Here is a 72,089-nt window from a genome sequence, read left to right as displayed (position 1 = left end):
TCCCCGGCCCCTCTCAACCTTACCCCAGTTCTCAGAAAGAAAAGAGGTGCAGCCAAGAGGTTAAGGAGCAAGTGTTAGTGGCAGCAAGATTAATGAGATGCAGCTTCATCAAAGCCCAGAAGCAGAGTGAGAGACAAAATGGAGAATGCTATCAAATATTTACTTCTTCCCAGAATTCTCAGCATGACTGTGAGAGAAGGAGACACAATTGTTTATCTTTGCACTGCTCATTATCTAGTTCTTTTACCAAAACATTCTAGCTTGCTTCAAACTAGCACAATCCACCCCTTGTCTACTTCGCTCAGAGTATCGCTGAGAATTATCCGATCTAATCTAAATCAATATTTACAATAAAACAATATATACAAGTTCAGTTCACACTTCAAATGCATGAAGGTGATTCAAAAGCTCAGAACAGGGACTCCCAGGTGATGCTGGCTTCATGTTCACATTCTTGTAGATTCTTCCAGTGTTGGGCACTGATGTTACCTAGAACAGAAAACTCCTAACAGCTTATATAATACACTCTGAATTTAAACTCTCTCAGCTAAGGTTAGATTTCTATGTGGAACACATCGAATTTCACCATTCTCCTGCATTACCCAGTATGTATGACCAGGACCTTCAGCAGATACCACCCCTCAGACAGGTTTCTCTTCACCCAAAGGAGAAAATACCCAAACAGTTATTCCTAACAGATTCTTTTCACATACAACAGGAACTTTATCACCGTCTACTGTTTGGACCAAATCTGATTGTGCAGGTCCTGCTCTGTTTACTGAACCTCTACTATTTACCAACCAGGTAGCTTGTGCTAAATGTTTGTCCCAGTTTTTCAGAGTTCCACCCCCCATGGCTTTTAGGGTGCTTTTCAGCAAACCACTGTAGTGCTCAATCTTCCCTGAAGCTGATGCATAGTAGGGTATATGATAGATCCATTCAATGGCGTGCTCTTTGGCCCAGTTTTTCACAAGATTGTTCTTGAAATAAGTGCCATTGTCTGACTCGATTCTCTCTGGAGTTCCATGTCTCCACAGGATCTTTCTCTCCAACCAAAGAATGGTGTTACGTGCAGTTGCATGTGGAACTGGATAGGTTTCCAACCATCCAGTGCTGGCCTCTACCATCGTTAGCACATACTGCTTGCCAGAATGAGATCGAGGTAAAGTGATGTAGTCAATCTGCCAGGCTTCACCATACTTGTACTTTGACCATCTTTCACCATACTATAAGGGCTTGATTCACTTAGCCTGCTTAATAGCAGCACAAATGTCACAGTTATAGATGACTTGGGTGATAGCATCCATGGACAAGTCAATTGACCTATCACGAGCCCATCGGTATGTTCCATCTCTGCCTTGATGTCCAGACGAATCATGGGCCCACCGAGCTAGGAACAGTTCACCTCGGTGTTTCCAATCAAGGTCAATGTCAAGTGTAGAGTTGGTATCAACTTGAGCAATCTTAGCAGCTTGGTCTGCCTTCTGGTTATGTTGATGTTCCTCAGTGGCTCTGCTCTTAGGCATGTGTGCATCTACGTGCTGCACCTTCACTGGAGTTCTCTCCAGCCGTGCATCAATGTCCTGCCATAGATCAGCACACCAAATTGGCTTTCCTTTCCTCTGCCAATCATTCTTCTTCCAGTCCTTTAGCCAACCCCATAGAGCATTGGATGCCATCCACGAGTCAGTGTAGAGGTAAAGGATAGGCCAATTTTCACGTTCAGCCACATCAAGAGCAAGTTGAACAGCTTTTACCTCAGCAAACTGACTGGATTCTCCTGTGTCATCTCTCACTTCGGTAACTCTCCTGGCAGGACTCCAAAACGCTGACTTCCATATTCGCTTGTTCCCAACAAGACAACAGGAACCATCTGTGAACAAAGCATAGTTCTTTTCCTGATCAGAGAGATCACCATAGGCAGGAGCTTCCTCAGCATGAGTTATTTTCTCCTCTGGAGGTTTGGAACAGTCTGTGCCTTCTGGCCAGTTGGTGATCACCTCCACCAGACCAGGTCGGTCAAGATTCCCCATTCATGCTTGTTGGGTTATCAAAGCCATCCATTTAGACCAGGTTGCATCTGTGGCATGATGCGGTGCTGAACCTTTGCCTTTGAACATCCAGTTTAGAACTGGCAATCTAGGAGCTAACAGCAATTGTGACTCAGTTCCAATCACTTCAGAAGCTGTTTTCACTCCTTCATAGGCTGCTAGTATCTCTTTCGCTGTTGCGGCATAATTTGTATCTGAATCTCTGTAGGCACGTCCCCAGAAACCAAGAGGATGACCACGTGTCTCATTTGGAGCTTTCTGCCAAAGACTCCAAGTTGGACCATTGTCACTGGCAGCCATATACAGAATGTTTTTAATGTCTGGACCAGATCGCAGAGGTCCCAAACCCACTGCATGGACTATTTCTCACTTAATTTGATCAAAGGCTGCTTGTTGTTCAAGTCCTCACTCGAAATTATTTCTCTTATGAGCCACATCATGCAGAAGTTTGACAGTCTGACTGAAGCCAGGAATGTGTAGTCTCCAAAATCCCACTATACCAAGAAAAGAAAGTGTGTCCTTCTTACTGGTGAGAACTGCCATAGTAGAGACCTTGTTAATCACATCCTCTGGAATGTAACGGCAACCATCCTGCCACCGCACGCCCAGAAACTGAATTTCTCTGGCAGGTCCTTTGACCTTGTCTCTCTTAGTGGCAAAACCTGCTTGCAACAGAATGTCAATGACTTTGTTAAACTTTCTAGAAGACTTCCTCAGCAGTTTGGCCCCACACAATGATGTCGTCAATGTCCTGGATGTGCTCTGGATCTTTACCTTTCTCCAGTGCATTGTGGATGACTGAATGACAGATGGTTGAGCTGTGTTTCCACCCTGAGGCAAATGATTGAACTGATACTGGATTCCTCTCCAAGTGAATGCAAACTGAGGCCTGCACTCTCTTTGCTATGGGAATAGAGAAGAAAGCATTACCAATGTCTATTGTTGCATACCATTTAGCCTCCTTTGATTCCAACTCGTACTGGAATTCCAGCATATCTGTCACAGCTGCACTCATGGGTGGCATCACCTCGTTGAGGGCATGAAAGTCTACTGTGAGTCTCCAGTCACCATTAGCTTTACGCACAGTCCAGATGGGACTGTTGAAATGTGAATGAGCTTTCTTGATGACAGCCTGACTCTCCAATTGACGAATTAGCTGATGAATGGGCAACAAAGAGTCACGGTTAGTTCTGTACTGCCTGTGATGAACAGTTTCAGTTGCAATTGGCACTTCCAGATCCTCTATGTCATGGCGTCCCACAACTGCAGATTCATCTAAAAGTTCAAGTCTAATAGACAATTTCAATATACCATCCTCAATCTCTACAGATGCTACACCAAAAGCCCTTAGGATCTTTGAAACAACCTTGTCTCAAAAAGTCTATTCCCAAAATGCAAGGCGCATGAGGACCAGTTACAATAGTATGTGTCTTCCACTCTTTACCAGTCAAACTGATCTCAGCCTGTATCTTAGTTAACTCTTGAGAACCACCAGTGATTCCAAAGATAGAAATGGACTCTGTCCCTTTGCAATTTGATGGCAATAAAGTACACTGAGCACCTGTGTCAACTAAAGCCCTATATTTCCAAACTCTTGAACTGCCAGGCCACCTAATGAATACATTCCAATAGATTCGGTTCTCTCCACTATCCCTTTCCTCCTCCTGGCTGGAGGCATGGCACCCCTAATGCTGGACATGGCATGTAGGGTGTACACAATGATTGGTATTGTTTTGAGAGAAATTGCAATTGTCGGAATAGTTGCAGTTGCTCTCGGGAGCTGAAGAAGTGACAGCTACTTTTCTGGCATTGCTGCCTCTGTTTCTGCCACTCTGCAGATCCCTGACTCTCTTTGAAAGAGCTGAAGTAGGTTTACCATCCCATTTGTTCATGTTCTCACCATATGTGTCACGCAGAAGTATCCACAGTGACGCACGTGATTGCTGATGTCTGGGTGGAATTTGTCTCCTCCTAGGCTGGAATTGCCTTGCTGGAGGTGGGCATCTGTTCCTGACTGCCGAAACATGCACCCATTCAGATGATGCAGGAATGGTATCCTTTACCAGATTGGAAATTGAGGTTTTAAGGTTCTCCTTCAGTTCTTTCATGGTATCTTTAATTTCTGTGGTCATAGTTTGTATGGCAGAGACTATACCAGAATGGGACAAGCTGTCCTGTATCTGTCTGAGCTGATCAGTGAATTCACCAACAGTGAAAGATCTTCCATTATCACTCCTTGCTAGAAACTTGCTGGCCAAGATGTTAGCATAGGATGAAGGAGCAAGCTTAATAAGCTTCTTCATGAGACCTGTTCCCAAAGGAATATCATCAGGCTCATGAGTGCCATGATCTCCATAAAGCATTTCCTTCACAGCAAACTCCTTCAGAAGCTTAATTCCCTTCTCAACGGTGTTCCACTTCTTGGCAGCCCATGGCAAATCTTCTCGGGAAGGATATCTCATACCCACAGCCAACAGAAGGCGTGTCCACAAGCTAACCCTACCAAGAGGACTTGCTAGGTATTTGTCCACTCCACTCTCCTTGGTGAGTGGTCCCAGCTGCTTGGCAGACTTGTCTCCTACCTGCAGAGCATTAGCACCAATGCCACAACATCTCACTAGCCAGCTTAGGATTGGCTCACCTAATTCCCTTGAGTATTCCTTTCTAACTTCCTTGACTTCTCTGAGTGGATCCTTGGAGCCCTGGATGTCATCCTCCTCCTCTTCCTCCTGTTGATCTGCTGGTACCGGGCCTAACAAAACCTTCCTCATAGCACTCTTAAACTCATTGGAACCATCCTCTCTCTTGGCACCCAACCTCACAACACTCCTCTCATTTGAGTATTGTTGTCTCAGCACATTTGCGAGGTCTCGCAGATTAAGTACCTCCTCTTCCTCCTCTTGCTGATCACCAGAGGTCCCCTCTCTTACATCCTCCTGTGAACCACACTTTGTCAAATGCTGTGTCTTGGCTTTTGCCTTAGCAGGTGCCAGAAGGGCCTGAATGGCAACAGACTTGGACGTGTCTGCTGGAGGGTTTGAATTATTAGGGGTCTGACCTGGAGCTTGTGAGTTCAAATCTGCCTTGGATTTAACAGGGCTCTGATTCTGGTCTGCTGGCTGGGGATTTGAACTGGCTGAGCTGGTGTTATTAGCATTAGTGGGATTATTTGCCTGTCCTCCTGGGATGCCTGACAACCCTGACATGTTATCATTTTTGCTAGGAACATTCTGATTTTGGGTACTTGCCTGTCCTCCTGGGGCTCCTGCCGAACTCTGCCCATTGTTATTGTTATCCTTCTTGTTTATATTACCTCCAAGAACACTGGCCATGTTCCCAGAAATTGGAGAGGAGGGTGGAGAGGCTGGCAGGGGGGAAGCAGATAACTGTGTTCCCTTGTTTTGCTGTGAAAGAGACTGCTTTTGAGACAGAATTTTTCCTAGTTCTTACAGAAGCTGGTTTTGAATTTTTCACAAATAATACCAAAATTAATATGAATATTAATCTCATGAGACATACATTAAAAATTGAGAGAATTAGAACAGTTTTGCACGAGCAATTTGCTAAAAAAACATTTGGAATCCCAGTCTTAGGCTGAATCATCCTCATCAAAGTTGTGGATAAAGCAGAATTCCGATCGATTGTAACATTATTGATAATTGCTCCTGTAATGTTACTGGTAAGGTTTTCAGTGACATTAAAACCAGCATAACCAAGGATAAAATCACTCCAAGCCCAGAACATGCTTGAAACTTTGTCTTTAGCCTTCTTATAAGCTAAATCAATAAAATAAGCAACAATTTGAGCTTTTACCCAACTAAATGCCAAGAAAACAAAACCAGACCAGAGTAACGCCCCACACAAGTACAATAGCTGCCTAATTAGCTTCATCTTAATTCCCAGAGTTAATTACCAGTCACTTAAATAAATTTAGCCCCACGTTGGGTGCCAATAAAAAATGTGATGGTTTGGGCTCTTACCCGCCCCCCACACTTTGTATTTGCCCCAGCTAACTCAGAAGGGACTCCAGGAATATAAATTAAGCTATTTATTTTACAGCAGCAAATACACAAGCAGCTATTTACAATATATACAGTTATAAACAGAAATATACAAAGGATAAACAATACAGAAGCACAACTCCCCTCCCAGAAACCTGAGTCCCCAGGAGGGGCTCTCAAACCACCCCAACACCTTCCCCGGCCCCTCTCAACCTTACCCCAGTTCTCAGAAAGAAAAGAGGTGCAGCCAAGAGGTTAAGGAGCAAGTGTTAGTGGCAGCAAGATTAATGAGATGCAGCTTCATCAAAGCCCAGAAGCAGAGTGAGAGACAAAATGGAGAATGCTATCAAATGTTTACTTCTTGTTCCCAAAATTCTCAGTGTGACTGTGAGAGAAGGAGACACAATTGTTTACCTTTTCACTGCCCATTATTCAGTTCTTTTACCAAAACATTCTAGCTTGCTTCAAACTAGCACACTAACTCTATATTAATTGGTAATAAATTAAAAACGTTTTTCCAAAGTTAAGTCTTTTTTGGCCATGACAATAATTGGTAAGTGATCTATCTCAATCCATGAGTGTGCTAGTTTGAGGCTAATTTGAATATTTTAATGAGAAATATTAGATTATGGGCTGTGAAATGAAACAATGACAATGTCTACTTCATAGGCATGCTGAAATGTATGGAAGCAAGAGCACATAGATAAGACAGAGTGCCTCTATCTGTCAGAATCAGTGTCTGTATCTTCTCCCTGGGCTTCTGCTGTTGTGTAATCTGACTAATCATTCTGCTTCTAACCTCCCTTGCCGATCCTCCAAACTCACCTTGCACATAAGGCAGACTCAGTGATAAGGTGGAGGGATGGAAAGAAGGTGGAAATGCTCCTGGGAGCCTCTCCTGGGGACTCTGATTTCTCAGAGGGGTACTGTGTTTCTGTATAACTTTTAACTTGTATATGTCTTTATATAGCTGTAAATATTTTTGTATACTATATATATATATGGTTATAAACTGTGCAAAGCTGTTAACTATAGTTTCATTTCTTCACTTACATTTTTCTGAATCCAGTCTGGGTGATTTCATAATGATTTCATCAGAGTGGGGAGGGCAGGTAACTCCCACACCATCACGAGTTTTTCCATCTTATTTTCTCCTTTTTCTCCAGCTTACTGGGGAGAAACTGTCAGGGAGTGGCTGCGTGATACCTTGCAACTGGCCAAGTTCAATCTTCTAGAAGACCCTATCAAGGTCTGCTGAAAAAACAACCTAGTTGCAATTTTTATCTCAAAGAAATTCCTAAATCATGAAGTTCCGGATTTATGCAATGCCAACTAGCAAATAACTCCACCAGAATTGCTAAATCTAAAGGAATTTTAGACAGATAATACAGATAGGTAGGGACAATATGTTTGGAACTGATTGTGAAGGATATTAGGTGATAAAAGACAAAAATCATGCAATAAATTGATAAAGGAGTATATTAGGACCTCAAATTTGCTTTCTTAAAGGAAGACACACTGACTCAGGATTAGGTTTTTTACTGAAGGTGTTTCTCTTTTTGTCTTTGTAACATGGACTACTAATGCAGTACAGAAAGAAGTGTTGAGCTACCACATTCAAGTTATTCACAGACATAAAACAGACCTGAAAATCCAGTACAGGCAGCCAAGGAGTTATCAAGAAAACAATCTAGATGAAATACAGAAAAATCACCTCCCCTCTCTTAGTATAAAGCATTAAAATTAAGTCTCTCTACCTTCCTACATAACTGTTCGATAGCTCATCCAAAAGTGCTTCTAAAGAAAGGGGAAAATAAATCAGTAAGGAAACAGATTTCAATGTCAATCATTAAAGAGATAATTATAAACAATAGCAAGGACTTTTTAATTATTAAAAATACCATGACAGTTTGCTTTTAAATTATATATAATGGAAAACAAGGTGAGTCACATAATCATATTCCTTTTGACACATAACAATCTTCATCAGCAATTTTTGTCCTGCCCCCACGTCAAGACTGTATAAAGGGGGCAGGGTCCCTGAAGTGTATGAACATGCATCTAATCTAGCACACTGAAAACCCTATTGTGCTCACTCACAAGGAACTGCATCTTTTGAAACCACTGGAGTTACTGCAGAACACCTACTGGTTAAGATAAAAGATATTCTGAATGTATCTTAATATATTTAAGAAAAATCAAGATTGAGGACCTCACATATTTCTGTGAGGATTTATGATAAAATATAAAATCCCTTTAGAATTTGTTAAGTACAACTTGAGAGAGCTCATGATCAGTATATGGTGTTCTGACTAGCTACATATCCAGTGAAGGCAGACAAAATATAATCACTAAGGTTGAAGCTGGAGTATTAGCTTTAAGTTTAGGGATTAGTTCGTCTGTTTGATTATATTATTGGAACATAACATAAATTCCAATAAACACTCCAAAGACATTTACTTGATTTTTTTTTTTTTTTTACCTCCAAACTAAATCTTTAATATTGACGTGAACATTTATAATCTGACTTGGATTTTTCATTTATTTTTTAGATTGCCTAGCTAAACATATAGTTTCTAGGAAAACCTCATATCTAAAAATGGAATTTGCTGAGCAAGTTGACTCCAAAGAAAATGGATGTAAGAAATTATCACAACTTCTTTACAAGTTGTACATGAAATCAGTAGAAAATATCAGAAGTGTAAGTGGAACTAGGTTGCTTTATATTCTTCATGAACTTTTGTTTATGATTTAATATTAACAGTACAATATCTTTTTTTCTCAAGACATGGTATCTCAGGATTAGATGAGTCCCATGAAAAGGCAAGCAGTAACATTTTCCTGCCACCATGCCACCTGATCAGCTAAGAAGAAGTAGAAATGATCTTTAAAGGATCTCATTGGTAATATCAGCTATTTTGGACAAGGCTTCGGGTTCTAGTCACACTATAAAGGTTGAGCCCATGAGCAATATAGGTGTAATGATAATAACCTTACCCCAATACATGCTTAGAATTTCTGATTATTGTGTGTTTTAATCAAGAGACAAATACTAAATTAACGAGGAACTGTAGATTCCTTTCTAAAAGGCAAAAACATTTCTCTTGTAACAGAGGCAACTGTGAGAAATAAGCAAGAATGATAATTAAAGTGCTTATAAAGATATAAAATGTCTCCTTGGGAGAAAACAAAAGGGAGAAATAAGGGGCAAAATTAATCTTTTAAAGGTTTTTAAAAGAAAAGCTTCTAAAATATTTTAAAATAATATTACTAAGGACAGATCTTGATTTATTCATAACCTTACCAATGTAATTATCCAAGAAATCATCTCAAAACTTAAAGAAGAAGTGACTGTCAATACAGGAAGAAACATTAAGCAAATTGATGTAATGAGGGGAAAGTCAAGTAACTCTTTAAAGTAATGGTCCCAAAAAAATCCACTATACCTTCTGACTGAATTATGGTTTAATCAGATCAGCAAAATTTGTTTAGAATGTTAACTATCCATAAGTAGAATATGTCTTTCTACTCAAAAAGGAATAATATTCAGAGATCTGGACAGACTCAGGAGTTTACATGCCCTTCACATCAGATTCATGTGATGAGTGGTAAAAACAGTGTTTCACAATGATAAAAGTGTTTCACAATTTTTCCTTTGTCAAAGGAAAAATATGGCCATTGTCCATGAACCATATCTTCTGCAATTTGAAAAATTAAAAAAAAAAAGTTACAAAACATTGAAGTTTTTTTTGGTCATCATCTTCCCTTCATCCTTTCTCCACTTACTCCAACTGTGGTGGAATTCCAAACAGAGCAAACAAACTCTCAGATGAGTCAGATTTGCTTATTGTATTATACTCACATGTAAAATAAATGATGTCATCTCCATTGTCACCAGTTAGTAATGTCAAGAGGTACCTGCATGAGAGACTGATGCAGCTGGGGGTGTTGCTGTGGTTACCATCAGAGATACAAAAGCGGGCAAGCCAGTACCAGACCACCCTTTGGGACAGGCAATACCAGAGCTATCTCATCAGATCCTATCAAGCATCTTGCACTGGGAGAATGATAAAAAAATGTTGAAGGGCAAACAGTGGTTGCCTATACCCTGAGGGGGTGCTGCAATAGTTTAGTTTGTTGGGTAGGACCTCTGCCAGTGCACTATAGAAGTTCACACATCTAGGGTGACCAGCCATCAGTGGAAGGGGAGGAACAGCTGTGTGTTGGAATGAGCGAGCAGGGTGAGCAGGGAGCAGCAAACAGTGGTTAGCTCTTTTCCAGGCAGAGAAGAGATCATGGTCACAACATGGTCAAGTGAATGTACACAAATGCACGCAGTATGGGCAACAAGCAGGATGAGCTGGAAGTCTTGGTGCAACAGAAAGGCTATGACATAGTCACCATCACTGAAACATGGTGGGATGAATCACACGACTGAAGTACTGTAGTGGACAGACAGGCTTTTCAGGAAAGACAGGAGAGGGAGAAGGGTTGGAAGGGTGTCCCTGTATATTAGGGAGGCTCTTGATGTGCTGGGGCTTGAAACTAATGACAACTAGATTGAGTGCCTATGAGTAAAAATCAGAGGGAAGACCAATAAGACTGACATACTGGTTGGAGTCTGTGTCAAGGTCCAGAGAACAGAGATTAACAATACCTCTGTCCAGAGGAGCAAGATCTGTTCTTATAGATTTCTGTGTTGTGAAATTAAGGTGAAAGATCATATATCACCACAAAACTATTTATTAAAGGATGAAGTTGAACAAAACAGGGAGAGAGAGAAGGGGACAGAGAGAGAACAACAGAGAAAGACAGAAGAAACAGGGAAGGGAAATAGCAGGGATTATACTACCATCAGCCACAGATGGTGGGGGGAGAAAGAGATGGGTGCTTGGTCTAGGGATGCTCTTCTGTAGAGTTCATCAGCAGTTCTTCTGGTGGATGTGCAGCTCTGGTGGTGCTGCACAACTGGAGGTCCACATTCTGGGCACTCAAGCCAAAGTGAGGTTCAGGAATTTCCTGCAAGGCATTATCTGTTGATTTGCATCTCTGAACTTTTAGCCAAGCATCTTGTCTGAGCCCCAGAGGTTAACAAAGTTAATCTATATCTTTTTTGATTAGGGAGAGATGATGGACATCTTTATCTTCATTGATGAACAAGAGAGACGATTTAGACTCTCACGATCTGTCATAGGCCACCCAACCAGGAAGATGAGGTGGATGTATTATTCTGTAAACAACTGCAGGATGTCTCAAGATCACCAGCCTGCATTCTTGTAGGCAACTTTAACCTGTCAGGTATCTAATGGGAACTTAGCATAGCAGAGAGGAGGCAGTCCAGAAGGTTTTTAGAAAGTGTGGAGGATAGCTTCTTGACACAGTTGATGTGTAAGCCTACAGCCGTGCGGCTCTTCTTGACTTGCTGTTTATGAATAGACAAGGGCAGGTAGGAGACGTGGTGGTCGGAGGCTGTATGGGATTCAGTGACCATGAAATAATAGTTTTCAAAATGCAATGAAGCTATGAGGGACATCAAGAGAATGTCCACATTGGACTTCCAGCTACTTCATGGGACTAACCTGAAGTTAGTCAAGGCCTTTAAGGGCCTTGGAAAAAGGCCCTTAAAGACAAAGGGGTACACTAAGATTGAACCTATTTCAAGAAAGAAATCTTGAAGGAGCAAGAACTGTCCTGATGTACTCAAAGCAGAGCCGATTGGGAAGATAACCAGCCTGGATGGACAAAGGACTTCTGAAGGAACTAAGAAAAAAACGAGGGCATATCATTTTGGAAAGAGGGGGAGGGAACTCCTGAAAAATTTAAGGATGTTGCCAGGTCATGTAGGAAGAATATTAGAGAGGCAAAAGCCCCCTTCAGTGGTAAATTCCTTCACTTTTTATTATCCTTCTGTGAAGGATAATAAAAATATTTATAAATATGTTAATGACAAAAAGAGGGGCAAGGATAACCTCCACTCTTCTTTGGATAAGGAGGGGAATGTAGTAACTAGAGATGAGGAAAAGGCAGAGGTGCTTAACACCTTCTTTACCTCCATTTGCTATAAGACAGTTTGTCTTCAGCACAGCTGGCTTCCTGAGCTGGTACATGGGGTCAAAGAGCAGAACAGGCCCCCTGTAATCCAGAAGGAGGCAGTTAGGAACCTGTTGAGCCTCTTGGATCCTCACAAGTCTATGGGACTAGATGGGATGTGTCCCAGGTTTGAGCTGATCCCTCCCCTGGGAAGAAATTCACAACACAGACCCCCCCCTTTTTTTTGAAAGTCAGGGAAAGACAAAATAGTATTTTCTTATAGTATAAGTATAACAATGTAAAGAGAGACAATAACTGGAGAAGAAAGGAAAAAAAAAAATACAATAACCTTAAGGACGATGGGGGAGAGGTCAAGCGGTGGCAAAGCAGCAGAAGCAGCAGTAGCCAAAACAGCAGCCGGAGAAGATAGGCGAAAGCTGCAGCAGCAGAAGCCAGCAGGAGAAAGGGGGAGAACAAGCTGTGCTTCTAGACATTAAGCTCTTGATGCTCCAATGAAATTATATTATCTATTGTTGCCATTATGTGGCCTATCCCTGGAATGTTCATCTTTCCCCTATGTCTGAGCTAGAAGATCAGCTCAAATGGCCACAGGATCCACCCTAGAGTGATGAGAGAGCTGGCGGATGAGCTGGCCAAGCTGCTCTCCACCATTTATCAACAGTCCTGGCTCTCTGGAGAGGTGCCTGAAGACAGGAAACTGACCAATGTGATACTCATTCACTAGACAGGTCAGAAGGAGAACCTAGGATATTGCAGACCAGTCAGCCTGACGTCAGTGCCTGGCAAGGTAATGGAATAGATCATCTTGAGTGCAATCATATGACACCTACAGGATGGCCAAGGGTTCAGACCCAGCCAGCATGCATTTAGGAGGGGCAGGTCCTTCTTGACTAATCTGATCTTTTTTTGTGACTAGGCAACCTACCTGGTGGATGTAGGGAAGGCTGTAGATGTAGTCTACCTGGACTTCAGCAAGGTCTTTGACACTGTGTGTCATAGCAAACTCTTGGCAAAGTGCTTCTGTCCCAGAAACAGACAGTCAGCTTTGCCAGGAGTTTGCTATGGCACACAGTGCTGGGTTAAGAACTGGCTCTATATCTGGGCCCAGAGAGTGGTGGTGAATTGTGCCACATCTAGTTGGGTTGGAAGCCATTCACTAGTGTTGATCCCCAGAAATCAGATCTGGATCCAAATCTGTTCAATATCTTCATTAATGATCTGGATGAGGAGATTGAGTTCACCATCAGTAAGTTTGCAGATGACGCTAAGTTGGAAGCATACATCAAGCTGTTAGAGTGTAGGCCTGGACAGACTGGATGTGTGGACACAGTCCAATGCCATGAGTTTTGGCAAGTCCAAGTACTGGGTTCTGCACTTTGGCCACAACAACCCCTTGTAGCTCTACAGGCTGGGGGCAGAGTGGCTGGAGTGCAGCCAGGCAGAGAGGGACCTGAGGGTACTGGTCAACAAGCAGCTGAACATGAGCCAGCCAGCAGAGTGCCTAGGTGGCCAAAAAGGCCAATGGCATTCTGGCCTGTATCAGGAAGAGTTTGGCCAGCAGGACCAGAGAAGTCAGCCTTCCCCTGCACTCAGCACTGGTTAGACCACACCTTGAGTACTGTGTCCAGTTCTGGGCCCCTCAATTTAAGAAAGATGTTAAGATACTGTCACGGAAGGTAGTTTGGAAGGTTGTGGGGAAAATACGTGGAGACTCACTTGTGGATTTTCAAGTGATTTATTGCTCAAACATGGAGATTCCCCTCCCGAACTAAATTCCCCACGTGAGTTCTTTTAGGATTGAAGTTGTAGAATAACAGTTCAGAAAATAGCAGATAAAGGAGAGTCTGTGATTTCTTTAGAGTTCTTTTGAGTCTTTAAAGTTATTCAGTCTTTAGGTAAAGAGTTCTTTCTCCAATTTACTCACTGTTCCGTAGTTCAGTTCAGCAAAGTTCGAAGTTTTTGGGCGGTGTCCCTTTGCTCGTCAGGATCGGGCCCAAGCAGGTTTCAGGCCTCTGTGGGCCCCTCGTCGGGCAGGGTCGATCAGGAGCGAGAGGTCACCGTGGCAGGAGCGAGGCAGGCAGGCTAGTGAGCGAGCAGGTAGGAGCAGGCACCAGCAAGCTCAAGCAAGCAAGCGCCCCGATCCAGGAAGGCACACCATTTTTATAATGTTCAAAAGAGGTGTAACCCTCCAGTCCAAGCTATTTTACGGTATTCTTACAGATTGGCACAAAATTACAATTAACCTATATAATTGGACAGTTCTTACCAAAACAACCTGTAGGACCACCCAAAGCTCGGCCCACACCAGGTGTCGAGCGGCCATGAGAACTGCCATTCCCCCTAGCCAAAACAGTGGCCATTGTTTACCTTTTATCTCGACTAGGGAGAGACTTTCTCATGGGGCTGAAGGATTGTTTTGGTTTTACGATGCTCTTGGCATTAATGTGAGACACTGTAACTTTCACAACAGGGAGGCCTGCTAAGGGCTTCTTCTACCCTCCATGACAGATACTCAGTCATTTCCAGAGAAGGGCAACAAGGCTGGAGAGGGGGCTGAAACACTAGCCCTATGAAGATTGGCTGAGACAACTGGGTTGTTCAGCCTGGAAAAGAGAAGGCTGACGGGAGATCTTATTGCTCTCTACAACTACCTGAAAGGAGGTTGTAGTCAGGTGGGTATTGGTCTCTTCTGCCAGGCACTCAGTGACAAAACAGGAGGACAGTCTCAAGGTGCACCAGGGCAGGTTTAGGCTGGATATTAGGAAGAAGTCCTTCACAGAAAGAGTGATTGGCCATTAGCATGGGCTGCCTAGGTAGGTGGTGGAGTCACCATCCCTGGAGGTGTTTAAAAGTAGATGGGATGAGGCACTTAGTGCCGTGGTTTAGTTAATTAGAAGATGTTAGGCAATGGGCTAGACTTGATGACCTTGAAGTCTTTTCCAACCTGGTTCATTCTGTGACTCTGTGAATTTAAAAATCTGCTCCACTTTTTTCTATGACTGTCAGAAAGTGCTTTAAGGCATTTTCAGTATTTTGTTTACTTGGTTGGTTGGGTTTTTGGGTTGTTTTGTTTTGGTTGGTTGGTTGGTTTTTTTTTTCTATTACAGCTTACAAAACATCTTAAACATTAAAGTATAATAACTTCTCACCCTCTGGCTACTTAGAGAAATCATTCTGGCTTACCATTTTTGCACTTATTTCTGTCTTTTAGATAGGAAAAAAGAAAGATATATTCTCATCACAAGCAAGTCTCAGAATTATCAGGTTATATTCCAAAGTAAAATGCTGCTGAATGCTGGAAAGAAGTTATTTATATCCCATTGCATCATTGTTGTTATTATTATTATTAGCATTGTTATTGTTGTTCTTGTTGTAATAATAGTAATAATAATAATTCATTAAATTTTTGGTGTCTTAGGATCTAAATCCCATGGTCACTTTGAGGTTAGCCTTTGAGGTTAGAGATTAATCACTGCAACAGAGATCCAACTCAATGTATATCTGTTGACAGGAAAATCACAAAAGTAAAATAAATGTACAATTATTTTTCTTAACTATATGTTTGAGATGTAAATGAAGTTATGGAAAATTTCATGGTTATTCAGGAGACAGAATTAAATATGTTATATCTAAATGATCATGCCACTGATATAAATACAATATAGATCATGTCGAAATTTGTTCTTTACTGGAGACTACCCACATTTGAAAGTTTCAGGGAAGGGAAAAGGGTATGTTTTTGGCAATTCTCAACTGTTTGTTATTGATTAGCTCAGGGAATGTGGCAGTTGTAGAGATCTGGGGGAAAAAAACTGGTAACATGTGGGAAATAGCATAGCCAGAATGAGAAAAATGAGGACTCTTCTTATAACACCTAGTCATGTAATTTGGGAGATCTAACACACTTCTTGTTCCACCACCCCTGATCAGGAGTTAAGCTTCTAAGTCAAATTAACAGATTCTGGGCTGTTAGAGCTCCAGGCTGGAAGGACCAGCTTAATAACAAACAGAAAATTTACAGTGGCACAAGGAACCAATCTAAGGCCATCAGATTATTTTCCTTTCAGGATCTTCCCAGTACATTAAATGTTTTTTATAAATGGTCTTTTAAGAATGTAAAAATGCAACTATTACCCTCTAACTAGTGTGCTAGTTTGAAGCAGGGTAGAATGTTTTGGTGAGAAAAAGTAGATCATAGGCTGTGAAAGGAAAAAAACAATAGTGATGTCCACTCCCCTCACAGTCTCGCTGAGATGTATGGGAACAAGAAGGGAAAACATTAGATAACACTTTCGCTATTGTGTCCTCACTCTGCTTCTGGCTTCGGACTGAGCTGCAGCTCCCTAACCTCACCCTCCACTAACCTTGCTTCTTAACCTCTTGGCTGAACCTCTGTTCTTCCTTAAGGACTGGGGTAAGGTTGAGAGGGGCAGGGGGAAGGTGCAGGGGTGGTTGAGAGCCTCTCCTGGGAACTCAGGTTTCTGGGAGGGGAGTTGTGTTTCTGTATTACTTTTACCTTGTATATTTCAGTATATAACTGTATATACTGTAAATAGCTGCTTGTATATTGTGCTAGCTGTAAATAAATAGCTTCATTTATATTCCCAGAGCCCGGCTGAATCTAGCTGGGTACTTCTAAAGTGGGGGGGGAGGGCGGGGTACACCCAAACCATCATAAACTAGTTTTGGGACATTTCTGTGGCTTAGTAGTTCACTTTTTTTATAACACACTTTCCAGCTTTTCTTGATTATTTCTTTGCAGTTTAATTCTGAAGCTATAGGAAAGGTGTGACTAGAAGATACTCTAGTAAGGCTGTCAGTTTAAACAATTTTTGAAATATCTAGAAGAACAAGAAATGGGAAAAAAATCTTTCTAAACCAAACTCAGCTTCATTCCATGACTTTCCTGCAGTACTAGCTTTTCATATACTATGCAGTCAGGTTTTTAGTTAATACAAATACTGCTTCAGGATTTGAAAGAAGACAAAGATGACATTGGGGCGCAGTGCAGGAAGGAAGCATATAGGTATTCCAGAGACATTTTGCTTTGTAAATAATGATGGTGACAATAATTAATAGTTATTCTGTGTCATTGGAGAATTCCACTCTTTGGTATACTTCTGTTTTAAGAGTCCTAATATTTTATTTCTTCTTATTGCTTGCTACAAAGCAGAATTATAATGGAAATGTGGACAATTGATATATTAATAATTATAACTGTAATCACATGAACTCTTTTATAACTAACTACAATACTAGACATAGAAAACTGGTTGCAGCCACAAAAAAGTCATGGTGGATTTTTTTTTCAGTATAAAACCTTATCTTCTAAAAAAAATAGGTATAACAGATTTTATCTTAAACAAGAATAAAAATCCTTGGGTTTTTAAAATGGAAGGTACTGTATTAATGCAAGGGGTAATGCATGAATGAAAGAGGAAGGAAGTAAATTATTACATTTACATAGTAAATGTAACCAGCTAGTCTAATTGCTCTGTTATACAAGTGCTAAAGTAAGATTACAGGATCTGTTTACTAAAGCTTTCTTGACAACCTTCAAGTGCTGGCTGTTTCTTATTTCTGAACCAGCATGATTAGGAGTGTTTGCCAATCCTTGTAACAAGACATACCTTCTTGTGTACAATGTTGTTGGTTTAAGATCATGCACTAAGTGCCATAATGAAACAGGAAGGAGCATAAGTGAAGAAAAAAAATGAAGGCCATAGAGAGAGACTTCAGGGCCTTGGGTCAAGGGTAAAGGGAGTGGGAGCCCAGGTAATATTCTCTTCTATCCTCCCTGTTGAAGAGACCAAGCCAGAGAGGATGAGGAGGACTCACGTGCTCAGTGCTTGGCTTCAAGACTGGTGCCTCCAAGAGAATTTTGGCTTCTTTGACCGTGGGTCCTCCCACATGACACCAGGTCTGCTGACAGCAGATGGGGTGCATCGCTCTCCAAGTGGGAAGACGTTGGCTGAGATCATTAATCATACTTTAAAATAACTTGGAAGGGGGGGAGGGTGGAAGCCAGGCTTACTACAAGCAAGCCTGAGACAACTATGGGCCCATGTGTCAGCTCCACTGGCAGCTCCACTGGTGGCTCGGGGGAGGTAGGTAACAATGAGTTGTGTGCTTGAGAAGAGGCAAGATATGGCATGTCAGGGAGGGAGGCTAACAGGAGCCTTCAACCTGTTACCCTGCAGCACACTGGGGACACACAAGAACTCTTTAAATCTTACAGAAATTGATCATGGGGATCAAGCAATGAGGAATCAGCACATGAAGAGCTTACTGCTAGGTTGGGGGCCATGGAATGGGCTGGGAATGGTGAGAAAGCAAGAGTGGAAGCTAATGGACTAACTCCCTCCCTGAAATGCTTACACACCAATGCACAGAGCATGGGGAATAAGCAGGAGGAGATGGAGATCTGTGTTAGGCTGAATGACTATGATGTAATTGCCATCACTGAAACATGGTGTGACAGCTCCCACGACTGGAATGTTGCCATGGATGGCTAGGTACTGCTCAGGAAGGACAGACCAGCAAGACGAGGTGGGGGAGTTGCCCTCTAAGTGAGAGAGCAACTGAAATGTGCTGAGTTCTGTCCAAGGCAGAGGGCAGAACACATTGAAAATTTGTGGGTAAGAATTAGGGCATGTGGAAAAGGACATGAAAGTGTTGCAGGGGTCTGCTATAGACCACCATACCAAGTGGAAGATGTTGATGAGGCCTTCTACAGACAGTTGGAGGTATCCCCTAGAGCTAACTCCTTGGTACTCATGGGAGACTTCAATCACCCTGATATTTGCTGGGATGATCACACAGCCAGGAACAGACAGTCCAAAAGGCTCTTGCAGTGTATCAATGATAACTTCTTGATCAACGATAACTTCTTGATGCAGGTAGTGGAGGAGCCAACAAGGAGAGGTGTACTGCTGTACCTTGTATTAACTAATAAAGAGGGACTGGATGAGGACATTAAGGTTGGGAACAGCCCTGGGGACAGTGATCGTGACACGGTGGAGTTTAGCATTCTAAAGGGTAGAATCAGAGTAACAAGTAGAATTGCAACCCTGAACTTCTGCAGAGCTAACTTTGTGCTCTTCAGGGACACGCTTGCAGAAATCCCATAGGCTAAGTCACTGGAGGGTAAGGGAGCCCAAGAAAGTTGGCTAATTTTTAAAGACCACTTCCTCCAAGTCCAAGCTAGGTGTGTTCCCCTGAGTCAAAAATCAGGTAGATGTGCTAGGAGACCTGCATGATTGAATAAGGAACTCCTGAAGGAAATCTCAGGAAAGGAGGAATCTCACAATTTATGGAAGACGGGATTGGTCACTTGGGAGAACTGTAGAGAAGTAGTCAGGGCTTGTAGGAAAGCAAGAAGAAAGGCCAAAGCTCTCTTGGAACTGAAGCTGGCAAAAGAAGTAAAACAATACAAGAAGGTCTTCTTCAAATACATCAGTAGAGAAAAGAACATGGAAGGTGTGGGGGCACTACTGAATGAGGAGGCAGCCTTGATAACTGAGGATGAGAATGCAGAGAAGGCAGTTACTGAATGCCTTCTTTGCTTCAGTCTTTACATCTAAGGCTGAACTCCCCTATATACTCCAGGACCTGGATGAAGGAGAGGAAGCAGGGAGGAGGGAATGATCCCCATTGGTCAGTGCAGACTGGGTTAGGGATCAGTTACAAAAATTAAACATTAGCAAGTCCATGGGCCCTGATGAGATGCACCCATGAGTACTGAGAGAACTGGCTGATATTGTCACTCTACCACTCTCCATCATCTTTGACAAATCATGGCATACAGGAGAGGTGCCTGAGGACTGGAGGAGAGCCAATATCACTCCAGTCTTCAAAAAGGGCAAGAATGAGGTTCCAGGAAACTATAGACCAGTCAGCCTCACCTCCATCCCTGGAAAAATGATGGAGCGGTTCCTGTTGGAGGGCATCTCAAGGCACTTGGAAGAGAAGAAGGTTATCAGGAGTAGTCAGCATGCATTTACCAAGGGGAAGTCATGCTTAACTAACCTGATAGCATTTTATGATGACATAACTGAATGGGTAGATTCAGGGAGACCAGTAGGTGTAGTCTATCTTGACCTTAGCAAGGCCTTTAACATCATCTCCCATGACATTTTAGTGAGCAAGCTGAGGAAATGTGGGATGGAAGAGTGGACAGTGAGGTGGCTTAGGAACCAGTTGCAAGATGGAGTTCAGAGGGTGGTGATCAGTGGTACCAAGTCCAGCTGGAGAGCTGTGACTAATGGTGTTTCTCAGGGATCAGTGCTGGGGCCAGTCCTGTTCAACATCTGCGTCAATGACATTGATGAGGGCACAAGAGTGTCTTCTCAGCAAGTTTGCTGATGACACCAAGCTGGGAGGCTTGGCTGATCCAGCTTAAGGCTCTGCGACCACCCAGAGAGACCTGGACAGACTGGAGAGCTGGGCATAGAGGAACCAGATGAGTTTCAAGAAGGACAAGTGCATAGTACTGCATCTGGGGAGGAATAATAAATTCCACCTGTACAGGCTGGGAGGTGATCTGCTGGAAAGGAGGGTCCCTGTGGAGAGGGACCTGGGGATAACAAGTTAACCATGAGACAGCAATGTGCCCTTGTGGCCACAAAGGTCAATGGGTTTCTGGTGTGTATTAGGAAGAGTGTGTCCAGCAGATCAAGGGAGGTTCCCCTTCCCCTCTACGCTGGCCTATGGAGACCTCATCTTGAATACTGTGTTCAGTTTGGGGCTCTGCAGTTTAAAAGGGACAGGGATCTGCTGGAGAGGGTCCAGTGGAGTGCTACAAGGATGATTAGGGGACTGGAGGCCATGGCTTATAAGGAGAGGCTGAGAGACCTGGGACTTTTTAGTCTGGAGAAAAGAAGACTTAGAGGGGATTTGATAAATGTTTATAAGCATCTAAAGGCTGGCCAGGAGAGGGGGCGCAGGCTCTTCTCACTTGCTCCCTGTGATAGAACAAGGAGCAATGGGTGTAAGTTGCAGCAAAAGAGGTTCCACCTCAACACAAGGGGGAACTTCTTTACTGTAAGGGTTACAAAGCACTGGAATAGGCTTCCCAGAGAAGCTGTGGAGTCTCCTTCCCTGGAGATTTTCAAGGCCTGTCTGGATGTGTTGCTCCGTGATCCGTGTTTGTGCTGGTTTGAAGCAGGCTAGAATGTTTTGGTGAAAAGAACTAGATAATTGGCTGAAAAAGGAAAACAATGGTTGTGTCTCCTTCTCTCACAGTCTCGCTGAGATGTATGGGAACAAGAACGGTAAACATTAGATAATTTTCGCCATTTTCTCACTCTGCTTCTGGCTTTAGACGAAGCTACATCTCCTTAACCTCACTGCCACTAACCTTGCTCCTTAACCTCTTGGCTGTACCTCTATTATTTCTCAGCACTGGGGTAAGGTTGAAAGGGGCAGGGGGAGGTGCAGGGGTGGTTGAGAGCACCTCCTGGGGACTCAGGTTTCTTGGAGGGGAGTTGTGTTTCTGTATTATAACTTGTATATTTCTGTCTATAACTGTATATATTGTAAATATCTGCTTGTATATTGTGCTAGCTGTAAATAAATAGCTTCATTTATATTCCCAGAGCCCGTCTGAATTAGCTGGGGCATTTCTAAAAGTCTGGAGGGGGCGAGTAAAAGCCAAACCACCACAGTGTTAGATAGTATTGTCCTGCTATGTCAGGGGGATTGGACTCAATGATTTCCTTGGGTCCCTTGCAACCACTGATATCCTGTGACAAGTTAGAAAATAACTGGAAATTTAGTAAAAAACAAGAGTATCATAGACCTTATAATCAAAATCTAGGGCATAAGATAAAATTTGCTGGCCAGATGGATGGACATTCTGAAAACAGTGGCATTTTCACAGAGTAGCAATTTGTGTAAGCCACTGACAAAGCATGTATACATTTTTAATTTGCTCTCCTCACTCATAGTGTCTCTTTTTGAGGCAGCTCTTTATTTTTACTCTGGAGATCATGCTGAAATAAACTGCCAAACATCCCTTACACCTCCATGCCATCTAATTATAGTCTGTAACACTCAAGCATTCTGACAGTGCTGAGCTATTGACTCTTGACACTCTCTAAAGCACTTAATAATCATTTCACACAAGCCCTTTTCAGATCTGTCAACTTCTTTGTATTGTTTATGAAAAAAGGTTGCATATTAAGATTTCAGGATTATGCACCTGAAGATGAACTTGTTCATATGCATGGACCACTAAAAGAAGAATTTAATAAATGACAGGGAGAGAGATGAAAGAATTTCACTTGACTTCTCAAAAAATAAAAGAAGAAAACTTTGGGCCTTTACAAAACTTCCTGGGATAAATTGAAAGAATTTGAGACTTTCGAGGCCTGTATTTATTGGAGTCCCTCAGGGGTCAGTACTTGGACCAGTACTATTCAACGAGCTAGATGAGTGAATGGATTGCACTGGCAGAAAGTTTGCTGATGACACCAAACTAGGTGGAGTGGCTGACATGACAGAAGACTTTGCTGCCATTTAGTAAGACTTGGACAGGCTGGAGAACTGGGCAGGGAGAAAAAGAATGAAATCCAACAAGGGCAAGTGTAGACTTTTGCACCTGGGGAAGAGCAAGCCCATGGATCAGTCCAGGCTGGGGACTGACCTGTTGGAGAGCAGTGAAGATGATTCAAAAGCTCAGAATACAGCAAACAGTTTGTCTCCCCACAGATGAGATGAGAACATGCATTCCCAGGTGACACTGGGTATGTGCTCCAATACTGTAGATTACACAGTATCACACAGTATCACAGAAATATTACGATTGGAAGAGACCTCACAGATCATTAAGTCCAATCCTTTACCACAGACCTCAAGGCTAGACCATGGCACCAAGTGCCATGTCCAATCCTGCCTTGAACTGCCCCAGGGACGGCGACTCCACCACCTCCCTGGGCAGCCCATTCCAGTAGCCAATGACTCTCTCAGTGAAGAACTTTCTCCTCACCTTGAGGCTAAATCTCCCCTGGCGTAGCTTGAGGCTGTGTCATCTCGTTCTCGTACTGGCCACCTGTAAGAAGAGAGCAACCTCCCCCTGGCCACAACCACCCCTCAGGTAGTTGTAGACAGCAATAAGGTCATCCCTGAGCCTCCTCTTCTCCAGGCTAAACGATCCCAGCTCCCTCAGCCTCTCCTTGTAGGGCTTGTGCTCAAGGCCTCTCACCAGCCTCGTCGCCCTTCTCTGGACACGCTCAAGCATTTCGATGCCTCACCTAAACTGGGGGGCCCAGAACTGAACACAGTACTCAAGGTGTGGTCTAACCAGTGCAGAGTAGAGGGGCAGAATGACCTCCCTGCTCCTGCTGACCACACCATTTCTGATGCAGGCCAGGATGCCACTGGCTCTCTTGGCCACCTGGGCACACTGCTGGCTCATGTTCAGGCGGGTATCAATCAGCACCCCCAGGTCCCTCTCTATCTGGCTGCTCTCCAGCCACTCCGACCCCAGCTTGTATCTCTCCATGGGGCTGTTGTGCCCAAAGTGCAGCACACTGCACTTGGAGCTATTGAACACCATCCCATTGGACTCTGCCCATCTGTCCAGGTGGTCAAGGTCCTGCTGCAGAGCCCTTCTGCCCTCCAACCCAGCCACATCTGCCCCCACCTTAGTGTCATCTGCAAACTTGCTGATGACTGACTCCATGCCCTCTTCCAGATCATCTATGAAGATGTTAAAGAGGATGGGGTCCAGCACTGATCCCTGAGGGACACTGCTAGTGACTGGCCACCAGCTGGGTGTGGCACCATTCACCACCACTCTCTGGGCTCAGCCCTCCAGACAGTTCCTAACCCGGCACAGAGTGTTACCATCCAAGCCATGGGCTGACAGCTTAGCCAGCAGTTTGCTGTGGGGGACAGTGTCAAAGGCCTTGCTGAAGTCCAGATAGAACACATCCACAGGCCTCCCCACATCCACTGAGCGGGTCACCTGATCATAGAAGGAGATCAGGTTAGAAAGGCAGGATCTGCCCTTCCTAAACCCATGCTGGCTGGACCTGAGCCCTTGGCCATCCCTCAGGTGCACTCTTATCCTTCTCAAGATAACCTGCTCCATCAGTTTTTCTGGCACTGAGGTCAGGCTGACGGATCTATAGTTGCCAGGCTCCTCCATCCAACCCTTCTTGTGGATGGGGATCACCTTGGCAATTTTCCAGTCTCCTTGCACCTCTCCGGTGAGCCAGGACTGCTGGAAATGATGGAGAGTGGCTTGGCCAGCTCAGCTGCCAGCTCCCTCAGCACCCTAGGATGGATCCCATCTGGTCCCATGGACTTGTGGGTGTCCAGATGGCTCAGCAGGTCCTGAACTAATTCTTCATGAATTTCCAGGGAACACACCGCTGCCCGATCCCATCCCCTAGTTCAAGAGGCCACTTGCCTCCTCCTCCCTCCTTACTGTTGAAAACTAAGGTGAAGAAGGCATTCAGGTCCTCAGCCTCTTCCTCGTCATCAGTTAGAGTGTTCCCCTCCTGGTCCAGTAAGGAGTGGAGGCTCTTCTTGCCCTTCTTTATTGAGTTGATAAATTTATAAAAGTGCTTTTTGTTATCTTTCATGGAAGTGGCCAGCCTAAGTTCTAGCTGGGCCTTAGCCTCTCTAATTTTTCACCTGCACAATCTGGCTACCTCCTAAAACATGTCAGGAGAAGCCTTCCCCTCCTTCCAATGGTGATACACCCTCTTTTTTTCCCCCAATTCCTTCAGGAGTTGTATACTCATCCAGGCTGGTCGCCTTCCCCGCCGGCTCATCTTTCGGCACATGGGAACTGCCAGTTCCTGTGACTTCAAGAGCTCCTGTTTTAAAGTATGTCCAACCATCCAGGACCCCCTTGTTTTTAAGGACTGCTGCCCAGGGGACTTTGGAAATAAATTTCTTGAGGAAATTAAAGTTTTCCCTCTGGAAGTCACAGTATCACAGTATCACAGTATCATCAGGGTTGGAAGAGACCTCACAGATCATCAAGTCCAACCCTTTACCACAGAGCTCAAGACTAGACCATGGCACCAAGTGCCACGTCCAACCTTGCCTTGAACTGCCCCAGGGACGGTGACTCCACCACATCCCCGATAAAAAGGATGGGTTTTGTGTTGTGCTGAGCCAACTTCTCCCTGGGGGGCACCTCCCCCAACCCGGGACATCAATTCTTGATGCTTTTTTCCAAACGGAGACTTCTCTCCTGCTTAGGTGCATTGGCCAGGACTCGAACCTGGGCCACCAACACATCCCCTCCTCTGGGGAATCAAACCTGGGTTTCCCACACGGCAGGCGAGAATTCTATCACTGCACCACAACACCCACTCCCAAGTCCAAGGTGTGGGTTTTGTTGTAGTGCCTCCCTACCTCCCTGCATATCGAAAACTCCACTATCTCGTGATCACTACATCCCAAGCAGCCTCCCACTGTCACATCTCCTACCAGCCCTTCTCTGTTGGAGAGCAGCAGGTCAAGCTGAGCTTGACCCCTAGTAGGCTCACTTAACAGCTGCATCAAGAAGCTGTCCTCCATGCACTCTAGAAATCTCCTGGACTGCCTCCTCACTGCTGAATTAAGTTCCCAGCAGACATCTGGCAGGATAAAGTCACCCACAAGGACAAGATCTAATGATCTTGAGACAGCCTCCAACTGTTTGTAAAATATCTCATCTGTTTCCTCATCCTGGTTGGGTGGTCTAGAACAGACTCCAACCAGGATGTCAGATTTATTAGTCCTCCCTCTGATTTTAACCCACAAGCTCTCAACCCCTTCATCTCTCACCTCAAGCTCAGTGGCAAGGAGTGACTCCCTAATATACAGGGCCACCCCTCCTCCTCTTCTCCCTTGCCTATCTCTCCTGAAGAGGTTGTATCCCCCCAGTATAGCACTCCAGTCATGCCTGTCATCCCACCAAGTTTCTGAAATGGTGACTATATCATAGTCACCCTGGCGGACCAGGACTTCCAATTCCTCCTGCTTGTTACCCAAGCTGTGTGCATTGGTGTAAATGCACTTCAGCTGGGCTCTCGATTCCCCAATTGTCCCTAGTTTTCTTCCCACTCTCTCCTTCTCAGAGAGAGTAATTGCCTCACCCCCTTCATATCTAGTTTAAAGCCTGCCTAATGAGCCCTACCAACTCCAGTGCCAGGACTCTCCTGCCCCTCTTAGATAACTGAACCCCATCATGATCAAGATGGTCTGGCTCCGTAGAAGTTCCCCCAAGGTCGAGGAAGCCAAAGTGCTTCCTCTCACACTATCCCTTGAGCCAGCTGTTGATGTCATAGTTTCTGCTGTTCCTCTCTGTGAACTCTCTTGCCACAGGGGGACTGAGGAGAACGCTACCTGTGCTCCTGACCCATCTATCAATTTCCCCAGGGCCTTGAATTCCTTTTTAATTGCCCTGGTTCCCTTCTTCTCGATTTCATCCCTGCCAGCCTGTATTACCAGTAAGTGGTAATAATCAGAGGGCTGGATTAGGTTGGGGACTCTCCTGGCAATGTCCCTAACGCAGGCACCAGGAAGGAAGCAGACCTCCCTGTGAGATGGGTTGAGACAACAGATGGGTCCCTCCATCCCCCTCAAAACTGAGTCCCCAATGACTAAGACTCTTCTCTTTTTCTTGTGTTTTATGGAGCTAGTAACCACAGTTGGTAGGGACTGCTCCACCCTAGGCATCCTGGCTGGATGTTCCTCAGCTCTCCCATCCTCCCTGCTCTCTTCGTGAAGTGCCTCATACTTGTTATGCAAGGGCAGTGGAAGATGAGGAGAGGGCCGGGGTGGACTTCTCTTACTGCCTTTGACAGGGATTTGTATCCATCCCTCCCTGTTTCCAGGGGCAGTTCCCTTATCAGGGGCGAGCTGCAGTGCCTGCTCCCACAGATCCATCTCCCTTTCATTTTCCCTTATTGACCTGAGCCTAGATACTTCATCCTTCAGCTCAGCCACCTCATCTTACAATTCTGCAACCAAAGTGAGCAGAAAGTTCACCTGCTCACACCTTGCGCAATTGTTCTCCCCTTCCCCTTCTACAGTGAGTGAGAGGCTCCAGCACTCCCTGCATCCAGTAGCCTGGACTCCTATGTGTTCCAGGGTTGAGTCTGTCTGCATGCACACGCTTTTCCTGCCCTTCGTACACACGCTTTTCCTGCCCTTCGTAGTGCGAGTGACAGGCATAGTGCACAGTGATACTGACAGTCAGAGACAGAAGGGAAAAAAAAAAAAAAAAAAAAAAAAAAAAAAAAAAAAAAAAAAAAAAAAAAAAAAAAAAAAAAAGGAAGCTCCCAGCCGCAGGCAGGTTGTGGCTCTGCAGCCAAAATGGCAGCGGGCGCGGCACGCGGCGGGGTTTTTAATCTCCCGTGGCTGATGTCACTAGCCCCTGTCACAGCCTCGCTCTCTCTCACGAGACACAGCCCTGCCGAAACCCCTGCTTACCTTAACGTCTCTTTCAGAACCATGGAGAGCAGCAGAACGGAGCAGAATAACCGATCCATCAGCAATCCCCGCAGCGGTTTCACTCTCTTGGCTCGGCAGCCAAAATGGCTCATACATTCTGTCTTATTGGATGCCAATAGTAGCTAGAATAGAAAACTCCTAAAAGCCTGTATTATACACTCTGACTTTAAACTCTCTCAGCTAAAGTTTGATTTCTCTGTGGAATACACTCACTGGGTTTCACTATTCTCCTGCATTACACAGTAGGCATGACCAGGACCTTCATCAGAAACCACCCCTCGGGCAGGTTTCTCTTTGTCCAAAGGAGAAAATACCCAAACAGTTTTCCCTAACAGATTCTTTTCACGTACAACAGGAACTTTATCACTATCCACTGTTTGGACCAAATCTGATTGCGCTCTATTTACAGAACCCCTACTATTTACCAATCAGGTTGCTTGTGCTAAATGTTTGTCCCAGTTTTTCTAGAGTTCCACCCACCATGGCTTTTAGGGTGGTTCTCAGCAAACTATTATAGTCTTCAATCTTTCATGAAGCTGGTGCATAGTAGGGTATGTGGTAGATCCATTCAATACCATGCTCTTTGGCCCAGTGTTTTCACAAGATTGTTCTTGAAATGAGTGCCATTGCTGATTCAATTCTCTCTGCATATGATTTGTCTTTCCAAATGCAGAATGGTGTTATGTGATGTAACATGTGGAGCTAGATAGGTTTTCAGCCATCTGGTTCTTGCCTCCACCATCGTTAGCACATGCTGCTTGCCAGAATGAGAACAAGATAAAGTGATGTACTTATTTTCCCAGGCTTCACCATACTACACTTGTGATAGAACTCCAGACTGCTGGCTTCCATCTTCACTTGTTCCCAAGAAGACAAGAAGAACCATCTGAGAACAAAGCATAGTTCTTTTCCTGATCAGAGAGATCACCATAGGGAGGAGCTTCTTCAGCATAGGTTACTTTCTCTGTTGGAGGTTTTCTACAGTCTGTTCCTTCCAGCCAGCTCGTGATGTAGGGTAGGATGCCCCTACGCATGGCAAGGGTGTTGGAACTAGATGATCCTTGTGGTCCCCTCCAAGCCCAACTGATTCAATGATTCTTGATCATTGCCAGTAGACCAGGTCAATCAAGATTACCCATTTGTGCTTGTTGGGTCATCAAAGCCATCCATTTATGTGGGAATACAGAGTTGTGGGGTGCAGGTGCAGGACTGCTGTGGGAATGGAGCAAAGAGAAGAGACAACAGGCAGATCCTTGTAATAGCAGACCTTGGTTCTCACATGCAGCTGGACACCTTATTTGAGAAGGGGTAAATAACAGACCTTCATTAAATGAGAATAACAAGGCATTACTTATGCAGATGTGGTGGGTAGCCCCTGACTAATTATGCTAATGTGTAGGCGTGTGCTCTACTGGATGAGTGTATAAATTTGGGCTATAATGATCAATAAACAGCTTCAGCATAATTCAAATTTGGATCTTTCTGAAGACTCAGGCGGCTCGCCCGAACCATATTGGTTCATGGGCATGTTTACCGTCGTCCCACAGGCAAGCAGTGATAGCAGGCAACGTGGCCTGCAACACATTTAGATCAGGTTGCATCTGTGGCATGACGCATTGATGAACCTTTGCCTTTGAGCATCCAGTTTAGAACTGGCAATTTAGGAGCTAAAAGCAACTGTGACTCAGTTCCAATCACTTCAGAAGCTGCTTTCACTCCTTCATAGGCTGCTAGTATCTCTCACTCTGTTGGGGTAAAATTTGCCTCTAAAAGTCTGTAGCTACAACTCCAGAAACCAAGTGGACAACCTCGTGTCTCATTTGGAGCTCTCTGCCAAAGGCTCCAAGTTGGGCCATTGTCACTGGCAGATGTGTACAGAATGTTTTTAAGGTCCGGATGAATTTGTACAGGTCCCAAGCCCACTGCATGGACTACTTCTCTCTTGATCTGATCAAAGACTACTTGTTGTTCAGGTCCCCCCACTCAAAATTGTTTCTCTTATGAGTCACATTGTGCAGAGGTTTGACAATTTGACTGAATCCAGGAATGTGTAGTCTCCAAAATCCCACTGCATCCAAGAAAGATAGAGTGTCCTTCTTATTGATGGGAATGGCCATGGTGGAGACTTTGTTGATCACATCCTGTGGAATGTAATGGCGACCATCCTGCCACCACACTCCCAGAAACTGAATTTCTCTGGCAGGTCCTTTGACCTTGTCTCTCTTAATGGCAAAACCTGCTTGCAACAGAATGTCAATGACTTTGTTAAACTTTCTAGAAGACTTCCTCAGCAGTTTGGCCCCACACAATGATGTCGTCGATGTACTGGATGTGCTCTGGAGCTTTACCTTTCTCCAGTGCATTGTGGCTGACTGAGTGACAGATCATTGGACAGTGTTTCCACCCCTGAGGCAAACGGTTGAACTGGTACTGGATTCCTCTCCAGGTGAATGTAAACTGAAGCCTGCACTTCTTTGCTATAGGAATAGAGAAGAAGGCATTAGCAATGTCTATGGATGAGCAAACAACTCCTGAAGGAATTGGGGGAAAAAAAGAGGGTGTATCACCATTGGAAGGAGGGGAAGGCTTCTCCTGACATGTTTTAGGAGGTAGCCAGATTGTGCAGGTGAAAAATTAGAGAGGCTAAGGCCCAGCTAGAACTTAGGCTGGCCACTTCCATGAAAGATAACAAAAAGCACTTTTATAAATTTATCAACTCAATAAAGAAGGGCAAGAAGAGCCTCCACTCCTTACTGGACCAGGAGAGGAACACTCTAACTGATGACGAGGAAGAGGCTGAGGACCTGAATGCCTTCTTCACCTTAGTTTTCAACAGTAAGGAGGGAGGAGGAGGCAAGTGGCCTCTTGAACTAGGGGATGGGATCGGGCAGCGGTGTGTTCCCTGGAAATTCATGAAGAATTAGTTCAGGACCTGCTGAGCCATCTGGACACCCACAAGTCCATGGGACCAGATGGGATCCATCCTAGGGTGCTGAGGGAGCTGGCAGCTGAGCTGGCCAAGCCACTCTCCATCATTTCCAGCAGTCCTGGCTCACCGGAGAGGTGCAAGGAGACTGGAAAATTGCCAAGGTGATCCCCATCCACAAGAAGGGTCAGATGGAGGAGCCTGGCAACTATAGATCCGTCAGCCTGACCTCAGTGCCAGAAAAACTGATGGAGCAGGTTATCTTGAGAAGGATAAGAGTGCACCTGAGGGATGGCCAAGGGCTCAGGTCCAGCCAGCATGGGTTTAGGAAGGGCAGATCCTGCCTTTCTAACCTGATCTCCTTCTATGATCAGGTGACCCGCTCAGTGGATGTGGGGAGGCCTGTGGATGTGTTCTATCTGGACTTCAGCAAGGCCTTTGACACTGTCCCCCACAGCAAACTGCTGGCTAAGCTGTCAGCCCACGGCTTGGATGGTAACACTCTGTGCCGGGTTAGGAACTGTCTGGAGGGCCGAGCCCAGAGAGTGGTGGTAAATGGTGCCACATCCAGCTGGTGGCCAGTCACTAGCGGTGTCCCTCAGGGATCAGTGCTGGACCCCATCCTCTTTAACATCTTCATAGATGATCTGGAAGAGGGCATGGAGTCAGTCATCAGCAAGTTTGCAGATGACACTAAGGTGGGGGCAGATGTGGCTGGGTTGGAGGGCAGAAGGGCTCTGCAGCAGGACCTTGACCACCTGGACAGATGGGCAGAGTCCAATGGGATGGTGTTCAATAGCTCCAAGTGCAGTGTGCTGCACTTTAGGCACAACAACCCCATGGAGAGATACAAGCTGGGGTCGGAGTGGCTGGAGAGCAGCCAGATAGAGAGGGACCTGGGGGTGCTGATTGATACCCGCCTGAACATGAGCCAGCAGTGTGCCCAGGTGGCCAAGAGAGCCAGTGGCATCCTGGCCTGCATCAGAAATGGTGTGGTCAGCAGGAGCAGGGAGGTCATTCTGCCCCTCTACTCTGCACTGGTTAGACCATACCTTGAGTACTGTGTTCAGTTCTGGGCCCCCCAGTTTAGGTGAGGCATCGAAATGCTTGAGCGTGTCCAGAGAAGGGCGACGAGGCTGGTGAGAGGCCTTGAGCACAAGCTCTACGAGGAGAGGCTGAGGGAGCCGGGATTGTTTAGCCTGGAGAAGAGAAAGCTCAGGGGTGACCTTATTGCTGTCTACAACTACCTGAGGGGTGGTTGTGGCCAGGAGGAGGTTACTCTCTTCTTACAGGTGGCCAGTACCAGAACGAGAGGACACAGCCTCAGGCTGCACAAGGGGAGATTTAGCCTCAAGGTGAGGAGAATGTTCTCCGCTGAGAGAGTCATTGGACACTGGAATGGGCTGCCCAGGGAGGTGGTGGAGTTGCCGTCCCTGGGGCTGTTCAAGGCAGGATTGGACGTGGCACTTGGTGCCATGGTCTAGCCTTGAGAATTGTGATAAAGGGTTGGACTTGATGATCTATGAGGTCTCTTCCAGCCCTGATGATACTGTGATACTCTGATGCTAGCATACTATTTAGCCTCCTTCAATTCCCGCTCGTACTGGAGTTCCAGCATGTCTGGCACAGCTGTGCTCATGGGTGGAGTCACCTCAATGAGGGCACATTAGCCTACAGTGAGATGCCAGTCTCCGTTAAGTTTGTACACCACCCAAACTTTACTGTTGAAATGTGAATGAGCTTTTCTGGTGACAGCCTGACTTTCCAAATCTCGAAGACTATACATCTCCTCTTCCTCCTCCTGTGCATCATAGGTCCCCTCTCCTAAGTCCTCTTTTGAATCACTCTTTGTCAAATGTTTTGCCTTAGCCTGGCAGGTGCAAAAATAATCTGAGCTGAGATGAACTTTGATGACTCCACTAGAGGTTCTGAATTACTGGTGGTCTGGCCTGAGGTCTGTGAGTTCAAATCTGCCTTAGGGCTAGGGATTTTTGCTACCTGAGGATTTGAATTATTTCGATTAGTTGAAGTAACATCTAGAGTTTGAGTAGTTATCTGTGTTTCTGGGCTTTTTGCCATGTTATTGTTATTGTCTGGGACATTGGCTGCTTTCCCAGCATCTAGGGGAGGAGGTGCAGTGGTGGCCCCACCCTTGCTCTCCCCCTAAGTTTTCACTTTTTATATTTGGACTGCCATTTATCTCACTCTGGTTATTGTTTCTCTGGAACACACTTCTTTTCTTTTGGCTTCTTAACGGCATCACATCTGAACTTCTATTACATAATGCCAAAATTAATATGAAAATCAAAACTGCAGGACCTAAGTTCTCATATGACAGACATATCACAGTGTCATGTGAGTAGAATTCAGAGCAAGGGTTTGGTTCCTGGGTCTTAGGCATGATCACCCTCATATAAAGCTGTGTGACAAAGCAGAATTATTTCCATTTCTTGTAATGTTACTAGTTAAGAGATGCAGTGATGTTACTGGTGGTAAGGTTAAATCCAGTATCCAAGGATATAGTCTCCCCAGTTCCAAAAAATGGAGGTAACCTTTGATTTTATCTTCTTCAAAATTAGATTAAACAAAAAGTAACCAATCTGTGCCTTAACCCAGTTATAAACAAGAAAGCAGAAGACAGGCCACACAGTAGCCACCATTAAGTAAAATAGCTTCATTAGCTTCATGCTGATTCCCAGAGTTAATTAACAATCAATTAAATTAATTTGCCCCACACTGGAGTGCCAAAATAAAGGATGTGATGGTTTGGGTGTTATCCACCTCCACACACTTTGTAAATCACCCAGACTAGACTTAACCAGCTCTTGAAATTTGAATGAAGCTTATATTTACAGCTTAGCACAATATACAAGCAGATATTTACAGTATATACATTCATACACAGAAACGTACAAGCTAAAAGGTAATAGAGAAACACAACACCCCTCCCAGAAACTTGAGTCCCCAGGAGGGGCTCCCAACCAGCCTTCCACCTTCTCCCACTCCTCTACCTTACCCCAGACATTGCTTTGTGCCCCAAGGAAAAATGGAGGTTGATCAGGGGGGTTAAGAAGCAAGTAGATTAATCAGTGAGGCGAACGGTGAGGTTAGAGAGAAAAATGCCTGGAGCCCTTTATGTTTGGATTCTTGTTCTTATACATCTCAGCAAGCCTATGAGTGAAGTAGACATTACCAATGTTTCTCTTTCACAGCTAATCATTCTCACCAAAGCATTATAGCTAGCTTCAAACTAGCACAAAAGAGGATCTCTTTTGTTGTGGTGGTAGGGATACTGTCCTCATCCTTACATAACATTTCAGTTTTAATGAGAGGCTGCACATGAATGGCAGCTTCCTTTGTTGCTACTAGTTCTGCCTAAGGGAATATGGGGGCAGGATCTTTCTGGTTTGACTCAGTCTGGTGTTTCTTCTTAAAAAAACAATTTTGCCACTTCTCCTCTTCTAATCAATCTTTAAGATGTGTCACATTGTCTTTTAAAGCGACAAAATGCCCTTGCAGTGAATATACCAGATCCTGCAAAGAGGAAATTATTTCATGCTCTCATGTATATTGGTTTTGCTTTTCATCTATTGCAGCAGCCAAACAGGCACCCAACACTGCACAGATGAATGCTTTGCCTTTTCTAGACTTGACCCTTGCCTCTGTCTGCTGGGTCACAATTTCATCCATCACACTCTGGAAATTACTTCACTTCTCATAGGCCCAGTCATGCTCTGGTACACATGGGTAGGCATTGTGAGTTTCTAAAAGGGAAGGAAGTCTCTCCACCATGGCCATTTCGTTTGTTTCAAAATGCATTTTAGGGTAAAAGCTTCATGGGGAGGTCACAACAAAATGAAAACCCTGTACCTGAAAAATCTTCACTACAAAAACACATATTAAAAACAAACAAACAAACGAACAAAAAACCTCACTCAAAAATACTGTTCCCTAGGAAAATACACAATAGATTCCTCAAGGAAGGTCACCAAGATTTGGTTTCTTAGGGAGGACAGTCACATTGTTTCCCCAAGAGGGCACACTAAAAAAAAATCTCAATTTCATTTACCAGATTTCTCAGGGTTGTTCCCTAGGAGAACACACTTTACAAAATATACTAGACTTCTTGGAGGGGTTCTTTACCTAAGAGGAGACACTTTATGCAATATTCTCAGTTTTATTAGGCCTTCTGGGGAGGTTACTCTCCCCAAGAGGACACACTTTTGCAAAATATTTTCCATTTCTTCTGTTACAGCAGGGTACTGAGAATTCTCGGGGAGGTCACACTATAAAATCAATAGTTGTACCCTGAAATAGTCTTTCCCAGAAAAACAAATACATTTGAAGTTGTGGAGAACCCCTGCACTCTCTCCATAAGCATTCGCCTTTTCCTCAGGATGTCTCTCAGACACATGCATACACACTTTGATGTTCTCAGAAATGCAATAGTTTCTTGATGATACTTTCACTACATGGAATCCTGCATGACTAAACCATTAAAAATGTCAAGGTCCGGAGAACAGAGATTAACAATATCTTTGCACAGAGGAGCAAGATCTGTTCTTACAGATTTCTGTATTGTAAAATTAAGGTTCAAGCGAGACCAGTGTTGTGGAGGCAGGGAATTAATGTGGCTAAGTCAGGAATTTATATAAAAATAAAGTTATTTTATTTTCCCAAAAACCCACCACCAAAACTATATACAGAAATTAATTTAATTTTAATTATCAGATTCAGCTCATTTGAGAAAATCTACAAGATACCATAGATAATTTGACTATTCTGGAAGTCAGAAGTTGGAAAAGGCTTTTTAGCTACTAAATTATAGCATTTTTTTCTTAATAATAAAGCTGAACCAAACAACTCACTGTCTGAGCCAAACAACTCACAGTCTGAGCCAAACAACTCACAGTCTGGCTGGCTGAAAAGGGTGATCCAGCTGCTTGTCTTCTTGGGTTCTTTTTCAGAAGCCGCAGGAGAGTCGTTAAGACCTGTTTGAGTCTGCACAAAAAGTGCTAATGGGTGAAGCCGTCCTTAGGAGCAGAGCGCCAGGGGCTCCTTCTGTAGAATCTATTGGGGGTGTGGCGGGGGTGGGGGTGGTGGAGAACTCTCAGGCAGGCATGAATGCTCAGGCAGGGCGAACTCCAAGGAGGGAACCCCAAAGGCAAAGTCCCCCAATACTTATATCCTTCCTAGACAAAGAGCAGTTACCACTTCCTAGGCGCGAAGACTACAGCCAATTCTCAGCCCGATTCCAACACAGGCACTCATGCCGGAAGGGCCCCTTGCTCACCCCGTTCATGCCTGCAAGGCAGGGAGGGAGGAGACAGGTTGTTTTGTGCCTTTTCCTCTCCTATTCAATCCACAGAGGGAGAGGAATTTAGGAGTATACAGGACTCCAGGACAACCAGATGTCACCACAACACTATTTATTAAAGGATAAAGTTGAATAAAACAGAGGGAGAGAGAAAGGGGTGAGAGAGAGAGAGAGAACACTGGAGAAAAAGAGAAGGAACAGGGAAGAAAAAGAACAAGGATTATATTACCATCAGCTGAAGGTGGGGGGAAGGGAGAATCATGTGTGTGGCCCAGGGATGTTATTCTATAGAGTTCAACAAGAGTTCTTCTGCAGTTATTCTGTGAGAGTTGTTTCTCTGGTACAGGTGTTCTGGCAGAGGTGTTCTTTTGGAGGTGCTCCTCTAAAGGTGCTCCAGAGGAGGTCCACTTATGGAGGTGCTCTTCTGGTGGGGCTTCAGTGGAGGTGCTTGAGTGGAGCTGTTTTGGTGGAGATGCACACTGTACAGGGTTAACTCACTTGGCAGAATGGTCTTGACCCTGACCGCAGGTGGTCCTGGCCCCTCCCCAGGGATGAGTCTAAACACTACCAGATGTTGCGGTTAGCCCACTCCCACATAGTGTCTAAGATCCATAAAAGAAGGGAGACTTCCTGTTTCTTTCTCTCCCTGCTTCCCAGCAATCACCACCCTGTTTTACTGCTGCTATTTGTTTTATCATGTGGCCATAATCCACACGGCAGACAAATCATTGCCATCAATCTGGTTGTATTCACATATTTTATATCTTGTTTTCTCTTCCCTATACCTTTTGTAACTTCCCTATCTCATATACCTTTATTTATTGTTAAACTTTTCTTCTTTTAACTTCAAAATCAAAGTGAGATTATTTATTTGGGTGTGCTTACCTATTCTCTCTCTAGATCTAATTCTTTTCTTTGGGAAAGAAGGAGGAAGAGGGAAAGGCATCCTATAAATTGTTATTGGTTCTATTTGAGTCTCTGGAAAATTTAAATTAGAACCAAGACGCACATTTCTGCAGGCATTGCTCATGTTTTTTTATACATTTTTTTAGATCGATGTCCAGGTACAGCTCCCCAGGAAATCTTCCAGCTTGTTCACACATTTGCAAGGGTCTGACAGCAGCACTGGGGAGAGCCTCTGCCCGCTCACTGTGCCACTTACGCGTCCATATTCCAAATACACATAAGACTTTTTGCTTCAGGATTGTTGACACAAGATGTGCATGTCATGGACATTCAAGCCAGGCTGAGGTCCATGAAGTTCACAAGGGCACTGTATCTCTGTTGATTTGGATCTCTGAGCTTTTGGCCAGGAACCTTGTGTGCAAGTTTGAACCTAGCTGGGATATTTTAGTGAAAGAAATTAGATTATAGGTTGTGAAAAGGAAAGGGTGGAAAAGGGTGGAAAGGAGGTGGAAGTGTGGTTGAGAGCCCCTCCTGGGGACTCTGGTTTCTGGAAGGGGTGTTATGCTTCTGTATTTTTAACTTGTATATTTCTGTATATAACTGTATGTATTGTAAATACTTGCTTTTATATTATGATAAACTGTAAATGTAGCTTAGCTTCATTCTTTAATTTCTAGCCATATGAATCTAATCCGGGTGATTTTCTTCATTGTGGGGGGTGGGTAACTCCCAGATCATTACATCTTTATTTTGGCACTTCCAAGGAGGGCAAATTAAATTTGATTGATTGTCAATTAAGTCTGGAAATTAATACTAAGATATTTTACGTACTTTCAGCAGTTGCATGGCCACTTTTCCTAAGGTGTCGACATTGGTATACGATTGCAAGCTAAGTTAGCTTCTCTTTGATTTACAGTGGAGGAATATTAAAGGAATATTTTTCAATTTTGGAGAGTATTTTCTAGCCTGCATAGGCTTCAATATAACTGAGACTGTTGCCAAATCAGTTTTGAGGACAGGGGATCTCTGGTACACAAGATGAAGAAGAGGAGAATTACAGTCTTAGAGACTTAGCCAATATACAGAAATCACAATATTCTAATGAGAGGACCTTTGTGAGATTGACTGCCAAGAAGGAGGATGGTTCTGAGCAGGTTAAGAATGCTCTTAGGAAAGTTCTATTTCTAGGCCAGGGACACCCAGAACAAGCAGAGGAAGAAGAGGATGATGACATCCAGGATTCCAGTGATCATAGAACCATAGGATCATAGGATGTTAGTGGTTGGAAGGGACTCAGAGATCATCGAGTCCAACCCCCCTGCCAGAGAAGGACAATACTATCTAACACAGCTCACACAGGAAGACATCCAAACAGGCCTTGAAAGTCACCAGAGAAGGAGGCTCCATGACCTCCCTGGGGAGCCTGTTCCAGTGTTCTGTGATCAGGGAAGTTAGAAAGGAATAATCAAGGGAATCAGGAGAGCAAATCCAAAGGTGGCTGGTGAGATGTCATACCATTGGTGCAAAAGCTCTGCAGGTAGCAGACAAGTCTGCCAAGCAGCTAGGGCCATTCATAAAGAAGAGTGGAGTGAACGCACACCTAGCAAGTCCTCTTGGTAAGGTTTGATTGTAGACACACCTCCTGTTGGCTGTGGTTATGAAATATCCTTCCTGAGATGATTTCCCATGGGCAGCTAAGAAGTGGAACACAACTGAGAAGGGAATTAAACTTCTGAAGCAGTTTGCTGTGAAGGAAGTGCTATATGGAGATCATGGCATACATGAGCCTGATGACATTCCTCTTGGAACAGGTCTCACAAAGAAGCTTATTAAACTTGTTTCTCCATCCTATACTAACATCTTGACTAGCAGGTTTCCATCAAGGAGTGATGTTATTGAGTTAGCTGACTAACAGAGACAGATAGAGGACAGCTTGTCACATTCTGTGATAATCTGTGCCATTAAAACTCTGGGTACAGAGTTAAAAAATAGCATGAAAGAACTGAAGGAGGTTCTTAAAACCTCGGTTTCCAATCTGGTAAAGGATACCATCTCTGCATCATCTGAATGGGTGAATGTTTGTGCCATCAGGAACAGATGCTCACCTCCTGCAAGGCAATTCCAGCCCAGGAGGAGACAAATTCCACCTAAACATCAGCAATCACGTGTGTCACTGTGGATAATTCTGTGTGACACATATGGTGAGAACATGAACAAGTGGGATGGTCAACCTACTTCAGCTCTTTCAAAGAGAGTCAGGGAACTGCAGAGTGGCAGAAACAGGCAGCAATGCCAGAGAAGTAGCTGTCACTTCTTCAGCTCCTCAGAGTAACTCCAATCATTCCAACAATTTTAATTACTCTCACAAAAACACCAATCATTGTGTACACTCCACATGCCATGTTCAGCATTAGGGGTGCCCAGCCTTCAGCCAGGAAAAGAAAAGGCATAGTGGAGAAAACCAAATCTATTGGAATGTATTCATTAGGTAGCCAGGCAGTTCAAAAGTTCAGAAATACAGGGCTTTAGCTGACACAGGTGCTCAGTGTACTTTATAGCCATCCAATTGCAAAGGGATTGAGTCTATCATTCTTTCGGAAACAATTGGTGGATCTCAAGAGTTGATAAAGTTCCAGGCTGAGATGGGTTTAACTGGTAAAGAGTGGAAGAAACATACTACTGGAACTGGTCTTGATGTGCCTTGCATTCTGGGAATTGACTTTTTGAGACAAGGTTGTTTCAAAGATCCTAAGGGTCACAAATGGGCTTTTGGAATAGCATCTGTAGAGACTGAGGATGGTAAATTGAAACTGTCCATTAGACCTGAACGGAGACTGGAGACTCACAGTTGATTTTGTGCTCTCAGTGAGGTGACCCACCCATGAGCACAGCTGTGCCGGACATGCTGGAACTCCAGTATGAGCTGGAATCGAAGGAGGCCAAATGGTATGCCAGTAAGAAGGACACTCTCTCTTTCTTAGGTGCAGTGGGATTTTGGAGAGTACACATTCCTGGATTCAGTCAAATTGTCAAACCTCTGCACAATGTGACTCATAAGAGAAACAATTTTGAGTGGGGGGACCTGAACAACAAGTAGTCTTTGATCAGATCAAGAGAGAAGTAGTCCATGCAGTGGGCTTGGGACCTGTGTGATCTGGTCTGGACATTAAGAACATTCTGTACACGTCTGCCAGTGACAATGGCCCAACTTGGAGCCTTTGGCAGGGAGCTCCCAATGAGACACAAGGTTGTCCACTTGGTTTCTGGGGTCATAGCTACAGAGGTTGAGAAAAATTACACTGCAACAGAGAAAGAGATACTAGCAGCCTATGAAGGAGTGAAAACAGCTTCTGAAGTGATTGGAACTGAGTCACAATTTCTTTTAGCTCCTAGATAGACAGTTCTAAACTGGATGTTCAAAGACAAAGGTTCATCACCTCATCATGCCACAGATGCAACCTGGTCTAAATGGATGGCTTTGATAACCCAACGAGCACGAATGGGGAATCTTGACCGACCTGGTCTGGTGGAGGTAATCACCAACTGGCCAGAAGGCACAGACTGTACCAAACCTCCAGAGGAGATAATAAGACGTGCTGGAGAAGCTCCTGCCTATGGTGATCTCTCTGATCAGGAAAAGAACTATGCTTTATTCACAGATGGTTCCTGTCATCCTGTTGGGAACAAGCGAATATGGAAGTCAGCAGTCTGGAGTTACCAAAGCGAGAGATGGAGAAAGAGAATCCAGTCAGTTCACTGAGGTAAAAGGTGTCCAAATTGCTCTTGATGTGGCTGAACGTGAAAATTGGCCTATCCTTTACCTCTACACTGACTCATGGATGGTAGCCAATGCTCTATGGGGTTGGCTAAAAGACTGGAAAAAGCATGGTTGGCAGAGGAAAGGAAAGCCTATTTGGTGTGCTGATCTATGGCAGGACATTGATGCACGGCTGGAGAGAATTCCAGTGAAGGTGCGGCACGTAGATGCACACATGCCTATGAACAGAGCCACTGAGGAACACCAACACAACCATCAGGCAGACCAAGCTGCTAAGATTTCTCAAGTTGGTACAAGTTCTGATCTTGACCTTGATTGGAAACACCGAGGTGAACTGTTCCTAGCTCAGTGGGCCCATGACTCATCTGGACATCAAGGCAGAGATGCAACATACCAATGGGCATGCGATAGGTTGATTTACTTGTCCATGGACGCTATCACCCAAGTCATCCATGACTGTGACATTTGTGCTGCTATTAAGCAGGCTAAGTGAATCAAGCCCTTATGGTATGGTGAGAGATGGTCAAAGTACAAGTATGGTGAAGCCTGGCAGATTGACTACATCACATTGCCTCGATCTCGTTCTGGAAAGCAGTATGTGCTAACAATGGTAGAGGCCAGCACCGGATGGCTGGAAACCTATCCAGTTCCACATGCTACTATACATAACATCATCCTTGGCTTGGAGAGACAGATCATGTGGAGACATGGAACTCCAGAGAGAATCGAATCAGACAATGGTACTCATTTCAAGAACAATCTTGTGAAAAACTGGGCCAAAGAGCATGGTATTGAGTGGATCTACCACATACCCTACTATGCACCAGCTTCAGGGAAGATTGAGCGATACAATAGTTTGCTGAAAACTACCCTAAAAGCCATGGGGGTGGAACTCTGAAAAACTGGGACAAACATTTAGCACAAGCTACCTGGTTGGTAAATAGTAGAGGTTCAGTAAACAGAGCAGGACCTGCACAATCAGACTTGGTCCAAACAGTAGACGGTGATAAAGTTCCTGTTGTACGTGAAAAGAATCTGTTAGGGAAAACTGTTTGGGTATTTTCTCCTTTGGACAAAGAGAAACCTGCCCGAGGGGTGGTGTCTGCTGAAGGTCCTGGTCACACCTACTGAGCAATGCAGGAGAATGGTGAAGTCCAGTGTATTCCACAAAGAAATCTAACCTTAGCTGAGAGTGTCTAAATTCAGAGTGTATAATACAAGCTGTTAGGAGTTTTCTGTTCTGGGTACCATCGGTGTCCAACAATAAGAGAATCTACAGTACATGAGCACAAACCCAACATTACCTGGGAGTCCCTGTTCTCATCTCATCTGTGAGGAGACAAGCTGTTCTGAGCTTTTGAACCACCTACATCTGACATCGCAAGAATGAAGTGTGAACTGAACATGTAATATTCATTAGTGTAAGTATTGGTTTAGATTAGATCAGATAGCTGTTAGCAATACTCTGAGTGAAGTAGACAGGGTTGGATTGTGCTAGTTTGAATCAGGGTAGAATGTTTGGTGAAAAAGAACTAGGTCATAAGCTGTGAAAGAAAAACAATGGTGATGTCTACTTCCCTCAGAGTCTCGCTGAAGGTGAAATGTAAACATTAGATAACACTCTCACCATTTTGTTGCTCTCTGCTTTGGACTTTTGACTGAGCTGCAGCTCTCTAACCTCACCTGCCACTCACCTTTGCTTCTTAACTTTTTGGCCGAACCTCTATTCTTCTTTAGGACTGGAGTTAGGTTGAGAGGGGCAGGGGGAAGGTGAGCGGTGGTTGAGAGCCCCTCCTGGGGATTCAGGTTTCTGGGAGGGGAATTGTGTTTCTGTATTACCTTTTACCTTGCATATTTCTGTATATAACTGTATATATATTGTAAACATCTGCTTGTATATTGTGCTAGCTGTAAATAAATAGCTTCATTTATATTCCTAGAGCTGGCTGAGACTAGTTGGGTATTTCTAAAGTGTGTGTGGGGGGTTACACCCAAAACATCACAGTGCGAGTGACAGGTGTTGTACACAGTGTTATTGACAGTTTTAAACAGGAAAAAAATATTTCCTAGCCGCAGGCAGGCTGGCTGTACTTCCAAAATGGAGTCATGAGCGGCATCTAGCGGGGTTTTAAACCTCCCCTGGCAGATGTCATGAGCCCGTGTCACAGACCCGCTCAATCCCGTGAGATAACAGCCCTGCCGACCCCCTCTGCCTACCTGAAAGACCTCCAGAACCGCGGAACAGCAAGACAGAGCAGAAAGTCAGAGTTAAGCAGCAGTGTCCTCTGTGCTCTCTATCGACTCTGCAGCCAAAATGGCATTGCGTGCGGCACCCGGCAGGGTTTTAAACCTCTTTGTTGATGAGCAAGGGAGAAACTATTTAGACTCCTCCACGGAGGTCTTGAAGACTAGATTGCACAAGGAGCAACATTGAGCAATCCAGGTTAACCGAAGATGTCCCTCTCCATTGTGAGAGAAAGGAAGTAGATGTTTTTTAATGTCACTTCCAACTCCTACCATTTTATAATTCCATGATTTTATGATAGATGTTTTTTAATGTCACTTCCAACTCCTACCATTTTATAATTCCATGATTTTATGACAAAGGGAGACCTTGCTCTTACATCTGAGATTTAATTAAAACCATCATGGGGAATTACTTGTGTTCCCTATGGTCATTTACAAACACTACACGTCAATATTCTTTTCTTTCTGCTTTCTCAATCCTTTCCTGCATAGCTGCAACCCATCTTCTGTAGAACAAGAAATAACATACTGTCACATCAATCTTAAAGCCTAAATTTGTTCTATTTGTCAGAAGATGTTCAAAGTTTTCAGGAGATGTTCACATTTTCCACAGATTTGCTAGATGTTTTCACTGTGGTGTTTTCAGTCTTGACTGTTGATTGTTCACTCATAGCCTGTTGAGCTGCTCATGCTTCTAAAAAAAAAAAAAAAAAAAAAAAAAAAAAAAAAAAAAAAAAAAAGAAGAAAAAGAAAAAGAAATTTTAAAAAAGAATCAAACCAAATCTCAGAAAAAAAGTGTTAGGAAAATGGAAATTATCACAATAAATACAGACTGGGATGAGATGAGGAATATCTGTCACACAGCAAAGCAGTAGAGAAGCACAATAAATTTAAGTTCACTGCAAAGAAAAGTGACAATTCAGCTCTAAGTAATCAGTGAAAAAAATCAACTTAAAAAAGCCCTTACATGGTAAACTCATAACAGAAAATGGAAACTGAAAGCTAAAATTACTATAGCTGTTCTATAGTGGAGGTAATTAAACAGCAGAGCATTTTACTTTCTTTGTCAGATGATATCTTCATACTAAGCTTTGATGCCTTGCCTAAAAGCCCTGCTCTGGTCCAACAGGAAATTACAAACGTGAAACAGAAACCACTTGAGACAATTCTGCAGTTTATCGCTGTAGCATCTTCCCACCTTTAAATCTATTACTTGACATCCGTTTTCCTTAACTACAAATACCTCCTATAGGATACATAGAATGCCTTCAGGTGTTAAAATAGTCCAAGTGCAGTGGGTATGGCTGCACAGTGGATTTTAGCAGAAATGTCAGAGGATATAGATGCTTGGGCTCTATGCTTACACCACCTGATTCTTTGTATGGTTAATATTCAGAGGCATATGCCCTCAGCAATTTCTGCAGTATATCTAACCCATGAAAAGAAAAGATGACTTGAGAAACTAAGTATTCTGAAGTGGGTTTCCTTTAACAACGGAAATCCTCTTTTCACATATTTTTTTAAAAAACAGAGAAGGAAGAAACTGCTTAATATCATTCCATTTAAGCATGCAATTTTTTTTAACTTTTAATTAATACCTACTACATACTTTGATGCAGTTACAACAGGTTAGAAAAAAATAATTATAATAAAAATAACTAAATCGAATCACAGACAAGCAAAACTAGAATTTATGAGGGAGATTCTTGTTCCAATCCGAAAAGGTTGCACAAACCAATCTTTCTCTCTCTGAATTACTGTTTTGTTTTTTTTTGAGGAGGGAGAGTTCTTTATTTCTTTTTTTTTTTTAATTCTGAAATAAAAGTGCCTGCAAAGTATTAGTATTTTATCTATTCTTACCCTTCAAGTGAACAACAATGTCAAAAAATACAGCAACAAATTTTTAAAACATCTGTAACAAGAAAGATAGTCTTTTCCGGTAGTTAGCACATGCATCGCAGTTGTGGATATGGTCTTTGAAAATTGGATGACAGGTAGCATAACAGAGTGTCTCGGAGGGGTATTCTGCCACTACGCTGGATTTGGTGGAGGGGAGAAATTAATTGGGGTGAGATAACTTTATATAAAAATATATATTTATTAAACTCAGTATTCTGGACTCTTGCTACCCCCAACCACTGTATATTAATATTAAATTGTTCTTTACACAGTTATGAATACATTCTAGGATAAAATATGTACAGGAACTTATTAATTAACTAGCAAACTATAAACAGAGAGAGGAGTTTGCCCCTGTGGCAAATACCGTTTGGGGTCTATATGCTATCTGCCCAGCAGTGGGCTGAAAACTGATTCTGCTCTACGACAGAGGCAACTTATATTACAGAGGTATTAAAGCTTTTACACACAACTCTTATTACCAATCACCCTCCGGGGCTACATCACAGCCTATGCCAGTGTCCAAACTTCAGGGGATCTCTGCCTGTGGACTTTGAGGCTGGAATCCTCCCGGTTTGAGGGGAAAGGATGAATCTTCCCAACTTCTGGGGAAATGATGGTCTCTGACCTTTGTTCTCCTGGAGAAGGATGCAATCTCTGCCTTGGGTGTAGCTGGCTCCTTCTGGATGCATTGTCCAGGGATTCTAGCAGGCAGGATCTCAGGTGTAGGAGGAGAATATTGTGCTGTCTCTGGCATGGTTCTTCATGGCTAGCAGGCTGTGGGTACAGACAATCCAGAGTCTGCTTCCTGGTTATCTCAGTGGCAGTGGCACACTTACCAGGCAATGATAGGCAACGGGCATGCAGGATGTGCGTGGCTGTTGGGAGTCTGAGCTCCATAGGTAAAGGCGGGCAACGCAGGATCTGTCGTGATAACACAGTAGAGCGCAGATGTGCACAGCTGGCTTAGGAGATTATAGGATCCTCATATATATATACAAGCAAGCTTAAGTTAGCTCTGCAAGAAAGGTACACAGGCAGGTGAGCTGCGAATAGCTCAAAGCACGAGCGTCTGAGCCTCTGAGCTATGCAGCGGAGTCCGAGCATGGGGGTCTGAGCGGCTGAGCTATCAAGGTAGCGTCTAAGATGCTGAGCAGGGGCCTGAGCACTTTGTTTACCTGTGCACCCCTATTTATTGAATGTGGGCCAAGATTAATGGGCCCTTTGGCCACTAGAATGCCCTTAAATTTCAAGTAAGTCTTTGTGATGGTTTCAGTTTTACCTACCCCTCACTTTGGAAGTCACCCAGACTAGACTCAGCTGGCTCTGGAAATTGAATGAAGCTTATATCTACAGCTAACACAATATACAAGCAGATATTTACAGTATATACAGTTATATACAGAAATATACAAGGTAAAAAGGTAATACAGAATCACAACACTCCTCCCAGAAACCTGAGTCCCCAGGAGGGCCTCCCAACCACCCCTTCACATTTCCCCTACCCTACTTAAACTTACCCCAGTCCCAAAGAAGAATGGAGGTTCAGCCAGGGGGTTAGGAAGCAAAGTGGATTAGTCAAAGAAACAGCAGAGAGGGGTGAGGTTAGAGATGCAGCTCAGACAGTTCCCCAGCAGAAGTGCTGAGTGTGTTTTCTGTGTTTTGATTCTTATTTTATACATCTCAGCAAGCCTATGAGCAAGGTAGACATCAGCCTTGTTTTCCCTTCACAGCCTGTAATCCAGTTCTTCTCATCAAAACATTCTAGCTAGCTTCAAACTAGTATAGCCTTAAAAATAGGTTACAAGTACAGTGAAACACTTTGACCTGTTTTTTATAAGTAAGTAAAACTCTTAAACATATGTGTACACCTGTGACTTTGTAAAATTTTAAACCTCCTTGGTTTTCTGTCTAATCTTATCATTATTTTTTTAAGCAGGAGATTGAACTCATGATGTTTTCTAAATCTGTTTCCAGTCTTTTACTTACATAATGACACTACATAGGTGTGTCCTTGACTGCAGCAGAAAAAGAGAAAATTAAGTTCTTGATTTACTGTTGGCTAAGCGAGAATTCCCTGCAGATAGACATTAGCACAGAAAAATAGTACTGAACAGTGATACATACAATAGCATGCAAGCAAGTGGACATCATTGTTACATATCTCTTTCTCTCAGCATAGGCATCTATTACTTCCAGTGAAACTCTTCCTGAAAAACTTGAGGGAGGAATTGATTGAAGAGGATGGTTACTACTCTATGATTTACTAGAACACTTTGGTATTTCCAGTTAATCTAATCCACAATGGTAAATAGGTATTATTTCTGTCTTGCCACTCTGCCCTAGGTATGATGTTTCAGAAAATCAGTGGTTGTTTATCAAAAAGTGTCCAGAACACACAAGGCAACATATTCCTAAAATTTTAATATATATTTAGGAAATAAAAAGACTAGATTTCAGAAAACACCTCAAATTTTTAACTTCGTGGTCTATTCTTTACAATATGTTATTAATATTGCATATGTACTAAATAGGAAGATAGATTGTTATGAATGCCATATGCAATCACTATTAAGACCTACAATTTGCATAATTTTCTTAATACCATGACCCATTAAAGACAAGTGAAAACCTCAATATATAAGTAATTCTGTAACAACTTATTACACATATATTGATTTAACACCATTTTCCATTTCACAGTATCACAGTATCACAGTATCATCAGGGTTGGAAGAGACCTCACAGATCATCAAGTCCAACCCTTTACCACAGAGCTCAAGGCTAGACCATGGCACCAAGTGCCACGTCCAACCTTGCCTTGAACTGCCCCAGGGACGGCAACTCCACCACCTCCCTGGGCAGCCCATTCCAGTAGCCAATGACTCTCTCAGTGAAGAACTTTCTCCTCACCTCAAGCCTAAATCTCCCCTGGCGCAGCCTGAGGCTGTGTCATCTCGTTCTGGCCACCTGAGAGAAGAGAGCAACCTCCTCCTGGCCACAACCACTCCTCAGGTAGTTGTAGACAGTATAAGGTCACCCCTGAGCCTCCTCTTCTCCAGGCTAAACAATCCCAGCTCCCTCAGCCTCTCCTCGTAAGGCTTGTGCTCAAGGCCTCTCACCAGCCTTGTTGCCCTTCTCTGGACACGCTCAAGCATCTCAATGTCCCTTTTAAACTGGGGGGCCCAGAATTGAACACAGTACTCAAGGTGTGGTCTAACCAGTGCAGAGTACAGGGGCAGAATGACCTCCCTGCTCCTGCTGACCACACCATTCCTGATGCAGGCCAGGATGCCACTGGCTCTCTTGGCCACCTGGGCACACTGCTGGCCCATTTTCAGGCGGGTATCAATCAGTACCCCCAGATCCCTCTCTGTTTGGCTGCTCTCCAGCCACTCCGACCCTAGCCTGTATCTCTCCATGGGGTTGTTGTAGCCAAAGTGCAGCACCCTGCACTTGGAGCTATTGAACCCCATCCCATTGGATTCTGCCCATCTGTCCAGGTGGTCAAGGTCCCGCTGCAGAGCCCTTCTGCCCTCCAACTCAGTCAGATCTGCCCCCAGCTTGGTGTCATCTGCAAACTTGCTGATGACTGACTCAATGCCCTCATCCAGATCATCTATGAAGGTGTTAAAGAGGATGGGGCCCAGCACAGATCCCTGAGGGACACCACTAGTGACAGCCGCCAGCTGGATGTGGCACCATTCACCACCACTCTCTGGGTCCGGCCCTCCAGCCAGTTCCTAACCCAGAACAGAGTGTTGCCATCCAAGCCATGGGCTGACACTTTATGTAGATCTGAAATTTTTGTAGCCTTTAAATACTCTATGTAAGTTCAAACATTCAAAAATACACATCTGCAGTTTGTAAAACCATCTCATGTGTTCACTTTCTAGAGAAAAAAATGGACCTGTATTCACAACCAGATCTCTTACTCATACTGTCCATAGTACAATGATGCTAAAATGCATGCCACAAAAATAATTGTTTTAAGCCATGTTTTTTCAATTATATTTATTGAAATAGTATTTAATGCACACAGCACTATAAAAATCGGTTTAATGATTAGTTCTAATTGGAATGAAAGGGAAGAACTTCTTTCAATTGGAAATTTTGCAACACTGATTAAAATTGTTGCAGTAAATTGGCATTATCATTAAGCAAGCCTGATTCTTATTTACAGTATTAGTTATTAATTAGCTTTACATAATTTCAAATTAAAACATATGCATGTGAAACTAATGTAAGGAATTCTCTTTGGCAAATTTGAGATAAATTGCTATAGTTTCATTTACCTGAGGTAGTTAAATAATCTTTAAAAGCACTTGTAGATATTTCCATTTTCAAAACTGAAGCTGGAGTGTTTTGCACATTTTTGCACTGCCATTTTACACACTAAAGTGAAAAAGATTTTCCATTTCTTTCTTACACTGTAACAAACCACAGACAATTATAATCTTGTTTTGTGCATTTGAAAGCATGTAATTGGTGAATGAGCATTTCATTAAAACTACTGTCAAAGAAAAACAATTAAAAAAAAAAATTGACTCATAACATCCTGAGGTCTGTTGTTAGTAAAAAACATCTTGTCTCCTCTTTCTATATCCCTGTTGCATTGAAAAAAATACCCTGGTATTGCTGTTACTTCTCCATTTGCACTCAGTTGACTTATCCTACAAGAAACTTGCTTGATTTTAAGACACAAAGCATGTAGTACGAATAAAATAGTTCTTGAAAATGGTGATTCATAAGCATAATATGTAATACGTTTGTTGTGGAGGGGTATTCTGCCACTTATGTGAAGTGTGATGGAGAGGAGAAATTAATTGGTGTAAGACAATATTCTATAAAAATATATCACAGTATCACAGTATCGTGTCAACAAGGTTGGAAGAGACCTCATAGATCATCAAGTCCAACCCTTTACCACAATTCTCAAGGCTAGACCATGGCACCAAGTGTCATGTCCAATCCTGCCTTGAACTGCCCCAGGGACGGCGACTCCACCACCTCCCTGGGCAGCCCATTCCAGTGTCCAATGACTCTCTCAGTGAAGAACTTTCTCCTCATCTCAAGCCTAAATCTCCCCTGGCGTAGCTTGAGGCTGTGTCATCTCGTTCTGGTGCTGGCCATCTGAGAGAAGAGAGCAACCTCCCCCTGGCCACAACCACCCCTCAGGTAGTTGTAGACAGCAATAAGGTCACCCCTGAGCCTCCTCTTCTACAGGCTAAACAATCCCAGCTCCCTCAGCCTCTCCTCGTAGAGCTTGTGCTCAAGGCCTCTCACCAGCCTCGTCGCCCTTCTCTGGACACGCTCAAGCATCTCAATGTCCCTCCTAAACTGGGGGGCCCAGAACTGGACACAGTACTCAAGGTGTGGTCTAACCAGTGCAGAGTACAGGAGCAGAATGACCTCCCTGCTCCTGCTGACCACACCATTTCTGATGCAGGCCAGGATGCCACTGGCTCTCTTGGCCACCTGGGCACACTGCTGGCTCATGTTCAGGCGGGTATCAATCAGCACCCCCAGGTCCCTCTCTATCTGGCTGCTCTCCAGCTACTCTCACCCCAGCTTGTATCTCTGCATGAGGTTGTTGTGCCCAAAGTGCAGCACCCTGCACTTGGAGCTATTGAACATCATCCCGTTGGACTCTGCCCATCTGTCTAGGTGTTGTGGATGGCCTGTAGGCCCAAAAGCTGGCATAAATATGCCTGCTCTGCCTGGACATGTCTTTGCCTGCCCCAGGGAAAAATGAGCACAAAGGGACCTCTGATTGTGTAAGTCCCCACATGCCCAGCTCAGGCCTGCCTGGTGCAGGGCCCATGTGATTCCCATACCTGGAGTCCAGGCCTGTGGACTTTACCCAGTGTGGTAGGGTTCAGCTGACTGCCAACCTGATTGGTTCATTCGAGTGGCCAATGAGACCATCAACTCCTGGCCTACAGTTGATAAATAGGGGTGCACGGGCCCACTTAGAGGCCTTCTCCACATTACTTGAAGCTCTGCCACATGCTTGCCTTCCTTTGTATGAGTGCCTGGTGTGCACACTGCCATGGGTTGCCGGGAGCAGACCCACTTGCCTGCGTTCAATCGGTCTGAGAAGCCAGACTGCACGGAATCCTGCCTCTGCACCTGGAGGTCGAGAGCGGCCATCAGAATCCAGCAGCAGTAAGGAGCAGAGGCTGCCATTTCCCCTGACACTGGAGGATTCCAGCCTCAGTCCACAGACGGAGATTCTGAAGAACTGGACACTTGCAATAGGCTGACGCAGCCCCGGAGGTTGATTGATAATTGATAAGAATTGTGAGTAGATGCCTCTGCCATTTCTATCGCCTCTGCTATAGAGTAGAGAGCAGTTTCAGCTCAGCTCTGCTGGGCAAACAGTATAAGACCTCAGGTGGCATTGAGCCACGGGGAAATAATCTCTCTGTTCATAGTTGAATGTTTGGTAGTCATTGATAAGTTTGATGTAGATTTATATTCTAGAATGTCTTCATAACGGTGTAAGAACCCTGTAAAATAAAAGTTCAGTGGTTGGGGGTGGCATGAGTTGAAATATTGGAAGTTAATAAATAAATATACTTTTAAAAATCCTCTTGCATTAATTAATTTCTCCCCTCTGCCATATCGAGCGTAGGCACTGAGAAACCCATCTGCGACACTAGGCAGTCAAGGTCCCACTGCAGAGCCCTTCTGCCCTCCAACCCAGCCACATCTGCCCCCACCTTAGTGTCATCTGCAAACTTGCTGATAACTGACTCAATGCCCTCATCCAGATCATCTATGAAGATGTTAAAGAGGATGGGGCCCAGCACTGATCCCTGAGGGACACCACTAGTGACCGGCTGCCAGCTGGATGTGGCACCATTCACCACCACTCTCTGGGCTCGGCCCTCCAGCCAGTTCCTAACCCAGCACAGAGTGCTGCCATCCAAGCCATGGGCAGACAGCTTAGCCAGCAGTTTGCTGTGGGGGACAGTGTCAAAGGCCTTGCTGAAGTCCAGATAGAACACATCCACAGGCCTCCCCACATCCACCAAGCGGGTCACCTAATCATAAAAGGAGATCAGGTTGGAGAGGCAGGATTTGCCCTTCCTAAACCCATGCTGGCTGGACCTGAGCCCTTGCCCATCCCTCAGGTGCACTGTTATTGCCCACAGGATAACCTGCTCCATCAGTTTCCCTGGCACTGAGATCAGGCTGACTGGTCTATAGTTGCCAGGCTCCTCCATCCGAACCTTGTTGTGGATGGGGATCACCTTGGCCATTTTCCAGTCTCCTGGGACCTCTCCGGTGAGCCAGGACTGCTGGAAAATGATGGAGAGTGGCTTGGCCAGCTCATCTGCCAGCTCTCTCAGCACCCTAGGATGGATCCCATCTGGTCCCATGGACTTGTGTGTGTCCAGGTTGCTCAGCAGGTCCTGAACTAATTCTTCATGAATTTCCAGGGCAACACACCACTCCCTGACCCCATCCCCCAGTTCAAGAGGCCACTTGCCTTGAATTCCTCCCTCCTTGCTGTTGAAAACTAAGGTGAAGAAGGCATTCAGGTCCTCAGCCTTTTCCTCGTCATCAGTTATAGTGTTCCCTTCCTGGTCCAGTAAGGAGTGGAGGCTCTTCTTGCCCTTCTTTTTGGCATTGATAAATTTATAAAAGTGCTTTTTGTTATCTTTCATGGAAGTGGCCAGCCTAAGTTCTAGCTGGGCCTTAGCCTCTCTAATTTTTCCCCTACATGATCTGGCTACCTCCCTAAAAATGTCAGGAGAAGCCTTCCCCTCCTTCCAAAAATCATACACCCTCTTTTTTCCCCCCAATTCCTTCAGGAGCTGTTTGCTCATCCAGGCTGGTCGCCTTCCTCGACGGCTCATCTTTTGGCACATGGGAACTGCCAGCTCCTGTACCTTCAAGAGCTCCTACTTAAAGTAAGACCCCTTTGTTCTCAAGGACTGCTGCCCGGGGAACTTTGCAAATAAGTTTCTTGAGCAAACTGAAGTTTTCCCTCCGGAAGTCCAAGGTGGGGGTTCTGTTATAGTTCCTCCCTATCTCCCTGCATATTGAAAACTCCACTATCTCTTAATCACTACACCCCAGGCAGCCTCCCACTGTCACATCACCCACCAGCCCTTCTCTGTTGGAGAGCAGCAGGTCAAGCTGAGCTTGACCCCTAGTAGGCTCACTTAACAGCTGGGTCATGAAGCTGTCCTCCATGCACTCAAGAAATCTCCTGGACTGCCTCCTCACTGCTGAATTAAGTTCCCAGCAGATATCTGGCAGGTTAAAATCACCCACAAGAACAAGATCTGAAGATCTTGAGACAGCCTCCAACTGTTTGTAAAATACCTCATCTGTTTCCTCATCCTGATTGGGTGGTCTAGAACAGACTCCAACCAGGATGTCAGATTTGTTAGTCCTCCCTCTGATTTAAACCCATAAGCTCTCAATCCCTTCATCCCTCACCTCAAGCTCAGTGGCAAGGAGTGACTCCTTAATATACAGGGCCACCCCTCCTCCTCTTCTCCCTTGCCTATCTCTCCTGAAGAGGTTGTATCCCCCCAGTATAGCACTCCAGTCATGCCTGTCATCCCACCAAGTTTCTGAAATGGTGACTATACCATAGTCACCCTGGCGGACCAGGACTTCCAATTCCTCCTGCTTGTTACCCAAGCTGCATGCATTGGTGTAGATGCACTTCAGCTGGGCTCTCGATTCCTCAATTGACCCTAGTTTCCATCCCACTCTCTCCTTCTCAGAGACAGTAATTGCCTCACCCACTCCCTTCAGACCTAGTTTAAAGCCTGCCTTATGAGCCCTGCCAACTCCATTGCAAGGACTCTCCTGCCCCTCCTAGAAAACTGCACCCCATCAGGATCAAGCAGATTTGGCTCAGTAAAAGTTCCCCCGTGATCAAAGAACCCAAAGTGTTGCTGCTTGCACCATCCCTTGAGCCATTTGTTGATGACATTGGTTCTGCTGTTCCTCTCTGTGAACTCCCTTGCCACAGGGGGAACTGAGCAGAACACCACCTGTGCTGCCGCCCATCTATCAATTTCCCCAGGGCCTTAAATTCCTTTTTAATTGCCCTGGTGCCCTTCTTCTCAATCTCATCCCTTCCAGCCTGTATTACCAGCAAAGGATAATAATCAGAGGGCCGGATTAGGTTAGGGAGTCTCCTGGCAATGTCCCTAACCTGGGCACCAGGAAGGGAGCAGATCTCCCTGTGAGACCGATTGGGACGACAGATGGGTCTCTCTGTCCCCATCAAGACTGAATCGACAACAACTATGACTCTTCTCTTTTTTTTTTTTTTTTTTTTTTTTTTTTTGTGGAGCTAGTCTCCACAGTTGGTGGGGACTGCTCCACCCTAGGCATCATCACAGTTGGATGCTCCTCAGAGCTCTCATCCTCTCTGCCCTCTGCATGCAGGGTCTCATACTTGTTGTGCAAGGGCAGAGGAAGAGGAGGAGAGGGCCGGGGTGGATTTCTCTTTCTACCCCTGACAGGGATCTGTACCCATCCCTCACTGTTTCCAGGGGCAGTTTCCTTAGCAGGGGCGATCTGCAGTGCCTGCTCCCACAGATCCAGCTCCCTTTCGTTCTCCCTTATTGACCTGAGCCTGGATACTTCATCCTTCAGCTCAGCCACTTCATCTTTCAATTCTGCCACCAAGGTGAGGAAAAAGTTCACGTGCTCACACCTGGCGCTATTGTTCACCCCTTCTCCCTCTACAGCAAGTGAGAGGCTGTATTAAGTTTAATATTCTGATGTCTCACTACCCTCAACAACTGAATTTTAATATTAATATGTTCTACATGGTTAAGAAAGATATTCTAGGAATAATATCAAACAGTAACTATTAATAACTAGCAGACATTCAAACTATAAACACTGCAGAGAAGAAGCAGTCTAGAAGGTTTCTAGAATGTGTGGAAGTTGTCTCTCCCAGCTGTTATGTGAGCCTACCAGGGAGACAGCCAGGGGATGTGGTGGTTGGAGGCTGCCTGGGGTCCAGTGACCATGAAATTATAGAGTTTTCAATACATGGAGAAACCAGGAGGGGCATCAACAGAACCTCCACACTGGACTTCTGGAGGGCAGACTTCAGCCTATTTAAGGAACTAATTCAGAAAGTTCCTTGGGAAAAAACCCTTGAAAACAAAGGGGTCCAGGAAGGTTGGACCTACTTCAAGAAAGAACTCCTGAAGGCACAGGAGCAGGCAGTGCCACTGAGCTGGAAGATGAGCCGACGAGGGAGGCAGCCAGACTGGATGGGTAGGGAGCTACTGAAGGAATTAAAGATTAAAAAGAGAGTGTATCGCCTTTGGAAAAGAGGGGAGGTGTCCCAGGAGAAGTTCAAGGAAGTTACTAGGTCTTGTAGAGGAAAAATTAGAGAGGCAAAAGCCCACTTGGAGCTTAGGCTGGCCACGGCTGTCAAGGAAAATAAAAAGTGTTTCTTTAAATATATGAATGGCAAGAGAAGGGCCAAGGACAACCTCCAGTCCTTATTAGATAGAGAGGGGAATATAGTGACAAAGGATGAGGAAAAGGCAGAGGTGCTTAACACCTTCTTTGCCTCAATCTTCAATAGTGGGACAGGTTGTCTCCAGGACAGCTGGACTCCTGAAGTGGTGGATGGAGTCAGGGACCAGTACAGTCCCCCTCTAATCCAGGAGGAAGCAGTAAGGGACCTGCTGCGTCATTTGGATCCTCACAAGTCCATGGGACCGGATGGGATCCACCCTAGGGTGCTGAGAGAGCTGGCAGATGAGCTGGCCAAGCCACTCTCCATCATTTATCAGCAGTCCTGGCTCACTGGAGAGGTCCCAAAGACTGGAAGGTAGCCAATGTGATACCCATTCACAAGAAGGGTCGTAAGGAGGAGCCAGAAAACTACAGACCTGTGAGCCTGACCTCAGTGCCAGGCAAGGTCATGGAACAGGTCATCTTGAGTGCCATCACAAAGCACCTACAGGATGGCCAGGGGATCAGGCCCAGTCAGCATGAGTTTAGGAAGGGCAGATCCTGCCTCACCAACCTGATCTCCTTTTATGATCAGGTTACCTGCCTGGTGAATGTAGGGAAGGCTGTGGATGTAGTCCACACGGACTTCAGCAAAGCCTTTGACACTGTCTGCCACAACAAGCTCCTAGCCAAGCTGGCAGCTGATGACTTGGACAGATTCACTCTGTGCTGGATCAAGAACTGGCTGGATGGCAGAGCCCAGAGAGTGGTGGTGAATGGTGCCACATCCAGTTGTCAGGCAGTCACTAGTGGTGTTCCCCAAAGATCAGTACTGGGCCCAGTCCTGTTCAATATCTTTATTGATGACCTGGATGAGGGGATTGAGTCCAGCATCAGTAAGTTTGCAGATGACACCAAGCTGGGAGCAGGTGTTGATCTGTTGGAAGGTAGGAGAGGGACCTAGACAGTCTGGATGGGTGGGCAGAGGCTCATGGGATGAGATTGAACAGGGCCAAGTGCAGGGTTCTGCACTTTGGCCACAACAACCCCAAGCAGTGCTATAGGCTGGGGACTGAGTGGCTGGAGAGCAGCCAAGAGGAAAGGGACCTGGGGGTACTGATAGATAGTAAGCTGAAGGTGAACCAGCAATGTGCCTAGGTGGCCAAGAGAGCCAATGGCATCCTGGCTTGGATCAGGAACAGTGTGGCCAGTAGGACAAGGGAGGTTATTCTTCCCCTGTACTCAGCACTGGTCAGACCACACCTTGAGTACTGTATCCAGTTTTGGGCCACTCAATTCAAGAAAGATGTTGAGCTGCTGGAACATGTCCAGAGAAGGGCAACAAAGCTGGTGAAGGGCCTGGAACACAAATCCTGTGAGGAGAGGCTGAGGGAGCTGGGCCTATTTAGCCTGGAGAAGAGGAGGCTCAGGGGTGATCTTATTACTGTCTACAACTACCTGAAGGGACATTGCAGCCAGGATGGGGGTGGCCTCTTCTCCCAGGTAACCAGCAATAGAACAAGGGGACACAGTCTCAAGTTGTGCCAGGGTAGGTGTAGGCTGGATATTAGGAGGAAGTTCTTCACAGAGAGAGTGATTTCCCATTGGAATGGGCTGCCCGGGGAGGTGGTGGAGGCACCGTCCCTGGAGGTCTTCAAGAAAAGACTGGCTGAGGCACTTAGTGCCATGGTCTAGTTGATTGGTTAGGGCTGGGTGATAGGTTGGACTGGATGATCTTGGAGGTCTCTTGCAACCTGGTTGATTCTATGATTCTATGATTCTATAAACAGAGAGAGAGTTTTCCCTATGGAAAATACCTCTTGGGGTCAATAGGTTATTTGCCCAGTAGGTGGGCTCACGCTCTTTCTGCTCTATGGCAAAAGGCTATAGAGAATTATAGAGGCATTAAAGCTTTTACTCACAAATTCTTATTAATTATCAATCACCCTCCAGGGCTATGTCACAGCCTAATACAAGTGTCCAATCTTCAGGGGAGTCTGCTCGTGGACTTTGAGGCTGGAATCCTCTCGGCTTCAGGGGGTAAGGAGAATCTTCTTGTTTTCTGGGGAAAGGACAGTCTCTGATCTTGTTCTCCTCGCTTCTTCTGGATGGTCTGTCCAGGGATTCTTAGGTAGGACCTCAGGTGCAGAAGGAGTACAATGTCATGCAGTCTCAGCATGGTGTCATGCTGGCCACAGTGGCTGATTGCGCGCAGACAAGTGGGGCCTGCTTCCTGGTAACTCAGCAGCAGTGGAGCTTACCAGGCAGTGATAAGGCAGCAGGTGTGCAATAGGGTGAAGGGCTTCATGGGAATCTGAGCTCTGTAGGTAAAGGCAGGCAATACAGGATCTAGCCCTGGTAACTCACTGCAGTGGCATGCAAGGTGTGCACAGCTGGCTGGGAGACTCTGTCTCTGTAGAATAAAGGAGATGCACTGAGGGTGAACTAGCAGACAGGCAGGCATAAGCAAAAAGCAGTGCAGGTGAGTCTAAGTGAGCATTTTGTTTACCTATGTATCTCTATTTATCAAATGTGGGACAAGATTAATGGCCACTTGGACACTAGAATGACCAATCAGCTTGGCAGTTAGCCAAAGTAATACCATATTAGGCAAAAGCCACAAGCCTGGACCTTCCAAATATGGAGATAGCATGGGCCTAGCACCTGATAAACATGAGCTGGGTGCATCGGCTTATACAAACATGTTTACACAATCTGTGGCCCTGGGCTGGCCAGACTTCATGTCACTAGATTTGTATGCCCTTTTTATCCATTTAATGTGTTTACCTCTGGTTTGGGCAGAAAAACATGTCCAGGCAGGACAAGGCATAAATAAGCCTACTTTTGGGCCTACAGGCCCTCCACAAAATGGTTGATTTTTGATAAGTTATTTATGCTTATTCTGAATGATCTATGTAACTTAATCATTCTGCCATCCATGACTTATGAAGTCAATAAAGCTTATGGAAAAAAGACATTGTACATGTTTCTGTCAAGGATTCAAATGACAACAATGGATTTGAAGTGCAAGGACTGGAATCAAATGTCAGTACTTACATTGCTCATTGATTTCATTGTCCATGATATTTGCAAGGGATTTTAGAATTTGGAATCATCAATGTGCAAAAAAGTAAGGCACTCTCAGAAGTAAAATCAAGTTTAAATAAAGCATTCAAAATTCATTTGAATATGTGATTTTTGTCTCTCCAGAATTTACAATCCAGACACTGAGCATTCCATGAGATATTTTAAGGGATAGATGAGAAGTTACTTTCGCAATCTGCCATCAGAGCTTTTGACTTTCAAGATTATGATACTCAAGAGCTAAAACAGCACACATTTAAGCTACTAAAACTATAGTTGCTTAATGTCTGGATGGTTTTTAACCTTGAAACAGCAGGCTTCATCGTTTTCCCTCTGATTTCCAGTTTGTATGTATCCATGGAAATAATCGTGTATAGAGCAATTGGGGAGAACAGAAAGTAAACACTTGGAAATACATTTGTTTAGATTAATTACTTCCATACAGTCTGAGAAACAGTAAAAGGACTTCTTCATATTTATGATCCTGTTTCCTGTTATTGTGCATATGCATATAGATGGTTCCATGATGATTGCAGAAAAGGACCTTGAACAGTTTGAAACGATCGTACTATGTGAGAGAAGCAATTTATTATAACAAAAGTCCTTCAAGTGTTGCTCAGGTCTTGTTTTATTGATCAATATATGAATAAGCTTGATTTACATGCAAAATCCATGTCTTTTTAAGATTAACTCTCAAAGGTCATTTCATTGCTATCCCTAAGAAGATCTACAAGGTCATGCAGTTGAGTATTGCAAAATTAATTTACAATACAATATACCATTTTGTTGTGTATTTCATCTTATTTTAGTTAGTTTAACTTTCAGTTCTGTAATAGTAACAGAAGCAAAAAATGTGAAGGTCATTTTTGCCTATGTGGCTTTAACTCATATGGCCTTAATTTTAAATCAAAACTTTTAAAAAAAATCAACGAGATGCAGATAATTATACCTTAAAAGAGGTTTTTAATTGGTTCTCTTTTCATCTTGGGGAAAAAAAAAAAAAAAAAAGAAAAGAAGAAGAAAATATCTTCAGAAATCGTAATCATAAAGCTGCCAGGGAACACAGTCTCAAGTTGTGCTGGGGGAAGTATAGGCTGGATGTTAGGAGGAAGTTCTTGACCGAGAGAGTGATTTGCCACTGGAATGGGCTGCCCAGGGAGGTGGTGGAGTCACTATCCCTGGAGGTGTTCAAGAAAAGACTGGATGGGGCACTTAGCACCTGTGGTGGAGGGCCACATAGGCCCAAATTGGCTTATTCACAGGCCTATACTTGCCTGGACATGTTTTCCCACTGAAACGTGTTTTTCTGTCTGAACCAGGGGAAAATACATTAAGTAGACAAAAGGAGCACAATAAACCTGGCGCCTTAGAGTCTGGTCTGCCTGGTTATATAAGGTTGATGTAAACAGGTTGCATAAGCCCACACGTTTAGTGTGTGCCCCACCTGTGCTCTTCCCATATTTGGGGGTACCAGACCTATGGACTCTTCCTTATTTGGCATGTTTTGGCCTGCTGCCAGATGCTTATTGGACAGTATTGTGGCCAAAGGACCATCAATTTCTGCCCACATCCTATAGGGCAAGTCAGGTATACAAAGGGCTCCTGCCACCATCCTCCGCTTGCCTCTCCCAGCTCCTCATCGCCTGGGGCCACTACCTTTATCCACTGTGTATGACTTTGTCCCATGGTACTTTACACTGATCCTTGGGTGATCGACCAAGGCATTCCCGTCCGGCTGCCACTCCAGCCCGCCTCCGCTCCAGCTTGCCGTATTAGCCCGATTGGGACCATAGAATTTTCCCAGACAGCATGCCCCAATATCTGAACTGAATTATTTAGATCCACGAAGATCAACTACATGGCTTTCGCTACACATATTTGGGACCACAGAGATTGTGACTCCAATTAGTGAGTAACTGAACATTCTCAATTTGAGTAGCTAAGAAATTTCAGTGACTTTGCCAGTGGCACTTTATGACACAAGCCTCTCTATCCAGAACCTTTCCAAACCTCTACCAAATTGCTTAATCCCACTATAAATAAATATTCTGTAAAATAATTTCACTAACCACATATAAAGAATTTGTGTATATAAGTTTGGGGAAAATCCTCTTTGTGTATGTTATTAAGTTATTTAAAAACCTTTCAAAAAGCATCCTCATATCTTACCCCAAACGCAGACAAAACCCCTTCACAACAGCACCATGGTCTAGTTGATTGGATAGGGCTGGGGGATAGGTTGACTGGATGATCTTGGAGTTTTCTTCCAACCTCCTTAATTCTATGATTCTATTATGAAGCCTTCTAATTAGACTGAAAGGTTGAAAGGCATCTACCTATGCACTTTTTTAGACTTTTCTAAGGAAGGAGCCCTGAGAACAATTAATAATAAGAAAATGGGGGGACGGAGGTGCAGAAAACAAAAGCAACAAAGATAACTATCTCTTGCAAATTAATGGTCTGGGAATTTAACAGACCTTATTTGTAAGAGCTGGTGTTTTTGAATGAGTAAAAGAGGGAAAATTACTTTTTCTTCTTTTTTTTTTTAATTTTATGTACTTAATTTGAATGTGGTTTTGAAGTATGATAAAGTTACTATCTGTGTGTACTTTGGCAGATGAAAACTGGTTTAATGCACCTACTAGAGGTCTCATCTCTTGTGGGCTTTATGAAAAACCAAACATGTGCAAAATACTCCATGAAATTCATACTTGAGTAAAGATGGCTTTAAAAATAATTTGGCTCCAAGCAATTTTGCCAAATTAAGGCAATACTCCATTTAAAAGCTGTGTGGAAAAAAAAAATCTAGTTCAAATATCCAATAAAATATCTACATAGAAAAGGAAATTGTTGGAATCTTCTTAGACTTAGGTATTAACATATCACATTAACATCACATACATGTATCCTTCACAAAATGAATCATAGAATCAAACAAGTTGGAAGAGACCTCCAAGACCATCCAGGCCAACCTAGTACCCAGCCCTAGCCAAATCAACTACACCATGGCACTAAATGCCTCATCCAGTCTTTTCTTGAACACCTCTAAGGCAAGTGATTCCATCACCTCTCTGGGCAGACCAATCCAATGGCAAATCACTCTCTCTGTGAAGAACGTCTTCCTAACATCCAACCTGTACTTCCCCCAGCATAACTTCAGACTGTGCCTCCTTGTTCTATTACTGGTTGCCTGGCAGAAGAGATCAACCCCACCTGTCTATAGCCTCCCTTCAGGTAGTTGTAGACAGCAATGAGATCACCCCTGAGCCTCCTTTTCTCCAGGCTAAACAAGCCCAGCTCCCTCAGTCTCTTCTCATAGGGTTTGTGCTCCAAGCCTCTCGCCAGTTTCGTCACCCTTCTCTGGACACCTTCCAGTATCTCAATATCTCTCTTGAATTGAGGAGCCCACAACTGGACACAGTACTCAATGTGTGGCCTGACCAGTGCTGAGTACAGGGGAAGATATGTTCAGGATGATTTTTTGATTCTTATTACTAGAAAGAAAAGGAAAACTTCACATCAATATCTCCAGTTTTATACCATAACTATGAGAAAATGTTTTCAGTGGAAAGAATTTTCAAAGACAAATGTATTCACACAGAGGATGTGTCATCTTTGCTTAAAGTTTGTGGATGTACCTGATAGTTTGTACTGATGAAAGTAGGTAGTTCAGTTCTGTACACTTGAAGATACAGTCCTTTGTTCAGTTTGTTGGGAGTGTTTTCTGTTTTATTTTTTGTTGAGGTTTTGTTGTTGTTGTGTATCTGGAAAATCAAATGTAAAGCTAGCACAAATCTTTGATATTTTCCTATCCAACCAAGAGTAAATAAGCAATCAGTGATCACTGTGGTTGAAATGGATTTTGAGAAAGTACCTGAGAAATGAAATTGCTGGCACCTATCTGGTGTCCGGGACAGAAGTTAGGCACATATAATTTATGCAGCTGCTTGTTACAGACTGTTGCATATGACAAAACAGTGAGATAGCTTCAAAAGAGTAGAATACCCTTATCATTTCCTTCCTACTGAGAGCTGTTTGAAAAACTCTGAGAGATATCTTAGTAAAAGGGAAGGTGGAATAGCAGTAATTGCATAGATCTGCTGTTTAAAAACACTTTCATATTACCTGTCTTATATGGAAAGCAAATCTTATTTGGGAGAATAAGAAATAAAACTTATCTGGTTTAAGTTACAAAATTTATTTCTTTGATGCACAATATGCAAGTAAGGTAACTTTCAACTCAGTCTGAAGTTGACATATATTAATCTTTCTGCCCAGAACTCTTGGTTAACTTTCTAAATAATCAGCAGGTGCACTGATTTGAAGAGCCAAGTAGATGTGGCGTAGTCACTAAGGCAGCATGGATTCTATACATATGTGATTATGGATGAGCTTACTTTAAATGCATGGATCTATGTTGTGATTTTATAGATGAGAGGAAAACAGACCTTTTAAAATACTTATTTAATGAAAACATCTTTTGAGTGTGAGAATATCTCAAAGATCATTGGTGAATGCTGACAACGGATCGAATGGAAAAGAAACACCACAGCAAGTAACTTTCATTAAGCCTTCCATTATCTTGAAATAGTGGCATAGTTTCTTTGTTTAATACTTTATTATTATTCAGGTAGATAAATAATATTAAAATATAAATACAAGTAATACAAATTACATAAAAAACAATGTATGACAACTTGCTTACCAAGATTTTCACTTCTCTCACAATTTTATTGGGCTTCACACTGATATGTTGCATAAGCCAATGAATTTCAGCACAATACTTGCAAGCATCCCTCCTAAAATCATCTTGATCTGTCTTTTAGAAATAAGCAGGAAAGGAAACATCTGTCTTACAAATTTTCACTATGGTTCCTTCCTTAGCAAGCTTTCAGTAATTTTCCTCAATTCAGTTAAACCCTCACTCTCAGCATACATAAATGACAATGGGACCTGCAATGCACCAGACAGCATTTATGGCTGTAAACCATATGGGAAGCTCTATTAACAACCAAGCATTCACACATGCAGTCAGATTCCATATACTTCTAAAGACCATCAAGCAGATACAGTACATAGTCCTTTCCTCTGCTCCTCTGCCACTAGATCTGTTATAATTTGAAGTAAATAAACTGCTGTATTTAGGCTACTGTGCTGTCCCTCAAGGGCTTGTTCAGTCAAGAAAGTAAGTGAAGCTATACTCTAGGGATGGCAGGAAGTTAATTAATTCATATATATATTTATATTTATTATTTTATGATAGATGAATAAATGCTGCAAGTTTGCTGTGAATCCAACTTTCATCATTATACCATTATACCCTTTTTATATACTTGCACGTTTCCTCTCAATTGTAAAAGAAAAAAATCCAAAACAAACAAAAAATAGTGATTTGCTGAAGAATAAAATCATCATACATGTTTTAATGAATTAATGACAGAAAAAGTAAAAATATTTGTTATATTTGCTACAGTTGCAAGAGAATCCTTCTAATTTAAATTAGCTCAAAGATCAAGCTGCAGCTGATATTTAATGCCAGTACTGCTTCCACAACTTTATTTATTTTACTACGAAGACTGACAAAAATAATCCTCATGTGGCAAAACCAGAATTTATCTTGGAAGAACTCTGTGGTCTGATTATTTCCACATAATTCACTACACTGTGTGAAAATCTGCAACAAAGACAACACAAAGATCACAGTTGAAGTTTAGAGAGGAGACTAGAAAACTCTTTTTTTTTTCAAATACAAATTATTTTCGAAAATATAGTTTATCCCAATGTTTTTTGACTAAAAATGCAAATAACAACTACACACTGATTTTCTTCCCAATACTTTACTAAGAACCCTAAAGTAACATAAGAAATGCTGGTGGATAACACATGAGAATGCAGAAAACTCATGTCTTCATTAACTCTGCTATCTTGTTTCACATTTCTAGACTCAAATCCTATCTGCAGAAAAAATAAATAGATCTGATCTTTGTCAGTGATGAGCCACAATGTTTAGACACCACTAAGAAAAAAGAAGTGAATAGGCAGAGGAATAGGTCCAGAAAAAGTATATTCACTTAACTAATTTTTAATCAAGTAAAAATGGCACTGAAACAGATACATGAGGTAATTATTTTTCAAAAGTGAAAGAGATGTAGGAGTGTGACGGTTTGGGTGTTTCCCCCCCCCCCCCCCCCCGGCCCCCGCCACTTTAGAAATTACCCAGACTAGACTCATCTGGCTCTGGAAATATGAATGAAGCTATTTATTTACAGCTAGCACAATATGCAAGCAGATATTTACAGTATATACAGTTGTGTACAGAAATATAAAAGGTAAAAGGTAATACAGAAACACAACTCCCCTCCCAGAAACTTGAGTCCACGAGGGGGCTCTCAACCACCCCTCACCTTCCCCCTGCCCCTCTCAAACTTACCCCAGTCCCAAGGAAGAATTGAGGCTCAGACAGAGGTTAAGAAGCAAAAGTGGGTTAGGCCAAATGGAAGGTGAGGTTAGGGACTAAGATATTGCTCAGCCAGCAGCCCAAGCAAGAGGGGAAAAAATGATGAGAGTGTTATCTAATGTTTTCATTTCTTGTTCAGCAAGACTCTGAGGGAAGTAGGCATCACCATCGTTTTCCTTTCACAGCCTGTAATCTAGTTCTTCTCACCAAAACATTCTAGCTTGCTTCAAACTAGCACGAGGAGAAAAGCAGTCATTTGATTTCATGAAGAGAGTACAAAGGTGTATGATTCCTTGTTTTCTGAAGAGACCACATTGAGGAAATGAGAATCAAGGACCCTTTTGTCCAGGGACAAATATTTCTTCAAATTCAGATAACAAATTCAATTTTGAGAGTTTCTTGAGGAAATAAATGCACCCTTCTGTTGATTTATCCAAAACAGTACATTTATCAGTACATTGTTATTGTTATGTCTGGGTGTATATAATAGATATATGCACAACTTTGTCAGGAAGAATTATTTAATTCTTATAAAGGTGTTCTGTATACTAAATTTCTATTAAATGAGTTACCAGATTGTTATGAGTTAAAGATGTCATTCTCTATTCTTTCCCTTTTCTTTCATTTGAGATTTTGTTGTTTTACACAGTAAAGAATACAACTCCAAAGAAAGCAGCATCAACAATGAGAACTGGTAAAACAGAGTTGCTGTAAGTGCTCTCTCCATGAGATGATGAATAAAGAGATTTTCACAGGGCTACTTCTTCAGTTAAGAAAACACAAGCAGAGTACATTTGTGAATCCTAATGACACATATATTTCACCTAAATGAGTCAACACAATGGATTTCCTGAAATATTGTCTCAGTTTCAAACTTTCTGTCAGTTTAAAATTCTAAATCTCCTATAATGACTTTTAATACAAATTTATGCAAAATAATCTCAGCTTCACAAAAAAAGGATTTACTCTATCAAACTGCTACACAGAAAGACTCTGAAGGCTGAAGTTCACTCAAATATTTGTATTCTTTTAGGCCTCATTTTCAAATCAGTACTGAAGTGCAACTGTAACTAATTTAACAAGAACTCAGGAAAAGAATCACCAAATGAACTGGAAAGCCATCATTATATTTTCCTTCCTCAATCACTAGAAAATGATGTTAAATTTTTCAGACACTCATATGAGCTCTGGGCAACCTGATCCTAGGGGAAAACATGTGAGATTAAGTTACACTTGGAGACCTTAAGTCTACTCTTACAGTATCGTAGTAAATCTTTTCAGGTATCTGACTGTTGATCATAGTCAATATAGTCTTGTGAAAATGCATTAGGTTACATTTGCCTTGAAGTTTAATTATATTTGGGAGCAGTGTGCTTTCAGGTAGAAAGTGAGAGAATTATTGACAAGTCTACTCAGTTCCCTCAACTCAGCGAACCAGCTGAATTTGATGCTAGAAAAGGGTGATGATTTGTAAATTTTAAGAGATGTTTGGAGATTTTTATGTCAATCAGCACAGACACAGTACTCTTCAATGCTTCTCTTCTCTTCTCTTCCAAAACTGTTGTTGCCCAGCTATTTGTCTTTAAGGAGGAAAGCAAGAATGCTGAATCCCATCAACAGCTGCTGCAAGTGACACACATTACCCCAAGGCGGCAAGTCGTCTTTGCCACATTTGCAGGGCCAGATCAGCATCATCCCTGAACTCTGGCCAGCACTGCTAGTGACAGCCATCTCTGGTTTTAAATCCTATCACCAAGTGTCACCTTTGACACATTTGAGGTCTAACCAATTGGATTAACAGAACAAAGACAAGCTTCAGCCTCTACTGTCATGCCATTTATTTAAACAGATTGAACCTGAAGTAGCAGGCTAGAACAGAACCTTGCAAAATCTCATGTACTTGGAAATTATTTCTTCCCACCTTCCTGCCTCTTACTCATATAATCAAGAAAACATAGAAAAAATATAAAATAATAAAAATCATAAAAAAGCAAACCAGGCTCTGCTTTTTAAAGATGACAGGGAAGCAGCAGAATTTCTGAGGACTCCAGTAAGTTCTAGGACCAGAGTAGAGCAAAGGGCCTGAACACAATCAAAGGTATTAAAGAATTGGTGTTAGATGGCTTTAGTTACAGGTATCCAAAACTTTGTCTTTTTCCGTTTGCCGTCTACTCACAGACTAGGGAAATACTGGCTACTCCTCAGCTGCATGAAGGAGGAAGGCCATGTTGCAAAGCACTGCCTGTGGCCTCAGGCTTGCTGTCAGATTGTGCTAGTTTGAAGCAGGCTAGAATGTTTTGATGAGAAAAACTACACCATAGGCTGTGAAAAAAAGAAAAAAAAACCAAAACGGTCATGTCTACTTCCCTCAGATCTCACTGAAGAAGAATGTAAACACTAGATAACACTTTCGCCATTTTGCCTTCACTTTCGAGCTGGGCTTTGACTGAGCTGCATCTCCCTAACCTCACCTTCCTTGCTTCTTAACCTTTTGGCTGAACCTCTATTCTTCCTTAGAACTGGGGTAAGGTTGAGAGAGGCAGGGGGAAGGCACAGGGGTGGTTGACAGCCCCTCCTGGGGACTCAGGTTTCTGGGAGGGGAGTTGCGTGTGTGGGTATTACTTTCACCTTGTATATTTCTGTATATAACTGTATATACTGTTAATATCTGCTTGTATATTGTGCTAGCTGTAAATAAATAGCTTCATTTATATTCCCAGAGCCCGGCTGAGTCTAGTTTGGGTATTTCTAAAAGTGTGGGGGGGCGTGGTACATCCAAACCACCACACAGGTAGACTTAGTTTAGGAGAAATTACTACTTTTTCACGGAAGATGCCGCAGGCAGCACTTTGCAACATGGTCTTCCTCCTTGATGCATCTGAGGAGTAGCCAGTATTTCCCTAGTCTGTAAGTAGATGTCAAAGGGAAAAAGAAAATATCCTGACTGATAGCAAGTCTGAAGCAGGCAGTGCCAAACATCTCTGGCCACAGTGTAGTTTTGCATTAACTGCTTTTTAATTAAATTGCCATTTTTTTAATATTTCTTTGTTAATTTTGAAAGCTCGTGGAAGCTGCTAATTATGGACCAGACTATAAAGATGTGCTGATGTGCAGCTGACTGCAAGTCAGCCTGAAATGGTGCTGCAAGAGAGATAGTCTGCATCTTGATTATCTGAAGCCATTGGGAAGAACCATAACCTGTCAGAATATGGTAAGCCAAATGGGAAAGAAATAAAGAAAATATGTACTAAAGAAGCAATATACTGTAAATTTGTGATTTACCATATCTGGAAATTAATGTAGGACTTGTAATGTAGAAAGTGTCTTCATAGTAGAAGAGACAAGACATTACAGACGTCTCTCAGCATTGTTTATGTATTTATATGAAATGTACTGGAAATTTTGCCTAATTTTCAGCAGACTCTACCTCTTACTTGCAACAAGTTCAAAATTTCTTAACCAACTTTCAGATTGAAAGATTGAGAGATAAAGACTCTGAAATTGGCAAACCTCCTATGAACCTAAGAATTAAGAGTAGTTATAGAATCATATAATCATTTTGTTTGGAAACCACCTTTAAAATAATCAAGCCTAAAATCTAACACTCCTGAGTCAGTCATAAACCGTGTCTCCTATTACCATATCTATGTGCCTTCTAAATACCTCCAGGGTAGGGGATTTAACCACCTCCCTGGAAACCTTATTGTAGTGCTTAAGAACTGATCCAGAGAAGAAGATTGTTCAGATATTCAATCTATACCTCCCCTAATGGATCTTTAGACCATTTCCTCTTGTCCTACTACCTATTACTAAGAAAAGGGGCTGACCTCCACCTCTCCATATTCTCCATCCAGGTAATTGTAAAGAGTGATAAGATCTTCCCTAAGCCTCATTTTCTCTAGACTAAACAATCTCTGTTGCTCCTCATAAGACCTTTTCTCTAGACCCTTAAACATCATTATTGCCCTTCTCTGTACCTGATCCAGCACCTCAGTGTCTTTCTTGTAGTGGAGGGCCCAAAACTGGACATAGTAGTCAAGGTCTGGCCTCACCATTGCTGTGTTCAGGGAGAAAATCTCTTCCCCGGTCCTACTAATCACAGCATTACTGATACAGGCCAGAATACCTTGCCATCTTGGCCACTTGCACACAATGATGGCTCATACTCAGCCAGCGGTCAGTCAACATCCCCAAGTCTCTCTCTGCTGGACAGCTTTCCAGCCACTCTTCTCCAGGTGTGTTGAATGGAATTGCTGTGACCCAAGTGTAGTACTTGTCATTAGCTTTGTTGAATCACATATGGCTGGCATCAGACAATCAATCTAGCCTGTCAAGGTTCCTCTGTAGGGCCTTCCTACCCCCAGGCAGATCAACAGTCCTTCCTAACACAGCGTATCATCTGCAAACTTACTAAGGGTACATTCAATCCCCTTGTCCCGATCATTGATAAAGATACTAAGCAGAACTGGCCCAAGTACTGGGCCCTGGGGAGCATGACTTGGAACCCACCACCATCATATCACAGAATCACAGAGGCTAGAAAATCATTGAGGCTAGAAAAGATGTCTGAGATCAAGTGCAGCCTATGACCTAACACCATAACATCAGCTAAACCATGCCACCAAGTGTCTAACACAGCCTTTTCTTAAAGACCTTCAGGGACGATGATTCTACCATCTCCCTGGACAGTTCATTCTAATGTCTAATCACCCTTTCTGTGAGGAAGTGTGTCAAGGTCCAGAGAACAGAGATTAAAAATATCTCTGTTCAGAGGAGCAAGATCTGTCCTTATAGATTTCCATGTTGTAAAATTAAAGTGCAAGCAAGAATATATATCATCACAAAACTATTTATTAAAGGATAAAGTTGGACAAAACAGAGGGAGAGAGAGAGAAAGGGGGAGAGAGAGAAAGTGAACAATGGAGAAAAAGAGAAGAAGCAAGAAAGGAGAAGAGATGAGATTATATTACCATCAGTTGCAGATTGGGGGGGGGGGGGGGGGGGGGGGGGTGGGGAGGAGTGGAGAGAGAGAGAAGTGTACATGGCCCAGGAATGTTTTTCTGTTAGAGTTCATCAGGGGTTCTTCTGGTGATGCTCTGGTGGTGGTCTGGTGGAGGTCCACATTTTGGCAGGCATTGCTCATGTCTTTTTATAGAGTTTTTTTAGATCAGTGTCCAGGTGCAGCTCCCCAGGAAATCTTCCTGTGTATTCATGCATTCCCAGCGATACAGTGGCAGTGCGGGGAGGAAGGCCTTTGCCCTCTCCCTGCTCTGCTTACCTGTACCCTGAATACACCTAAGCCTTTTCTCTTTGGGGTAGCTGACATAAGATGTACACATCCCAAGCATTCAAGCAAGGCTGAGGTCCAGGAATTTCCTCCAAGGTATTATCTGTTGATTTGCATCCCTGAACCTTTGGCCAAGCACCTTGTCTGAGCCCGGCAGATTAACAAAGGTAGTCTTTGTCTTTGTTGATTAGGAAGAGATGATGCAATCTTTATCTTTGTTGATGAACAAGAGAGAGGATTTAGACTCTCACAAAGTGAAAGAAATGCTAAAGAGGTTTCATCTTACTGGTGTTATGAAGGGGAAATTAATTAATGTGAGATTATATTTTTTCCCAAAATTAATATTGTTTATTAATTTTGATATTCAGAATTCTCACCACCCCTGACTACTAATTTTAATAATAATAATCAATTCTTCACGTGGTCATGGAAACATTTTGCAGATAATAACTAGATCTAGTATTAACTAGCAAAATACTTAAACATTAATTGAACTGGAAGATAATGTTCTTGTGGCCAAATACTGCTTGTGGTCAATATACTGCTTACCCACTAGGTGGGCTCAAGCTCTTTTCTGCTTAAGGCAATGGAGAATTACAAAGAGGCTTTTAAGTATTTACACACAAAATTATTATTGTCTGACTTGCAGGGCTAGCCTCAGTCCTAGAAAGTACCCTAATGCTTTCAGGGAACTCTGTCTTGTTGGCTGCTGAGACTTGATTCTTCCAAGGCTTCTGGGGAAAGGAGCCAGACAATCTCTGACCTTTTCTCCTGGCTCCTCTGGATGATCTGTGTATCTTCAGAACTTCTAGTCTTTACAGGAGACTTTCAGGTGTATGCACAATGTCTTTGTCCTGGAGTCCTGTATACCCCTAAATTCCTCTCCCTCTGTGGATTGAATAGGAGAGGAAAAGGCACAAAACAACCTGTCTCCTTCCTTCCTGCCTTGCAAGCATGAAGGGGGTGAGCAAGGGGCCCTTCCAGCATGAGGGGTGCCCCGTGCAGTGCCCACGTTGGAATTGGGCTGAGGATTGGCTGTGGTCTTCGCACCTAGGAAGTGTTAACTCTGCTCTTTGTCTAGGAAGGGTATAAATATTGGGGGACTTCCCACTTTTGGGGTTCCCGCCTTAGAGATTGTGCCTGCCTGGAAGTTTGTGCCCCCCCCCCCCCCCCCCGCCTGGATAGATTCTACACAAAGTGCCCAGCGCTCCGCTCCGAAGGACGGCTTCACCCGTTAGAGCCCTTTGTGCACCTGAATACCTCTTAACTGCTCTCTTAACGACGGCATCAGAAGAGAGCGAGAGCACGGGCCACTGGACCAAGTCAGCGTGACTGTGAGTTATTTTGGCTCAGCTTTATTATTAAGTGGGAAATGCTATTCATTAATAGCTCAAGCCTTTTCCAACTTCTGACTTCCAAAATAGTCAGATTATCTACGGTAGCAGTGTAGATCTTCTCAAACAAACTGAATCTGGTAACTAAAACTAAATTAATTTCTGTATATAGTTTTGGGGGCAGGTTTTCAGGAAAATAAAATAACTCTATTTTTGTATAAATCCCTGATTCGGTCACACTGCCTCCACAACAGTCTTGCGACATGCAGTCTCAGCATAATGTCATGCTGGCTATGCAGTCTGATTGCATGGAGGCACTTGGAGCCTGTTCATGGTAAACTTCAGACAGTGGAATTTCCAGGCAAACAATAAGGCAGTAAGCAATGGCAGCAGGCACAAATAGAACAGCAGAGCACAGCAAAGCACAGCAGAGCACACTGAGTTTGCCTGTGTATTTCTTTTATCAATATGGGCTGAAATTAATTTCCCTTTGGACACAGAATAGGCAATTGGAATGGCAATTATCCGGGCTTGGCCATATTAAGTAAAGCTATAGGCTTGCTTTACCCAAATTTGGGAAAAGCATAGGCCTTGCACAAAGCAGGCATGAGCTAAGCGTATGTACCTTGTTTACCACAGGACTAAGTGTCATAGTTTTTTTTAAAGAGAGAACAACAGAGATTAAACTCTCAAGTCAAATTGGAGAGAAAATACAGAATTATATTTAGAGAGATAAAACGGCAATAGACATTACAAAAGCAATTACCATGGCAAACCCCCTTGAAGTTCCCCCCATCCCCAAAAAAACTATATCTACACTCCCCAGTGCTCCAA

Source organism: Pogoniulus pusillus, chromosome Z, assembly GCF_015220805.1.
Source record: "Pogoniulus pusillus isolate bPogPus1 chromosome Z, bPogPus1.pri, whole genome shotgun sequence".
NCBI lineage: Eukaryota > Metazoa > Chordata > Aves > Piciformes > Lybiidae > Pogoniulus > Pogoniulus pusillus.
The sequence above is the reverse complement of the archived record's forward strand: the minus strand, read 5'-3'. Positions refer to the sequence as shown.